The sequence below is a fragment of the Somniosus microcephalus genome, unplaced genomic scaffold, assembly GCF_052327205.1.
Source record: "Somniosus microcephalus isolate GS21.2 unplaced genomic scaffold, FLI_Smic_1.0 unresolved_chr2, whole genome shotgun sequence".
Classification (NCBI taxonomy): domain Eukaryota; kingdom Metazoa; phylum Chordata; class Chondrichthyes; order Squaliformes; family Somniosidae; genus Somniosus; species Somniosus microcephalus.
This window is the reverse complement of record NW_028225180.1, coordinates 42,574,714-42,646,802: the sequence shown is the minus strand read 5'-3', so window position 1 is coordinate 42,646,802 and position 72,089 is coordinate 42,574,714. Positions and strand designations below refer to the sequence as shown.

The window sequence follows — 72,089 nt, the reverse complement described above, 5'->3', positions numbered from 1 at the left end:
AAACTGCTAATGCTTGTACTGCTCCTACTCCAAGCATTTCAGATGATGACTTTAATAACTTGTTGGAAAAATCAAGTGTATGAATAATGATGCAATCATATAATGAATCGGGGAAATCGTAAATATTAACTTTACTCATCTGATGCATACTGGTGCCTCGACGGGTGGCCACCCTGACAGGATTCACACCAGACGATATGCAACAAATGTGCAGCCTACCTGGAATAGTTAAAGGCCTGCGGGGGAAGAATTGATCAAATTGGTGGAAGGGGGGGGAACACAGGAAAACCTTCATCATTTCATGCTATTTTAACGGGGAAAACCTATATGCATTTCTGACATACTATAAACCCACCAGCTTATCACACTATCGTAGAGTAGAGAGCACACCCTCCAACACCGCTTTAACGGTCCTTTCCGGGGGCTGGAAGGGGGGACTGAAGGTTCCAGCTTGTTCCCAATCAATTCTGGGATAATTAACTATGTTGACCCCCTATTTACCCATAGTGTAGGTTTAGCTGACTGAAGCACATTTGCAGAATGCAAGACGCCAATTCACTTATCAAACTTCGGAATGTGTGTGTTCACAGCCTCAGTCGAGCCATTGCCTAAACACGGCCTGTCCTCCCAGGAGATAAGGGTACAATTAACAACCAACATTGTACTAGTCACAGGATACATGAATCACTGCGGCCTTGGAGCCATCTTACTTGTTCGTGAGTTAAAGATAAAACATGTTTATTCAAATTATAATCTATGCCAATAACAGGGAAGAGACAACAGCAGGAATGTGGGGAGTAGGATGAGACAAACAACATCTGTAACTGGCATGGACAGAGGGTACCCGAGTTCAAGGGGTGGGCCGACATTTGAGCGACAAACCACATAAACCAATAAAGAGTAACTGTTGTGGCACTGTTTGTACGTGTACGCCCCATTATGTAGTAGGTGGATGTTGCTTATAGAAATGTATAACTTGAATGAACCGCTGCTTGTCCCTCGAGAGTGCACCCCTAGCTTTAGGAAGCTGTGTGCCTCTCCCTTGTGCCCAAGTTCTCTTGGTTCTCTTGTTTGTTTTAATAAATTCTGAACTTGCCCTCAATTCCGGCTCCATCTGGAGTTTCTCCAAATTCGAATCTAACACATGTAACAAGCGTATTACAGTAATCCTGGGTGTTTTTAATCTGCATATAGACTGGCCAAACCAAATTAGCAATAATAATGTGAAGGATAAATTCCTGGAGCGTGTACGAGATGGCTTGTTAGACCAGTATGTTGAGGAACCAACTTGGGAACACATTATCAAAGATTGGGCATTCTGCAATGAGAAGTGGTTAATTAATAATCTTGTTTTGCGAGGTCCTTTAGGGAAGAGTGACCATAACATGATAGAATTCTTCATTAAGATGGAAAGTGAAGTAGTCCAATCCGAAATTAGGGTCCTTAATCAAAGCAAAGGATACCATGAAGGTAAGCCGAGGGAGTTAGCTATGATAGATTGGGGAGCTTCATTAATAGGCAGGACGGTGGATAGACAATGGCTAATATTTAAGGAACGAATGTTGGAATTGCAACTCTTATACATTCCTTTCTCACGCAAAAACATCAAAGGAGTAGCAACCAAACCATTGCTAACAAACAAATTAAGGATAGTATTAGATTCAAAGAGGAGTCATATAAAGTTGCCAAAAAAGTAGCAAGCCTGAGGATTGGGAGCAGTATAGAGTTCATCACAAACAGGCCAAGTGATTGATTAAGTGGGGAAAATAGAGTATGTTAGTAAACTGGCAAGGCACATAAAAGCGGAATGTAAAAGGTTCTGCAAATATGTAAAATGTAAAAGACTGGTAATGACAAATGTAGGTCTCTTACAGTCAGAAGCAGGAGAATTTATAATTGGGAACAAGGAACTGGCGCAGCAATTAAACAAATACTTTGGCTCTGTCTTCATGGTAGAGGACACAAATAACTTCCCAGAAATGCTAAGGAACCAAGGATCTAGTGAGAAGGAGGAATTAAAGTCAATTAGTAGAAGTAAAATGAGTGCTGGAGAAATTATGGGACTGAAAGCCAATAAATTCCCCGAGCCTGATGACCTGCATCACAGAGTACTAAAATATGTAGCCATGGAAACAGTGGATGCATTGTTTGTCATCTTCCAAAACTCTATAGATTATGGAACAGTTCCTGTAGACTGGAGAGTGGCAAATGTAACCCCTCTATTTAAAAAAGGAGGGAGAGAGAAAAGAGGGAGCAACAGGCTGCTTAACTTAAACGTCAGCTGTAAGGAACATGCTAGAGTCTATTATACAGAAGGTGATAAAAGGACACTTAGAAATTTTCAACGGGAGTCGACAAAGTCAACATGGATTTATGAAAAGGAAAATCGTGTTTGACGAACCAACTGGAGTTTTTTAGTATGTAACAGGTAGAATAGTTAAGGGAGAACCATGGATGTGGTGTATTTGGATTTTCAGAAAAAGTCCCGCATAAGAGGTTAGTATGCAACATTAAAGCACATGGGATTGGGAGCAATATACTGGCACGGATTGCAAATTGGTTATCAGACAGGAAACAGAGTGTAGAAATAAATGTGTCTTTATCGGGGTGGCAGGTGGTGACTAGCATGGTACCTCAGGGATCAGTGAGTGGCAATTACATGACAGATGCTGTATAACTTGGATAAATGTGAAGTTATCCACTTCCGTATGAAAAACAGAAAGGCAGGGTATTATTTAATTGTTGATAGATTGATAAATGTTGGTGTACAAAGGGACCTGGCTGTCACTGAAAGCAATCATGCAGGTTCAGCAAACAGATGGGGAGGCAAATGGTATGTTGGCCTTCATTCAAGTGGATTTGAGACAGGAGCAAGGAATATTTATTACATTTATACATGGCGTTGGCACGACCACACCTGGACAACTGCGTGCTGTTTTGGTCTCCTTACCTAAGAAGGGGTATACTAGCCATAGATGGATTGCAGTGAACGTTCAACAGATTGATTCCTCTGATGGACTGTCGTATGAGGAGAGATTGGATCGTCTAGGCCTGTATTCATTAGAGTTTAGAAGAATGAGTGGGGATCTCATTGAAACATATAAAATTCTGACAGGGCTAGACAGACTGTATGCAAGGTGGATTTTTCCTCTGGCTGGGAAATTTAGAACGAGAGTTCATAGTCTCATTATACGGGGTAGTAATTTAGAACTGAGATGAGGAGACATTTCTTGTCAGAGTGTGTTATATATGTGGAATTGTCTATTACAGATGGCTGTGGAGGCCAATCACTGAATATATTTAAGAAGGAGATAGATAGGTTTCTAGACACAAAAGGCATCCAGGGGTATGGGGCGAAGGCGGGCATATGGTATTGAGATAGATGATAAGCCATGATCATATTGAATGGCGGAGCAGGCTCGAAGTGACGGAAGGCCTACTCCTGTTTCTGTTTTTTTATGTTTCTATGTTGGTTATCACTGGTAGTGGAGGAGCAGGGCAACGTCTAGTGTAAGTATTAGGAGCTATTATTACCAGAAGAACATGGTCATCTCTAATGCTGCAGAGCTTTTTCATATATTGCAGGATTTGTTTCACCACCTGTTCTGGAGGAGTTGGAGCACTAGGAGCCATTGAAGGGCAGGGCCAGGGCGATGGCTGCCAGTGTAGCCGCTTCCACCAGTCCTGCTGGAATAGGGTCTGCTCCAGTCTTGGGTGATTCCAGTTTCCATTCGTAAAGAATGTTTGTATTGTGCGTGTTTTTGAAACCGTACAATAACAATTTCACATATTTCTCTTAATCTGACTTTTCAGTCAAAAAAAACAACTTACCTCAGTCTATTTGTTAAATGACTGTAACTAATGCCAATTATGAGTTCATTTGATTAAGTCCCTGGTGGATTGATGTGTGGATAAATATAGGTTCCATTCTATTGTCTCAGCCGTGCGCCAGTCACAGACTTTCATCTCCTACAGAAGTCATCCAATCTCACAGGAAATGGGGCGGCCAGCTATCCTGCTGCTATAAGAGATTTACTACCTGATTCTTGCAGCTTTCTGTATCCCCGGTGAGCAATTGTAACCTCTTTGTTGTTAATCGGTGTTAACTGTCTCCCTGTTAATGTCGCATGTTGGATATGGTAAATGTTTTACAGATGTCAGCATGACACAGTGAACCACGTCTCTGCACTTTCCCAGTTGCCCATAATATCGTAACATTATTGATGTTACAATCTTCTTTGTAGCTCCAACACAATGATTTTAGCGGGTTTCCGGACCATTTCTCAGCCCGTGCAGAGTGAGCGCTACAGCAGCTCATTAAAATGTGTGGGTGGGTGTCCCAGGTAATGATTCCAGTATTAATCCTGTTCTCACACTGCTCCGTGTTGATAACCACACTGAATAGAGTAAAATACTCTCCACCGGTATCGCCATATATATTTCTATCAGTCACTGGAACATTGTTTTTCTCCTCTCCCTTTCTTACAGCGAACTTGGTGACAATCGTGATTCTCTCCCGAGGAAACTGCGGCCTTTCCAAGTGTATCTGTCTACATGGTGGCCATGGCAGCAGCAGATCTACTGGTCATGATCTTCAATGTAATGACGTATTATATTTTCAGTTATCACTTTCCACTTTCGTTCCTGTCCCACACTCCCGTGTGTAAGTTCAATCTATACATAAATGCTGTCACCTTCGATTTGTCTGTTTGGTTTACCGTCTCCTTCACATTTGACCAATTTATTGTGATCTGCTGCCAGAAGTTTAAAGTAAAGTATTGCAGCGAGAGAACTGCAGCCGCAGTTATAACAGCATTCTCGGTCCTGAACTTTTTAAAGGGCATCCCCGTATTGTTTGCATATAAATCTGAGCAAATAATTAGCAACGTGCAGTGGGGCTGTCGATCAAGTATAGCTTTCTTTTCTGCACCTGCAGGGGTACCGTATCTCTGGTTTCACATCATATGGCTTGTTTGGCTACCTTTTACATTAATGGCTTTGTTTAATTGTTTGACAGTCAGACGTATTTTAGTGGCCAGCAGAGTGTCAGAGCAGTGAGAATCAGAGCGATCCAGAGATGGAGAACCAAAGGAAATCCATCATTTTGCTCTTCGCTATATCGGGAAGTTTTATATTTCTGTGCCTGACAGCTGCCATCAATTTTTTAATTACCAGAATGACAAACATCAATTATTATCGAGGCAACCACACAAACCCAGCCTATATCGCCACTGAAACCGGAGCCATGCTGAAACATTTGAGTTCCTGTCCGAACACATGCATTTATGCAGCGACCCAGAGGAGATTCAGAGAAGAGCTGAAGAAGGTGCTGAAATCTCCCTGGACACTGATTCTGAGATTGGTTGAACATGAAAGAAAGCCGAACTGAAGCTTTGGTTGGCACATTGGAATTCCATTCCAGCTCGTGTTCCAACTTAGACTGGGATTCCCTCTGCTAACCGTCACATAAGGATTGTCATAGAGTCATAGAGTCATAGAGTTTTACAGCACAGAACGAGGCCCTTCGGCCCATCGTGTCTGCGCCGCCCATCCATCCCTGTCCAGTCTAATCCCATTTTCCAGCATTTGGTCCATAGCCTTGTATGCAATGGCATTTCAAGTGCTCATCCAAATGCTTCTTGAATGTTGTGAAGGTTCCTGCCTCTACCACCCTTTCAGGCATTGAGTTCCACATTCCAACCACCCTCTGGGTGAAAAGGTTCCTCCTCAAATCCCCTCTAAATCTCCTGCCCCTTACCCTGAATCTATGCCCCCTTGTTATTGACCCCCCTACTAAGGGGAAAAGTTCCTCTTTGTCTACCCTATCTATGCCCCTCATCATTTTGTACACCTCAATCAGGTCCCCCCTCAGCCTTCTTTGCTCCAAGGAAAACAACCCCAGCCTGTCCAGCCTCTCTTCATAGCTGAGGCGCTCCATCCCAGGTAACATCCTGGTGAATCTTCTCTGCACCCTCTCCAAAGCAATCACATCCTTCCTATAGTGAGGCGACCAGAACTGCACACAGTACTCCAGCTGTGGCCTCACCAGCGTTTTGTACAGCTCCATCATAACCTCCCTGCTCTTATATTCTATGCCTCGACTAATGAAGGCAAGTATCCCATATGCCTTTTTAACCACCTTATCTACCTGTTCCGCTGCCTTCAGGGATCTATGTACATGTACACCAAGGTCCCTCTGACCCTCTGTACTTCCTAGGGTCCTACCACTCATTGTGTATTCCCTTGCCTTATTTGTCCGTCCAAAATGCATCACCTCGCACTTTTTAGGGTTAAATTCCATTTGCCACTTTTCCGCCCATCTGACCAACCCGTTTATATCGTCCTGTAGCCTTAGGCTTTCCTCCTCACAATTTACCACCCCACCAATTTTCGTGTCATCTGCGAACTTACTGATCATACCTTTTACATTCTCATCCAAATCATTTATGTAGATCACAAACAACAAGGGACCCAGCACCGATCCCTGAGGTACCCCACTGGACACAGGCTTCCAGTTGTTGTAAAATCTCACAGGGACGCGAATACATTTGGTGTCCTTTTAGCATTTAACGCCAAAAAGGACTGTGGGTTTCCGCAGTTCTATGGCCGAGTGTCCCCTCCCAAACAACGTCATTCCCCCTTAAGCATGAAATATGTCAGTGAAAAAGTGAAATTTAACAATGGAACACAATAGTTGATAAACTGGTTTAATATCTGATTCTGCGAGGACTGTAATCAATTCCATTATATATTGACTGGATCAGTCACTAGTTTTAGGGACAGATATTGTCGTTTTCAACTCCCGGTCTTTTACCTTTTCTAGCAGGTTTGCTGAAAATGTTGCTTGGACTGATTGTAGCTGCAAGGGCCGCTTTACCCCTTCTCCTGGGAGTAAGCAGCGGTGCCGCTGTTCCCTTCTCAGTGTTGCGATGTGTTACCATATTTTGAATGTTAACTGGCGTTGCCTCGTTTTACCTGTTGTTTTGCTGACGTCTCGAATAATGGGAATTATTTGAAGGCTGCCCCTCAACATTAAATAAAGTTTTTACTTGCTGTTACTAAATGTATCGTGGGAAATCTGAATGCTATTAATCTGAACCAGCGATCCTGTAACCTGGCAAAACAGTGTAAGAAATATTAATGTATAATTGGGGCCTTTCAGTCATGGATCAGTAATCAGGCCTCTCAGATATTTATATGGAACAATCCACTGTGTGTGTTGGTGCACAGAGATTGCCGTGTAAAACCTTTTACCAACTGTTGTTGACGGAGTATCTCCAGTGCAAGTCGATGTATTCTGAACGCCGTCCGTACCACTAGTGACCTGATTTTGAGAGTGTTGATCAGTGCAAAGGCTTCAAGTGAGGATTTGCACCAATTAACTCGAATTTTGTTTGCCCGCTAATTTCTGTGCGTCGGTAGAAGCAGTTTAGCAATTCACCCTGCAGTATTATAATTTCTCTCGTTTCTGACTGTAAGACATCTACATTTCTTTTCACTAATCAATTTATTTTTACATACTTGTAGAGCTTTTACAGTCCACTTTTATGTCCCTTGCAAGTTTAGTCTCATAGGCCTAGAAATTCGGTTGTGGGTTCGCCAGGGCTTTAGCGCCGGAAATTTAGCGCCGGCGCTAATTCCCCCTGCGCGCGCCAAAAATTCAGTAGCGCCGCGCCCAAACGGCTGCCGGCGCTACTAGAGGGTGTCAGCGCCTCGAAATGGGCGCTGAGTGCCGCATTGTGGTGCAATTCCGGCGCTGCGGCACCCGATGCAGTGCGGCAGGCTGGGGAAGTGCAGGCCTCCTCCTTCAGTTAAGGAGGAGCTGCCTGCACCCGCCCGCTGGCCGTTCAAATGTTCAGAAAAATGAGCCCGACACCTCGGACAAGTGCCGGGCTTGCAGGCCAGACGCATCTGTTCCGCGGGGGGGGGTGGAGGAGTCCGGGGAGGGAGGTGCGGGCAGGCGGCCGGCGGGAAAGCGGCCGGCCGCCGCGCGACCTTAATGCGCCGGCGCTAACTCCTGCAAGACTCGGTTGCCAAAGTCTTAGTTGCGGCAGCCACGTGCGAGGCGGCTGCAACTCAATTTCGGCGCTGGGGCCCGTCACCACGGCAACCGGGACGCTGCGCACACCGATGACGTCATCGGTGCCGGCGCAGCGCAACCGGTGTAACGCCGACGGAAGGGCCCCACTGAATTTGCCAACTGGCCATAACTCCGGCGCTAGGCCCTCCAGCGCCCCAAATGGAGCGCTAAGCCTACTGAATTTCTAGGCCATAATCTTTTTTCCCCTCTTATTCAATCTCTTGGTGATTTTTTGCTGAATTCGAAAATGCTCCCAATCCTTTCCTGGCAACTTTATATGACACATCTTTGGATCAAAATGTCTTTTGTTAGCCATGGTTGGGCCGCTTTTCCTTTAGTGTGTTTGCGCCAGAAAGGAATGTATAACTTGCAATTCATGCATTCATTCCTTAAATGTTAGCCATTACGTACCCACCGTCATGCCTTTTAATGAAGCTCCCCAATCTATCATAGCCAACTCAATCCTCATACCTTCCTGGTTTCCTTTGTTTAGATATAGGACCCTAGTTTCGGATTGGACTGTTTTACTTTCCATCTAAATGACGAATTTACCATGTTTTGTTCACTTTTGCATAACGGAACCCCGCAACAACATTATTAATTAACCCTTTCTCATTACACAACACTCAATCTAGGATAGCCTGTTCCCTATTTGGCTCCTCAAAGTACTGGTCTAAAAAACCATCTCGTACACAATCCAGGAATTCATTCTCCACAGTATTATTGCTAGATGTTGTGGAGAGGCTGACCCTTCAACTGGTTAAATCCACTGTTCACACAACAGGATGTGAAAAAATGTCAGAGGACTGGTTCAGTATTTGTCCCAGTGTGCTGGTCAGTATTTATCAATCAATGAGCAGAAATACAAGAAGATTGGGAGTTAACAACAAATTATTGGGGTGAAATTTGACATGGGTAGGAATGCAAAACATGCGGAATCTTATTTTCCGGCTGCCATACCACACATCCAATACTCACTTCTATTGAAGTCAGTGGAACTGAATATTGGGTGAAGCGTGTAACAGGCGACCGCTGTGAGAGTACCCATTTTACGACAACCGCCCATGCCCAATTTCACTCTATCTTGTCATTTACCTCATTGTTGTGTGTGTGACCTTGCTGTGCACAAACTGACTTTTGCATTGCCTAAATTTTAAAAATTGACTGCAAGACAAAAGCACTTGGTTGAAAGGCACTATATGAATATGAAGGGCTGGAAAATCGTCTGGGCAGTAGTGGAAAATCATATCGCCTCCTGTTATAGGTACCGCCCAATATAGCACTCAATGGAACTGAATATCTGGCCGAGTGTGTAACAGATGACCGAAGTCACGCTGTTGGTTTAGTCGACCGGCACGTGGATAATCTCACCTCAAATTCATTATTTCCAGTCAAATTTCCAGAACTAGTTGTAAGGAGCAATTCAGTTTCCCCAATCACGCTGTTTTATACATAAGTTGAAACGTTGGCTTTAAGTCCATTTGGGTTCAGTGGAATCTGAATATTCTGAAAAGATGATCATTTTCAATTTCAGCCTGTGCAGAAATCTGGCTGAAGCAGACTGTCCACCAGTCACCGTGCTGAATTTCTCTTTTCAGTGACTATAATGAAAACGAAATAGGAGTGGGTGTAAAATATGCAACTGCCAATCAGCAAAATTCACTAAAGCGGAGGAAAGTTTAGTCAAATCACCGAATTATTGACCTGTTTCCTATTTTCCGAATACTAATTGATAAAATACCGACACTATTGAAGCAGCTGCCTACTGTTTCATGACACGGTACCATCAGTGTCAGCTGGGCAGTGGCAGTATTTGGATTGTGAGTCAGCTTTTTGTTCTTTTAGATGAAAACCAGTCTCTCATAAATTCATAGAGGCAGTAACAAATTTAAATGTTCAATAAAGATGTATTGCATAATCGTGTCGAAAGAAAGACTGGAATATTTGGCGTGTAACTCACGTGATGTTCTCCATTGTGTATTTATAAGTCAGAACACGATGATCGCGTTCGGTGTGCTTGTATAACAGTGCAGATAATTCTGTGCTTGTAGACTGTTAGTGGAGGAGTACAGAGCTCCCTGCTGAGTCTTTCGGATGCCCTTAACATCGGAATCTGCCTCTTGTACCACTCAATGCTAGATGAATTTAAAAGGATATTTATTTCAGCTGGAATTTAATATATTTTGCGTTATAATAAAGGGAATTAAATGAATGCTCAGTGCTCATATCCACAAGTCTAATCATCACAAAACAGTAGGCATAAATATTCGCGATTTATGTGTTATCGTTGAATTACGAAAGTACAGTAAAACTGCTGAACAAACAAATTGCAAGGAGTGAATGATGCAGGAGCTCCTGTACATAATTGGTGACATGTCACAGAATCGGCTTGGCGCTGTACCCATTGGCATTAGTGTCAGAAGTGTGATGAGTCAGATTTACCTTTGAAACGCGCCCAAGTCAGTAGGAACACGATACTACAGACTATGGCGCTCTTCACGATGGGCCGCAGGAAGTGAAGTAACAGTCTGATTGCCTGAGAACAGGAAATGTTGCTGCCGATCAGTGTCTCTGTCAGAATGTTTCGTCTTTCTCAGTGACCAGATGTCATTGTCCCCAGTCCTGGAATTCCTCCGGACCACCAATTTAGGGGAGTAAAACCAAACACCAAGCGGGTCAGCCCCATGATATTCGTTCATTGTACAAATTCACAAGAAAACAACACTAGAATTGGAACAAATATCACTGGGCAGGGCAAATCGGACACTCATTCTGTTCCTGTCAAAACCATGTACAGTAATGCCTAAAGTGCCACATAACACACTAGATTTAATTTAAAAGTAGTGTATGTAATTTAATTTAATTTTATATATTTCAATTTCGTTTAGTTTAATTTATTTCGTTTAATTTAATTTAATGTTACTTTATTTTGAAACTCTCTTTAAGCTTCCATCGTGATTTCTGTCGCTATGGAATTTAGATGCTGCAAATTACATTGATAACAACAGTGGATATTCCTGTGACATGTTGGAACTCCAGGGCGCTTCACCTGGCCATGATATTTACGTGTCCATGAAGTGGCTCCATTTCCTCAGTATTAAGTTTGGAATTTCTGAGCTTGAGGAGTGGCCGAAGTCTCTGCAGGGCTGAGAGCTTGTTCGACCACAGATTTCAGGAGGTGGACACCCCGCAGCCACAATGAGTTCAGGAGGATAGTAAGTTGGTGGCCATGGGCAGGGTGCGAACAGGTAGGTGTTGCAAGGATCCTCCGGGGGGGTGGCACTCTCAAGGATGGGTCCAATTACAGACCACAAAGGGGATTTTCTTGTGCAGGCAGGGGGCATGGTTTAGATATTAAATGAATATTTTGCATGTGTCTTCACTAAAGAAAAGGATGCTCTCAATGTCATGGCAAAGCAGGTGATAGTAGAGAAATTGGATGGAAAAACAAAAATAAAGAAGAGGTATTTAAAAGTTTGGAAGAGTTCAAAGTAGAAATGTCACCAGCACAAATGGGTAGTATCCTAGGTAGCTAAAGGAAGTAACGGTTGAAATTGCAGAGGCTCTGAGGTCAAAAAATCTTCCAACCATCCTTAAGTATCGGAGAGCAGCCACAGTAGTGGTGGACTGGAAATATTACACCTCGTTCAAGAAAGGGGAGAGGGACAAACCTGGCAGCTACAGGCCAGTCAGCCTAATGACGTGCGGAAACATGTAGACACAATAAACCGACAGAAACTTAATTGGCACTTGGAAAATGAGAATTCATCAATTAAGGCCAGCACTGATTTTTCATTGTGGCATCATGTTTTACTAAGTTGATCGAGTCCTTTGCTGAAGTAACTGAGAGGATTGATGAGGGTAGTGCAGTTGATGCTGAGTATATGGACTTTCAAAAGGGATTTGACAAAGTACTACATGATAGATGTTAGCTAAATTAAGGCCAACATTTAATTCATAATTCAAAGCAGAAGAAAAGAAAGTTTAAGATAAATGTTCAGTAAGTAATTCAGTGGAGCACCAAACTGAATGAAAATTAGGAATGATTTTGCTAAAGGAAATTCGACGAAATTGGTTCCAGGGGCAGACAGCTCGGTAACCAGAGGACACAGATTTAACGTAATTGGCACAAAAAGCAGCGTGGACATGAGGATAAATAAATGTAATTAAAATATGTAGCAGAGGAGTGGGGCAAATTGATTATCTCTTTCAAAGTGTCGGAACAGGCACAATGGGCCAAGTGGCCTTCTTCTGTACTGTATAATCCTAGGATTCTATGATTGTGCGACCTTCCGTGCAATTGTCCATAGTCAGACGCAGTGTAGGGTGTAAATTTAACAAATGCTGCACTAAGAAAGCGGAGATCCCGATTCTTGGGAGAAGATATGTAATTCTGAACTAACTTTGGGAGATGTGGGTTCAAAGTGAAGAACTCCGACTGCAGAGAAATACACAAATTCACGTGAACCCTCTGCGAGCGCTTTCTCACCAATTAGCACTAACAATTAAGTGAGGGTCATTTCCTTTAAGAGAAATTTGAATCAATCAGAAATGTATAGCAATTTTTATATTATTGTTAGTGGTTCAATTGAAGCGCACCGCACACTATATCCAATCAGTACAATACATTATTAGAGGCATTAAAATTGGAATTGAAACTAAACATTGGGTGTTTGTCACCAATTATCTGTGAGGAATGCTTCTTGTCATTTCACCCCAACCGTGCATCTCTTTCAAGAGTCGGGACTTTATATTTTGCTAAATTTTCAAAATTAAGAACCTCAGCCCAGTACCGGTCCCCCATAATGCACCAGTTCAGTTTGAATCTCAGTCACGAGTGGATTACAACTCTCAGAATCCAGCAGAGTCGCAGTGCCCTTCAGTTGGTTTAACTCTCAATTCAGCATTGCAGCATAACCCCGCTCCCCCTCCTTTTTTATTCCAATTCCTTAGTGAGGAGTTAAAAGAGTGAATGAAGTATTTATCATCTTCCTCAGCATGTATCTTTCAGCATAATAAAATTCGACTTTTCAACAATGGGGTCTCCATGACTTGGGAACATATTTGGATTCGCAACACAGGAGATTCCGTGTATTTGATGTTATGGGCCCGTTCAACACAACAGAACCGAATCACTCTGTTTGTACTTCAATGGAGTGCATATAACTGGGTTGCCAGCTTTGCATTTGTTAAAGTAGGGACAGACACCACAGACTATCCCATTAACAACTGAGAGAATGATTAGAATAAATCGACAACTTAACAAAATAACGTTATGTAATAGAGGTCCTAGTATTGCCTCTTAAACTGCAGTATATTACTGGCAGTAGTATTCCACTTAAAGGTGTATTTTTGGTAATCTTTCCATCTTTCAAGATAATTTTCTTGCTTTCTTCATTTTGTATCTTGACTGCTAAACTCCTCAGACTGTGGTTCATCAGTTTACATTTGCCTGTTTTACGCAGCACATGGATATTGCAGTTTGTTTACAGAAGGTTATGTTTGGCATGGGATAAACTTTCGATAACATAGTTGTCAATTTAAAAGCCAAATAAATAGTTTTGTGCCGAATGACCCCCTGGTAATTCATTAAATAGCATAGAGAATACGGTTATCCAGTCAGCTGAAATGGTCCGCCCAGCTTCCCGTCTAACACTAAATTTCACATTTTGTACTTGTAGATCTTTATGATTGAACACCTTGATGCAATATAGAATTTGAGAAATTTGTGCATTCTCCTCGTAACCATAAAACTGACTTTAGATGTCCTGGCGGTTTCCTCTTTTCTAAAGATAGAAAGCAGGAATTTCTATAATTTCTTCAAAACTGGAATTGTGAATCCCTGGCATCTCTGGTGCTGCGCTGTGTGACCTGTAAAGTGCAGATATATCCATTTTATGATTAGGTTGCCAGAGTTGTCCACACAGTCCAAATTAGGTAAACCCAACTATCCTTGTGCCAACAATAATTGATTTCATTTGCACACTATCCCTCTGATATTCGAGGGCCATTCTCGAACAAAGGGAGCATCAGGAAATGGCAGAGTGCAGCATGTGAGACTGGTAACTGGCAGAGTGAGGGAACCCGTGAGACTGGGAACTGGCAGAGTGCGGGTACCCTTGGTACTGGAACCTGGCAGTGTGAGGGGCCAGTGATACTGGGAACTGGCAGAGTGTGGGAACACATGGGACTGGAAACTGGCAGATTGCGGGATCCGACAGAACGAAGTGGAACCAGGAGAGCAGGGCTATGATGTGAAGGAGAGCGGGAAGTCGAAAAAATAGATGGAGAAGTCTCGAATTGAATTAATAAAATATCAATTGTAATTTGTTTTCAATTTTGAATACAGATCGGTGAAATGATATGAACAGCGATTCGATAAAATCGTTAATGGAAGAGTTTGGATACTTTCAAGCAGGGCAATTTGTTAACGTACTTAAAATATATTTTGCTGATACTTGAATTTTAAATTATACGAAAGTAAATTAAACAATAATTTAAACTGAGCAAGAAAGAGATCAAGGTACGGCTGGAGTGTTCCGGATGTGAGGTTTTGGGTGGGCCCTTGTCCACCGCAAATGAAAGACCTGGGATCTGTAAAGAATTTTCTTTGCGAATCCACCACATCCCCGGGTTAAGGGCCTCCACGGGCTGAGAGTAGCAGTATTAGCCCATCGTCCGCCCACTGAAAGCCCGTGAAAATCTTACGCCTAGTAAAAGCAGGAATGATGCTTTCTATACCTCCCGGAACTCCAGGTAAATTCGGAGGCATCTGCCATAATGCTTTTACCAGCATAAGAGTTTTAAAATATAGAAAAATATTTTTTTAACTCATTTATACATTAAAAACCCTGTCCGATAAGGAAAGATTATTTTGTGCCCCGTTAATATTTTTCAATAAATTAAATTTTTGTTTAAAATATTTGATTACATGGTATATGAATTAATTTTAAATATGTAATTTATTTTTATTTTTTCATGTGTTCATGTATGTATTAAGTGATCCACATTCATGCTTATGGGGACTCTGTTGTTTCGAACCCCCATAACTATGTATGGGGATTCCGTTCATTTATTGGTTGGTGCGGCCCACGAGATCTAGAGGGTGAGCAGCTGGGAGAGGAGCAATATAAAAGGAATTTAAATTGGTTTGAGGGACGATGTTACATCTTTAACTAACCTGCTGGAGTTTCTGAAACACATCAGTGGCCTGTAGGGCAGGGGAAATGCAGTTGGAATCACCCAGTCGGATTTTAACGAAGCAGCGGACAAGGTTCCACATCTACAAACGGTGGGGAATTATGGGATGGGGTGGGAGATCTGGCATTGCACAGAGAGCTAAGTACAAAATGTAAGTAGGTTATCGACAAATGGGAACCTGTAAGGGACGGGTGACTATTGGACCTCTGGAATCTTCCTTCTTACCAGTTAATTTATAATGTTTTGTTTAACAGAATCATAATGGGGATGAGGGTAACTTAAAAACCAAAAAAAATGAAAATAACACCAACGTACGCAACACTATAAAACCATAAAAATGTATTCACAGAATCACAGAAAATCACAGAAACCCCACAGTGCAGATAGAGGCCATTTCGGCCCATCGAGCCTGCACTGACACATATCCCGCCCAATCCCCGTAACCCCACATATTTTAATCCCCCTAACACTAAGGGTCAATTTATTGGGTAGGTGTAGGTCATTTGACCCATTCTATCGATACTGGGTTCTTTGACACAGCAATCATAAACTATCTGCACTGTCCTCCTTTCTCTCCAAGACATTTATTTTTTCTGCTTCAAATATTCATCTAATTTCACTTAAATATTATGTGACACAATACATACCATGCTCCAGCAACCCTTTAAATAAAAATGTTACCGCTAATCTCTCTCCTCATTCCCTTTGTGGCCATTTTAAGTCGATCCACCTTTATTGCTCGCTCTCCAACTAGTTGGAATGATCTATGCCAAATCTATTCATAATTTTTAAAACCTGCATTAAATCTCCTCTTAGATTTCGCTACTCCAGTGCAAACAGTCCCAATATCTTGCCCCTCATCACTAGTATAGTTCTGAACCATGGCACAATCCTGATGTATCTACACTGCCCGCTCTCAGTGGATTTAATCGCCTTTCCACAAAGAGGGTCCAAAGCTGTAACTAATGTTCCAATGGTGGCCTTCCAATGTTTTATAAAGCTTCATCATCACTTGTTTTCTCTTGTGATCTATGCCTACGTCTATAAAACTCCAATTTCTGTTGGATTCTCATGGACTAATCCACCTGAAAACATACTTTCTACGAATTGAGTATGTGGATCCCCATCGCTCGCTGTTCCCGCGCACACATCAGCTGCTTCCCATTCAGACTTTGCTCCCATTCTTTGGCGTTTCTTGCACTGTGGTGAGATCACCGGTGAACAATTTGTAACTGATTCAAATTTGCTGGTATTTTTCGTTATTATTTGGAACAATACGAAAACGCATAATAAAACAGTAAACAGAGAGTAGGAACAGGAAACAGAAAGTAGGAATAACTGGGACTTTTTCGGTGTGGCAGGTGATGACTGGCGTGGTACCGCAGGGATCAGTGCCTGAGACCCAGCTATTCACAATATATATCAATTATTTGGATGAGGAACCAAATGTAATATTTCCAAGTTTGCTGACGACACAAGACTAGGTGGGATTGTGATTGGTGAGGAGGATGCAAAGAGGCTTCCAGGCGATTGAGACACGTTGAGTGAGTGGGCAAATACATGGCAGATGCAGTGTAACGTGGATAATTGTGAAGTTATCTACTTCGTTTGGAAAAACAGAGAGACAGAGTATTATTTAACTGGTGATAGATTGGGAAATATTGATGTACAAAGGGACCTGGGTGTCCTTGTACACCAGTCACTGAAAGGAAACATGCAGGTGTATCAAGCAGTTAGGAAGGAAATGGCATGATGGCCTTCGTTGCAAGAGGATTTGAGTACTGGAGCAATGATGTCTTAATACAGTTATACAGGGCCTTGGCGAGACCACACCTGGAGTACTGCACGCTGTTTTGGTCTCCATAACGAAAAAAGGATGCACTTGCCATAGAGGGAGTGCAGCGAAGATTCACCAGACTGATTCCTGGAATTGCAGGGCTGTCGTATGAGGAGAGATTGGGTCGACTACTCCTGTATTCACTAGAGTTTAGAAGAATGAGAGAGGATCTCGTGGAAACGTATCTAATTCTGACAGGACTAGTCAGACTGGATGCAGGGAGGATGTTTCCCCTGGCGGGGCGGTCTACAATGAGGAGTCACAAGCTATCGATACGGGATAGGTCCTTTAGGACTGGGTTGAGGAGCAATTTCTTCACTCAGAGAGTGGTGAACCTGTGGAATGCTCAACCACAGACAGCTGTGAAGGCCAAATCACTGAATATATTTAAGAAGGAGATAGGCAGATTTCAAGACACAAAAGGCATCGAGGGGTATGGGGAGAGAGGGGGAATATGTTATTGAGATAGCGATTCAGCCATGATCATATTAAATGGCAGAGCAGGCTTGAAGGGCCGAATGGCCTACTCCTGCTCCTATTTTTCAATGTTGTATGTTCCTTTAATTACCAAAGATTTCTGAACGTCTGCAAATCTTCAGCCAACCACAGCATACTTAATATCTGTTTTGTTTTATCTGAATTTCTGGAAGTGTTTTTTTACAGATAACTTACAGCAAATGTAATAATTAATAACTTTATGAATAAGCATTCTTTTTACATTTCTTTACTATTTAGTTTGGGAGACAAATTAAGACCGAATACCAACAATATTTCTCAGGAAACTTTTATCAACAGTACAAAACAAGTCCTTCTTTGTAGGTAGTGAGAGACACCAGTCATTGCACAATCGAGATTTTAAGTCAGTATCTGGGACAAAAGAGGTGAAAGGTCACGTCGATGAGCCGAGTTCCGCCTGTTTCCTCCATGCGAACAACTGAGCACATGACTAGAGCCCGCTCTACTTGTTAATGAGGAATGGAGTCCGATAGATAGACCTGCACCTGCAATATTCACACCAAACTTCCAGGAAATTTACCAATATTGGCGATCGCAAGACCTTTGATAGTTTTGGAACCAAATGGAATTTTATTGATTAGAAAGTGGCGCACCTGATCCCATTACCTGCAGTATATGTTGGATTCCTCTGTTGTCCACATGTCCGAATTCACTGCTGAACCTCATCATTGTTATCTTTGATCCCTGAAGGTGAAATGTGCTAAATTTGCAGGAATAGGTTATGATAACCCAGCAAATAAAACATAGTAACATATGAACATGAGTAGGCCTTTTAGCCACTCAAGACTGTTCCGACATTCATTCAGATCGTGGTTCATCTACGATCTATCTCCATATAACCACCTTTACCCTATATCCATTAATACCTTTGGTTAAGAAAATCTATCAATCTCAGCTGGAAAATTAGCTTTTGATCCAGCATCAAGTCGTGCTTGCGGAAGAGAGTTGCAAACTTCTACTACCCAGAGGTGTGTCCTAAGTTAGCTCCTGAAAGGCCTGGCTCTAATTTTTTACATTTGACCTATAATCGAGAGGCCTGGACTGATAATCCGGAGATCAGAGTTCAAGTCCCACCATGGCAGCTGGGGAATTTAAATTCAGTTAATTCAATAAATCTGGATTAAAAAGCTAGTATCAGTAATTCTGACCATGGAACTGCCACATTGTCCTAAAATCCATCTGGTTCACTAATGTCCTTTAGGGAAGGAAATCTGCCATTTGGCCTATATGAGATTCCAGACACACAGCAATGTGGTTGACTCGTAACTGCCCTCCGAAATAGTCTAGCAAGAAAATCTGTTGTAAAACAACCCGCAACAAGAAACAATAATAAGAATAAAAACAGATGGACCACATGCAAACGACCACGGCACAGGCTTCAGACACAACAACGGCATTCCCAGCTCTGAGCTTTGTATAGTTGCAGCATAATTTCTGTAATGTATATACCTTTAAGGGGGGAACTACTTTTTACAGCTCATGTATACTGTAGTAGCGGCAGTGACCACACCTATATATAGCACTGAGTAATAATCTGTACAGTTCAGTTCCAGAGTGAGCAACGTTGAGTAAACACCTGATGTACCGTTCTCCTGCAGTCTTATGTCTTACTACTGATGGACACAACATTGGCGACGAGGCAAATTCGATCCTACCTGCAACTCTGCATCACCTCCGAGGGATTCATTCCTGGGGAACAGTAGATTGGAGGTCAAGGCCAGAGACACGGGCGTCGACCACGGGCAACCGCCCAGTCATACCGCAGAGACTCGAGAATTGCGGGGGAGGCTGTTGAGAGCCAGGCTTGGCTTTCCAGTCGTGGTGGTGCAGCGAAACGGGCTGGCAACAGGTAGTGCGCAGACCCTTCTCGGACAGCGGTGGGCTAGAGCCCGACCAAGCGGCACAGCAAAGGGCAGAGCAGCATCGACGGGAGAGAGAGAGAGAGGACAGAGTGCACAGGGTGCAGCCGGTGTTCAGGGGCCGAGCAGCATTGAGGAGAGAGAGAGAGACGCGCTGAAACCCGCGAGGTGACGCCATTGCCATGAGGACCACTGAGAGCGGCATTGGCAGCAACGCAGGAGAAGCGCGCGAAACCTACAGGGCACCGACATTGCCAAGAGGAGCGCCGAGAGCGGCGTTGGCAGCAGCGGGGGAGGAAGGAAAGCGCGGGAGACGCCATTTTAAGCCATTTGAAACCACACCCAAAATGCCGTAGAGTGGCAGTATCACCGCATTTGAAAATGAAGTCGAAGATTGGGCTATATATGTTGAACGAATAGAGATATACTGCAAGGCAAATGAGGTGTCAGATGATAAGAAAGCGCCGGTATTGGAAAATTTAATGGGTGCAAAGACATATGGCTTATTACGAAATCTAGTAACCCCAGCGAAGCCAGGGGAAAAGCATTTTGGAGACATAGTGACGATACCATAGGAACATTTAAACCCCACACCGCTGCTGATAACAGAAAGATTCAAGTTTCACAAACGGAACCAGCATAAGGATGAAAGCAATGCTGAATTTTTAACAGAATTGTGCAAACTATCGGATCTCTGCCAGTTTGGAATGGCACTGGCAGATACATTCAGGGACAAGTTTGTGTGTGGGCTTCAAAGTGAAGGATCCCAGAAACGGCTTTTATCTGAAAAGGACCTTACGCTGCCCAAGGCTTTCAGCATTGCGGTATCATATGAAGCAGCAGCACAGGGCGCTGCAGAGATACAACAGAGACCGCAAGAATAGGGCACAAACGAAATGTCATACAGAACAGAGAAGCGGTATCGCTGCGGCAGAACAGCACACGACCACAATGATTGCTGGTTCAAAGACAAAGTGTGCAGACAGTGTGGAAAAGTAGGACACATAGCACGAGCCTGCAGGTCGGGAAAGAAAACCAGCAATAAGAAATCTCCAAAAGAAAAGTACAAGAAGGTACATATGGTGAAGGAGATTAGTTCAGATGAACAAAAGAGTGATACCGACTCCGAAAGCAGGGAACTGAGTTGTCTGCAACTTCATAATGTGATCAAAACGGAGGATCACCGAACCATTTGCGTCACTCTCAAGATAGCAGGAGTCCAGGTAAAAATGGAATTGGACACAGGATCAGCCCTAACAGTCATAAACCGACGGGACTACGAGCGGCTATTCTCACACATACCCTTGAGAGACACAAAAGTTAATTTGAAGACGTACACGGGGCAAAAAGTTTACCCCAATGGAAAAATAATGGTGACCATTATATATAACGGTAAGGAAACACCAAAACTAGAACTGTATGTATTGCAAGATGGAGGACCACCATTACTGGGATGTGAATGGATCCGGAATATACAGCTGGATTGGCATTCCATACAAGCACTGACTGTGGCTGCCAAAAGGAATGACGATGTCACACCTGGGCGACTGGCAAAGGTCCTAACCGACGCACAAGAAGTGTTCCAGCAAGGACTCGGAACATTAAAAGGCATGACAGCAACAAGTAAAATCGAAGAAAACGCACGCCCAAATTTTTTTAAGGACAGACCGGTACCTTATGCGATCTGCCCAGCCGTCGAAGCAGAGCTGGAGAGTTTGGAACGTTCAGTATTACTGTCCAAGGTACACTGGAGCGAGTGGGATACACCCATCGTCCCTGTGATGAAAAAGTCGTTGAGCAGCACGCCTGGGGAACCAAGGAAGGTTCGTATCTGTGGGGACTTTAAGGTAACAGTGAATGCAGTCCTTCACACCGTGCAATATCCACTTCCGCGGATTGAAGATATTTTCACTTCGCTATCTGGAGGGAAACACTTCACTAAGATTGATCGGGCCCAGGCGTATCTGCAAATGGAGGTAGAAGAAGCATCAAAAAAATACCTCACAATCAACACCCATAAAGGTCTCTACCAATACAACCGGCTGGTAATCGGGGTAGCATTAGCTCCGGCTATTTGGCAAAGGGCAATGGAACAAGTCCTGCAAGGTATCCCAGGGACCCAGTGTTATTTGGACGACATCCCCGTCACGGGCGAAAATGACAGTGATCACGTCGCCAACCTGGAGCAGGTGCTCACTAGATTGAAGGAATATGGGCTCCGAGCTAACCGCCCCAAATGCGAGTTTTTAAATAACAGACCTCGTATTGTGGCCACGTTATCGATAAAGAGGGGTTACATAAGTCCCCAGAAATATTGAGGCAGTCGTCAAGGCTCCAGCACCGGAAAACATGTCACAACTGAGGGCATTCCTCGGGCTGGTAAACAACTACCATAAGTTCTTGCCCAATTTGTCTACAATATGGCGGGTGAGAACAGAACTAGAGGACATAATTTAAGGATAAGGGCTAAACCATTTAGGACAGAGATGAGGGGGAATTTCTTCACTCAGAGAGTGGTGAACCTGTGGAACTCATTGCCACAGAGGGCAGTGTACGCCAGCTCATTAAATATATTTAAGAGGGAATTAGATATATTTCTACGGGCAAAAGGGGTTAAGGGTTACGGAGAGAAGGCGGGGACGGGATACTGAATTAAAGGATCAGCCATGATCTCATCGAATGGCGGAGCAGGCACGAAGGGCCGAATGGCCTACTCCTGCTCCTATCTTCTATGTATCTATGTAATACTACACCCACTGAACAGCCTACTGCAAACTGGAATGCCATGTAAGTGGAGTAACGAATATAAACGAGCTTTCCAGAAGAGCAACACACTAATCACATCGAAAGAGTTATTGGCCCATTTCAACCCAGCACTATCAATTCGGTTAGCGTGTGATGCGTCACCCTACGGCATTGGAGCAGTGCTGTCGCACAAATTCTCGGATGGGTCAGAGAGGCCAATAGCCTTTGCATCACGATCACTAACCTCAGCCGAGCATAACTACACCCAGATTGACAGGGCAGCCCTCAACCTAGTGTGGGGAGTAAAAAAGTTCAATCACTATCTGCACGGACAGAAATTCACCTTGCTGACTGACCACCAGAATTTTGTCTCCATTTTTAATCCGAAGAAGGGCGTTCCGGTGTTGACTGCGCAACGACTACAAAGATGGTCACTCTTTCTAGGTGCGCACCACTTTGAGATTGAATATAAGGGCACGAAACGGCATGCAAATGCTGATGGGCTATCACGCATGCCACTGCCTACTGCGGAGGAAGCACCAGCATTGGATACTGTCGAAATATTTCACTCGGGAAAGGCGCTATCCAGAAAGGATCAGGAAGCCTCCCCAAAGACTGAATATATAAATGGACTATTTTCAGCTAACGTTGTATGTTAAAAGTGTTAATTGTGATTACTTTGATATTTAATTTTTAAATGAGTGTTATGGTACTGTTAATCTAAAAGGGGAGGAATTGTAATGTGTATACCTTTAAGGGGTAACTACTTTTTACAGCTCATTTATACTGTAGTACAGGCAGTGACCACACCTGTATATAGCACTGAGTAGTAATCTGTACAGTTCAATTCCAGAGTGAGCCACGTTGAGTAAACACCTGTTGTACCGTTCTGCTGCAGTCTTGTGTCTTACTACTGACGGACACAACAATTTCTACCCCCTTTTATGAATTCCTCTAGATATAATGCCCAGCATTCCGTTAGCCTTGGTGATTATTTTCTGTGCCTGTCCATGACTTGTTAATGATCTATGCACCTAGACTCCCAAGTACCTTTGGACCTCCACTGATTGTAGCTTTTCTCCATTTAGAACTTACTCTGTCCTATCCGTTTTACGTCCAAAGTGGAAGACCTCACATTTGCTTACATTGAAATCCATTTGCCACAGTTTTGCCCATTCGCTAAATCTATTAATATTCCTTGTAATTTTATGTTTGCATCTACACCACTTGCAATGCCGACTAACTTTGTAACATCGGCCAACTTGATATTTTGCTTTCTATCCCATCATATAAGGCGTTAATAAATATGCTGAATATTTGAGGCCCTAACACAGATCCTTGCACGATACCACTATTCACATCCTGACAGTCAAAATATCTGTCCATTTTCCCTACGGCCTGTCTCCTGCTGCTCAGCCAATTTCCTAACCATATCGATAATTTTCCTTCAATGTCCCTCACCCTGTCACATTTTGCTGTTCTTTGTACCTCTCCCAGTTGCCAGGACCCGCACTAGTTTTTGCATTTTATATATGTTTGCTTTTATTTAGGTTGTCCCTTATCTCATTAGTCCCCCAAGACTTCTTTGGTAAGTTGTCCCTTAGAGGTATAAACTGGCCTGCATCATCTTAGTTATTTTTTAACACCTCCCACTGATCTTCTGTCATCTTAACCATTAACAGACTTGCACAGTTTACTGTGGACAGTCTCTGCCTCATAGCATTGAAGTCGGACTTACCTAAATCCAGCATCTTAGCTGTTTCCTGATCATGTTACGATCGCTATTGGATAAATGTTCATGCACTGTAAGGCTTAACTAAATCAGGCTCATTACTCGTCATTCATTCTAATTTGGAATGCCCTCTTGTTGGTTGTAGAACATATTGTTTCAGAAAATTATCCTGAACACTCTCAAGAAATTCATTAATTTTCTGACATGAGCGTGAAAATTAAAGCAATGCCAAAATCAAATGTATGCTACAAAATGGAAGAAATGTTTATACAAGAATTCTCCCAATTTTCACATTACCAGAAAAAAGGACGTTAAACGATAGGGAATGAGTTGAAATTGCACTTCTGTTCCGAAGAAGCTTTAATTTGACTTGATTATTTTTATCTGCATTTTCTAACTATTCTCAGAATCAGCGTCCGGGGAGATTTTACCACATTCTTCAGCTCTTCCCTGAATTTCCACTGGGTCGCTGCATAAATACACTGGTTTTGAAAGCAACTCAAAAGCTTCAACATTGTTCCAGTTTCAGTGGCGATATATCCAGGATTTGTGCGGTCACCTCGTTAATTAGTACGCTTTGCCAGTCTGGTTGTTACAAAACTCACGGCAGCTGTCAGCCACAACAGTATAAAACTGCCCGAAATAGTGAGGAGTAAAATGCAAGATTTCCTTCAGTTCTCTGTCTCTGCATCGCTCTGATTCTCACTACTGTGTTCTCGGAGTATCCTGCAGTCTCTATTGGCCACTAAAATATGTCGGGCGGTTAAAGAATTAAACAAGACAATTAACGTGAAAGGAAGCCAAACAACCCATGCGCTCTGAAACCAGACGAAGGCTACACCTGCAGGTGAGGAAAAAAATGTCACACTTGACCCGCAGCTCCACTGCACATTGTTAATTATTTGCTGAGATTTATATGCAAACAAAAAGTGAATATCCTTGAAACAACTCAAAACAGAGAACGTTGTTATAACAACGGCCGCAGATCACACAGTCCAATAACTTGTTTTAAACTTCTGGTAGCAGAGAGCTAGAAATCGGTCAAATGTGAAGGAGATGGTGAACCAAACGGACAAATCGAAGGTGATAATACCCATGTATAGAATGACCCTACACACAGGAGTGTGGGACAGGAATGAAAGTGGAAAGTGATAACTGAAAACATGTTAAACTATTACATTGATGATCAGGACCAGTAGATCTGCTGTTGCCAGAGATACACTTGGAAAGGCCGCATTTTCCTCGGGAGAGAATGACCATTGTCACCAAGTTCGCTGGAAGAATGAGAGAGGAGAGAAATAATGTTCCAGTATCTGATTGAAATATATATGGAGATACATGGGGAGAGCATTTTACTCGATTCAGTATGATCATCGACACGGAGCAGTGTGAGAACAGGATTAGTACTGGAGCCATTACCTGGGAAACCCGCACACACATTTTAATGAGCTGCTGCAGTGCTCACTCTGCACGGGGTGACAAGACTGTCCGGAAATCCTCTAAAAAATATTGTATTGGAGCTTCAAAGAGCATTGTAACATCGTTGACCTGATCATATTTTGGGGAACACGGAAATGTGGACAGGCTGTTCACTAGTAGGTCCAGTCACTACTGACTATGTAATGCTGACATCGGAGAATGCGTTACTTATCCAACAGCTAATAATAAGAAGGACACAATGAACACCGATTAACACTGGGAATAACGATTGCTGCAAGAATCGGGTAGTAAAAATCTTTGATCAGCAGAATAGTTGGTCGCCCCATTTTCTGTGAGAATTGATGAATTCTATCAAAGCTAAAGACTGACTGGCGTATGGCTGAGGCAATGGAAGGGAACCTATATTTATCCACACATCAATCCTACAGGGAGTCAATCAGGTTAAGTCATAATTAGCATTTGTTACAGTCACGTAATAAATAGACTAAGGCAAGTTGTTTTTATTGTCTGATACGTCACATTAAGAGAAATGTTTGAATTTGTTATTGGAAATGTTCAAAAAAACATTATTTGCAAGTAAAAAATGTAATCTCGCAGTACTGGTGCTAACCCTCTTCCCACTGGAGTAGTGAAGGCAGCTCCTCTTGCACTTCACACCCTGACACTGCGCTTGACTCAATCCTAGTGCTCCAACTCATCCAGAACAGGTGGTGAACCAAAATTCCATTGTTGGTGATGACCTCAATCCTGCAGCACTAAAAGTAACGGTGTTCCTCCTGTAGTTGTAGTGCACCAACACTTAGATTAGAGGTGACCGTGCTACTCCTGTACTAGTGGAACCACTACACTTACACTAGTGGAGAATGGGAACCTTCAGTGCAGGTGGCAATCTACATTTACAGAATCACAGAATCACAGAATCTACAGTGCAGATAGAGGCCATTTCGGCCCATCGAGCCTGCACCGACACATATCCCACCCTATCCCCGTAACCCCACGTATTTAATCCCCTAACACTAAGGGTCAATTTACAAGAGAGGTGAACGTCCGCCACTTAAAATAATGGTGAATGTGATCGCCCGGGACTGATGGTTCCATAAACTTTCATCAGTGGTGATATTGCTTCCAATACACTAGCAGTACCCCTCCACATAAACGAGTTGTGACCCTGCGCCTCTGGTAATTTTGTGCCTACAGTTATGCCAGAGGTGACAATGCTCTTTCACTGCTTTAGCTGATCCTATTCCTGTTCGAGGCCCCACTCTTCTTGCACTGACGGTGACGCAACTACTGCACTAATGGCGAGGACTTTACATTTACAGCACTGGTGGAACACCTACTGCTGGAACACAAGTACTGACCAGTTTTGCAGCAATGGTGGTAAAGGTACTGCTTGGACAGAATTAATGATCAGTTTTGCAGTACTGGTGGTACATGCACTGGGAGACACAATTAAGAACATAAGCAATAGTAGCAGTGGTAGACCCATCGGCCCTTGGAGCCTGCTCCGCCATTCAGTAATGTCATGACTGATCTTCTACCTCAGCTCCAACTTCCCGCCCGATCAACATATACCATGATTCAATAGTATCCAAAAATCTATCGATCGCTGTCTTCAATACGCTCAACAACTGAACATTCACAGCCCTCTGGTGTGAAAAATTGCAAAGGTTCACCACACTTTGAGTGAAGAAATGTCTCCTGCTCTCATTTCTATATGGGTGATCACCTATTCTGAGACAGTGATGCCTAATTCTAGACTTCCCAGACAGGGGAAACATCCTCCCAGCATCTACCCTGTCAAGCCCTTTAAGAATTACATACGTTTCAATGAGATCACCTCTCATTCTTCTAACACTGGGGAATATATGTCTTGGTCTACTCAATATCTCCTCATAGGACATCCCAGGATTCAGTCTATTATACCTTCGTTGCACTCCCTCTAACTTAAGTATATCATTCTTTAGATAAGGATACCAAAACTGTGCACAGTACTCCAGGTGTGGTCTCACCAGGGCCCTAAATAATTGCAGTAATACTTCTCTAATCTAATACTCCAAACCGCTTGAAATAAAGGCTGATATACAATTTGCTTTCATAATTGCTTACTGTAACTGCTTGTAAATTTTCAGTGATTTGTTTACAAGGGCACTCGAAACTCTCTGAACACCAACATTTCACAATCTATCGCCATTTAAAAATATTCAGCTTTTCTATTTTTCCTAGCAAAGTGGATAACTTCATATTTCTCCAAGTTAAATTTCATCTGCCATGGTCTTGCCCACTCATTTAACATTTCTATATCCCTTTGCAGCCTCTGTGCCTCATCCTCACAACCTACTTCCCAGCTGATATACCTATCAATTCATCCAATGAAAAGCGACGAGTTAAGAAAGTAACTATAGGTTTTTATTGGCTAAATAACAGAGCCCACCCTCGTGGGTGATCGGATACAACAAGGAGGAATACCAGCCAGTCGACCACCTTTATACCTGGGCAGGTAGGTGGAGCCATGGGCGGAGTCAGCAGTGTTCAGCCCAGGTATAACAGCGTGACAAGAGGCGACCTCGTATAGTGATACAACAGTGTGAACAGTGATAACGATATAACAGTGATAACTATAGTGTAACGATAGTGAACGACAAAAGTGATTTACCACACCAGCCTAACGTTGTAACGTCAGCAAACTTGGATACATTAAATTCTGTCCCCTCATCTAAGTCCTTAAAATAGATTGTAAAAATCTGAGGCCCAAGCACTGATCCTTTTGGTACCACATTAGTTACAGACAGCCATCCCGATAATGAACCATTGATTTCTAATATCTGCTTACTGTCCTTTTACAAATCCTCAATCCATGCTAATGTGGTAAAACCACCAAGGAACTCCTGTACAAGTGAATAACTGTGTTTAAAGCAATCTTACAGCACCGAGGTCCGTTTGCTGAGAGTAAACAAACTTTCTGTAAAAGCCCTGAAATAACGCGATGGCGTCATCGCGTTGGTCACGTGGTGCCCCGAGTGGCGGGAAACGTGACGACGTCATGACGTCAGAGGTGGGCGGTTCTAAGTTGAGTCTTCGTGGAACTAGCTACTGTACAGACCTGTTTGTGATTTCTCCTGCATATTTTTTTTTGTTCCTCAGTTTAATTAAATTCGGTTAATTTACTGAACTGACTCGACCTCAGTGATTTAGACAGGAATCCACAGATTCCTACATTGGTGACACGGAAGCTTCGTGGACGATTTTTGCGGAGGCAAGCTCAAGAACAAGATGGATGTAAATGCAGCGAGTTTGAAGCTCCCTCAATTTTGGGAATTCAAGCGGAGGCTCAGTTCCAACTGTGATACATAGAGCTGGATTGGACCCGTTACCTTTATGTGGTCTCCGCACTGGACAGCTTGATCGCTTCCTGCATTATCAGCCTGCTGGAGACCCCGCCCGTGGAAAACAAGTATGAAATGCTCAAGGCGCGCCTCATTCAAGTATTTGGTCTCACAAAGGCGGAACGCGCACGTCGTTTGCTTGCACTCCCCGGGTTAGGCGATGCTAAGCTTTCTGAGTTGATGAGCCACATGCTCACCCTCCTCGGTTCTGAACTGCAGTGTATTATATTTCGCGAACTGTTTCTGAGTCATCTTCCTGCACAGATACAAGCGGCCCTGGCCAGTTGGACAACTACGGACGTGTGGCGCTCGCGGCCGAAGCCGACCCCATTTACGCGGTGATACAACAGCATTGTGCCACCTCGATGCGCCCCGCCTCCAAGAACCCTGCCTCGGCACCTCCACAGACTGGCTTTTGCAACTATCATGCCCGTTTCGGTCAGAAAGCCAGATGCTGCCGGCCAGCGTATAAATTCGTGCCATCGGCACCGCGAAAGCAGCAACATCGATTGCAAGACCAGAAGGGCAGCCTCAAGGTCGGTTTCACCTCCACAATGACAGTTGGTGATGCCGGGAAATTGTTGTACATCACCGACTCCATTTCGGGCCGGCGGTTCTTATGTGACACGGGCGCTCAGTGCTGCATGCTCCCCGCTTTGATCATCGATGTCCATTCTGGGCAGTGCGGTCCTCCACTACAGGCCGCCAATGGCAGCACCCTCCGTATGTACGGGAAATGATGTATCCGTTTGTGTCTCGGCAGCCAACTCTTCCACTGGGAGTTTATCACTGCCACGATACCACTGGCAATGCTCGGTGCCGATTTATTCTGCGTGCATGACCTACTGGTCGACGTTTGTCATTGCAGCCTGATCCATGCCGCCTCACGAGCCCCCATCCCCTGTTTTCGGGGTTACGGCGCGACCCACGCAGTTGCCACCACCGAGTCGCCGCCAGACGAGTTCGCCGGCCTGCTCAAGGCGTTTCCGAAGCTCACTCGACCCACTTTCTCTGCGGCGACTGCCAAACACGGTGTTGAACACCACATCACGACGACCGGCCCCCCGGTTTACGCCCAGGCTCAGCAATTAGAGTCCAGTAAACTCGAGGCCGCAAAGGCGGAGTTCGCCACTATGGAGCAGTTGGGCATCGTTCGCCGCTCCGATAGCCCATGGTCATCTCCACTACACATTGTGCCAAAGCTCGGCAGTGGGTGGTGGCCCTGTGGTGATTATCGGCGCCTTAACGAGGTCACGACTCTGGACCAGTAACCGATACCGTATATTCAAGACTTTTCCGCCCATTTGGCTGGCATGTCGTGGTTCTCCAAGATCTTCCTCGTCCGCGGGTATCACCAGGTGCCCGTCCACCCTCAGGATGTCCAGAAAACGGCGGTCATTACCCCGTTTAGCCTCTTTGAATTTTTACGGATGCCTTTTGGACTTTCAAATGCGGCGCAGGCATTCCAACGCCTCATGGATTCGGTGCGCTGGGATCTCAAATTCCTCTTTGTATTGCTCAATGATATCTTCGTCGCCAGCGCATCAGAGGAGGAGCACCCACGTCACCTGCGCTTCCTTTTCCGCCATCTCCAGGAGCATGGCCTCATCATCAAACCAAACAAATGCCAATTTGGACTGATGGTGTGGAGATGCCGGGGTTGGACTGGGGACTGGGGTGGACAAATGTAAGAAGTCACACAACACCAGGTTATAGTCCAACAGCTTTATTTGAAATCACAAGCTTTCGGAGCGCTGCTCCTTCATCAGGTGAAGTGGAGAAATGCATAAAGACACAGCTTATATAGTCAGAGAATCATGTCAGATGTTTACAGGTAATGTTTCCAACTGCCATTTATCACACATTGGCAGAGAGATAGTCACAGCAATCAAAGGTGTGAATGGTGTCCAAACAGGTCAGTCAGGAAAGCATTACATCAAAGAACAATGAGGTGGGTTCACAAGGGGTCAAATATTGCAGATGCTGGCGTCTGTATGAAAAACAAAAAAACAGACAAAAAAACATTTTTTTTGCAGGAAATCACAACAGGTCCGGCCGCATCTGTGTAGAGAGAACAAGCCAATGTCGACTCGAGTCTGGATGACCCTGCGTCAGGTAGGGTTACATGTAGCGTGACATGAATCCAAGATCTCGGTTGAGGCCGTCCTCATGGGTGCGGAACTTGGCTATCAGTTTCTGCTCGACGATTTTGCGTTGTCGTGTGTCTCGAAGGCCGCCTTGGAGAATGCTTACCCGAAGATCGGAGGTTGAATGTCCTTGACATCTGAAGTGTTCCCCGACTGGTAGGGAACACTCCTGCCTGGGGATTGTTGTGCGGTGCCCGTTCATCCGTTGTTGCAGTGTCTGCATGGTCTCGCCGATGTACCATGCTCCGCGGCATCCTTTCCTGCAATGTATGATGTAGACAACGTTGGCCGAATCACATGAGTATGTACCATGTATCTGGTGGGTGGTGTCCTCACGTTTGATGATGGTATCTGTGTTGATGATGTGGCTTGTCTTCCAGAGGTTGCTGTGGCAGGCTTGTGTGGTGTCGTGGTCGCTGTTCTTCTGAAAGCTGGGTAATTTGCTGCGAACGATGGTCTGTTTGAGGTTAGGCGGCTGTTTGAAAGCGAGTAGTGGAGGCGTGGTGATGGCCTTAGCGAGGTGTTCGTCGTCATCAATGACATGTTGAAGGCTGCAAAGAACATGGCGTAGTTTCTCTGCTCCGGGGAAGTACTGGATGACGAAGGGTACTCTGTTGGTTGTGTCCCGTGTTTGTCTTCTGAGGAGGTCTATGCGATTATCCGCTGTGGCCCGTCGGAACTGTTGATTGATGAGTAGAGCGTCATTCCCGTTCTTACAAGGGCGCCTTTCAGTATCTGTAGGTGTCCATCGCGTTCCTCCTCGTCTGAGCAGATCCTGTGTATTCGCAGGGCTTGTCCATAGGGGATGGCTTCTTTAACGTGGTTGGGGTGGAAGCTGGAGAAGTGAAGCATCGTGAGGTTGTCCATGGGCTTGCGGTAGAGTGAAGTGCTGAGATGTCCGTCTTTGATGGAGATTCGTGTGTCCAGGAACGAAACCGAAACTGAGGAGTAGTCCATGGTGAGTTTGATGGTGGGGTGGAACTTGTTGATGTTATCGTGTAGTCTTTTCAGTGATTCTTCGCCGTGGGTCCATAGGAAGAAAATGTCATCGATGTATCTGGTGTATAGCATTGGTTGGAGATTCTGTGCAGCGAAGAATTCTTGCTCGATCTTGTGCATGAAGATGTTTGCGTATTGGGGTGCGAATTTGGTCCGCATGGCTGTTCCGTGTGTTTGGGTAAAGAACTGGTTGTCGAAGGTGAAGACATTGTGGTCAAGGATGAAGCGGATGAGTTGTAGGATGGCGTCTGGAGATTGGCTGTTGTTGGTGTTGAGTAGTGAGGCTGTCGCAGCGATGCCGTCATCGTGGGGATACTGGTGTCGAGTGCCGAGATGTCCATCGTGGTGAGGAGTGTTCCTGGGTCAACTGGTCCGTGGGTGCTGAGTTTATGTAAGAAGTCTGTAGTGTCGCGACAGAAGCTGGGGGTTCCCTGTACGATGGGTTTCAGGATGCACTCGACATATCCAGAGAGGTTCTCACACAGGGTTCCGTTGCCAGATTCGATAGGATGTCCGGGTGTGTTGGCTTTGTGTATCTTTGGGAGGCAGTAGAAGTCTCCCACGTGGGGAGTACGTGGGATAAGAGCGCGTAGGATGCTTTGAAGGTCTGGATCGAAGGTCTTGATCAGTCTGTTGAGTTGGCGGGTTTGTTCTTTGGTCGGATCTGCGGGTAACTGTCTGTAATGTTCCTGGTTGTCCAGTTGTCGGTATAGTTCTTTGCAATAGTCCGTTCTGTTCTGTATGACGGTGGCGCCTCCTTTGTCTACTGGTTTGATGAAGATGTTGCGGTTGGTCTTGAGAGCATGGAAGGCATTGCGTTGTTCTCGGGTGACATTCTGGACTGTCTTGTGAGTGTGGCTGATGAATCTGGCGTTGATGCCTCTCCTGACAGCTTGAGCATACATGTCAAGCTTAGGGCAGCGACCCTCCGGAGGGGTCCAATTTGACTCTTTTTTCTTCAGTTGCTGCACTGTGGATCCCTCTGTCTACTGGTCCGGATCATTGATTGTCTCATTGGGTTCGCTGCTGACATCTTGGGATTTGTGGATGAATTCCTGGAGCCTCATTCTCCTGATGAAATCCTCTCTGTCTGCCGCGAGACCGATGGGATCCATTTTGGTGGTGCGGCAGAGATTGATCCCTCGGTTGAGAACTTGAATTTCGTCTGGTTGGAGGGTGTGGTCGGACAGGTTGACGATGGATTTCCCTGTGGTTTCAACCGTGGTACCGGGGGAGGCTTGTTTGCTGCTGCTGGTGATGCCGAGTTTCTCAAGCATCCTGTTCTTGGTGTGATGCAGGTAGTGTAGTTCTGTTGCCTTGTTTGTTTGGCGGTGTCTCGTAGCTGGTCTGCTGTGTCCTGCGCACAGGCTGAGAACATGGACTCCATCTCGGTTTCGAGGTTGCGGCATAGAGCTGGTGTACGAGATGGTTGAGGAGTGTCCGAAAGTTACGACAGCAGAGTCTCTCAGTGTAGTCTGTGTTGTAGGTCGATTGAGTGGTTTCGTGATCTTTAGTCCTTTCGGGATCTTGTCTGCTTTCTTGCATCTCTGTAGAAACTTGATGTCTGTGTCGATATGCGCGATCTTCTTGGAGATCCTCTCCATTTTGAGCCGGCAGTTTGTGGTGTCGATAGTAGCCATGCTGTGGAGAGCCGGAGTTGGACTGTGGTGGACAAATGTAAGAAGTCACACAGCACCAGGTTATAGTCCAACAGTTTTATTTGAAATCACCTCAACCGAGATCTTGGGCTCATATCACGCTACATGAAACCCCACCTGATGCAGGGTCATCCAGACTCGAGTCAACATTGGCTTGTTCTCTCTACACAGATGCGGCCGGGCCTGCTGTGATTTCCAGCAAAAAAAATGTTTTTTGTCTGTTTTTTGGTTTTTCATACAGACCCCAGCATCTGCAATATTTGACCCCTTGTGACCCCACCTCATTGTTCTTTGATGTAATGTTTTCCTGACTGACCTGTTTGGACACCATTCTCACCTTTGACTGCTGTGATTATCTCTCTGCCAATGTGTGATAAATGGCAGTTGGAAACATTACCTGTAAACATCTGACATGATTCTGTGACTATATAAGGTGTGTCTTTATGCATTTCTCCACTTCCCCTGATGAAGGAGCAGTGCTCTGAAAGCTTGTGATTTCAAATAAATCTGTTGAACTATAACCTGGTGTTGTGTGACTTCTTACATTTGTCCACGCCAGTCCAAATCCGGCATCTCCACACCATGGCTACTATCGACACCACAAACTGCCGGCTCAAAATGGAGAGGATCTCCATGAAGATCGCGCATATCGACACAAACATCAAGTTTCTACAGAGATGCAAGAAAGCAGAGAAGATCCCGAAAGGACTACAGATGACGAACCCACTCAAGTCGACCTACCACATAGACTACGCTGAGAGACTCTGCCATCGTACCTCTCGCACACTCCTCAACCATCTCGTACACCATCTCTACAGCAGACACCGCAACCTCGAAACCGAGATGGAGTCCATGTTCTCAGACTGTGCTCAGGACACAGCAGACCAGCTACGAGACACCACCAAACAAACAAGGCAACGGAGCTACGCTACCTACATGCACACCAAGAACAGGAATCTTGAGAAACACGGCATCACCAGCAGCAGCAACCAAGCCTCCCCCTGTACCACGGATGAAACCACAGGGAAATCCATCGTCAACCTGTCCGACCACACCCTTCAACCAGACGAAATTTAAGTTCTCAGCCGAGGGCTCAATTTCTGCCTCACCACCAAAATGGACCCCATCGGTCTTGCAGCAGACACAGAGGAATTCATCAGGTGAATGAGGCTCCGGGAATTCTTCCACAAATTCCATGATGTCAGCAGCGAACCCAATGAGACAATCAATGAACCGGAACAGCAGACAGAGGGATCCACAGTGCAGCAACCGAAGAAGAAAGAGTCAAATTGGACCCCTCCGGAGGGTCGCTGCCCTAAGCTTGACATGTATGCTCAAGCTGTCAGGAGATGCATCAATGCCAGATTCATCAGCCGCACTCACACGACAGTCCAGAATGTCACCTGAGAACAACGCAATGCCATCCACGCTCTCAAGAACAACCGCAACATCGTCATCAAACCAGCAGACAAAGGAGGCGCCATTGTCATACAGAATAGAACAGACTATTGCAGAGAAGTATACCGACAACTGGACAACCAGGAACAATACAGACATTTACCCACAGATCCGACCAAAGAACACACCCGCCAACACAACAGACTGATCAAGACCTTCGATCCAGAACTTCAAAGCATCCTACATGCTCTCATCCCAAGTACTCCCCGCGTAGGAGACTGCCACTGCCTCCCAAAGATACACAAAGCCAACACACCCGGACGTCCTATCGAATCTGGCAACGGAACCCTGTGTGAGAACCTCTCTGGATATGTCGAGGGCATCCTGAAACCCATCGTACAGGGAACCCCCAGCTTCTGTCGCGACACTACAGACTTCTTACAGAAACTCAGCACCCACGGACCAGTTGAACCAAGAACACTCCTCGCCACGATGGACGTCTAGGCACTCTACACCAGTATCCCACACGATGATGGCATCGCTGCGACAGCCTCAGTGCTCAACACCAACAATATCCAAACTCCAGACGCCTTCCTACAACTCATCCACTTCAACCTTGACCACAATGTCTTCACCTTCGACAACCAGTTCTTTACCCAAGCACACGGAACAGCCATGGGGACCAAATTCGCACCCCAATACGCAAACATCTTCATGCACAAGTTCGAGCAAGAATTCTTCGCTGCACAGGATCTCCAACCAACACTGTACACCAGATGCATCGACGACATTTTCGTCCTATGGATCCACGGCGAAGAATCACTGAAAAGACTACACGATAACATCAACAAGTTCCATCCCACCATCAAACTCATCATGGACTACTCCTCAGAATCGGTTTCATTCCTGGACACACGAATCTCCATCAAAGACGGACACCTCAGCACTTCACTCTACCGCAAGCCCACAGACAACCTCACGATGCTTCACTTCTCCAGCTTCCACCCCAACCACGTTAAAGCAGCCATCCCCTATGGACAAGCCCTGCGAATACACAGGATCTGCTCAGACGAGGAGGAACGCGATGGACACCTACAGGCACAGAAAGACGCCCTTGTAAGAACGGGATATGATGCTCGACTCGTCGAACGACAGTTCCGACGGGCCACAGTGAAAAATCGCATAGACCTCCTCAGAAGACAAACACGGGACACAACCAACAGAGTTTCATTCGTCATCCACTACTTCCCCAGAGCGGAGAAACTACGCCATGTTCTTCGCAGCCTTCAACATGTCATTGATGACGATGAACACCTCGCTAAGGCCATCCCCACGCCTCCACTACTCGCTTTCAAAGAGCCGCCTAACCTCAAACAGACCATCGTTCACAGCAAATTACCCAGCTTTCAGGAGAACTGCGACCACGACACCACACAACCCTGCCACAGCAAACTCAGCAAGACATGCCAGATTATCAACACAGATACCATCATCACACGTGAGGACACCACCCACCAGGTACATGGTACATACTCATGTGATCGGCCAACGTTGTCTACCTCATACGTTGCAGGAAAGGATGCCCTGGAGCATGGTACATCAACGAGACCATGCAGACACTACGACAACAAATGGACGGACACTGTGCAACAATCACCAGGCAGGATTGTTCCCTTCCAGTCGGGGAACACTTCAGCAGTCAAGGACATTCAGCCTCCGATCTTCGGGTAAGCATTCTCCAAGGCGGCCTTCGAGACACACGACAACGCAAAATCGTCGAGCAGAAACTGATAGCCAAGTTCCGCACCCATGAGGACGGCCTCAACTGAGATCTTGTGTTCATGTCACGCTACATGTAACCCCACCTGATGCAGGGTCATCCAGACTCGAGTCGACATTGGCTTGTTCCGTCTACACAGATGCGGCCGGACCTGCTGTGATTTCCAGCAAAAAAAATGTTTTTTGTCTGTTTTTTTGTTTTTCATACAGACCTCAGCATCTGCAATATTTGACCCCTTGTGACCCCACCTCATTGTTCTTTGATGAAATGTTTTCCTGACTCACCTGTTTGGACACCATTCACACCTTTGATTGCTGTGATTATCTCTCTGCCAAGGTGTGATAAATGGCAGTTGGAAACATTACCTGTAAACATCTGAAATGGTTCTCTGACTATATAAGCTGTGCCTTTATGCATTTCTCCACTTCACCTGACGAAGGAGCAGCCCGCCGAAAGCTTTTGATTTCAAATAAAGCTGTTGGACTATAAACTGGTGTTGTGTGACTTCTTAAACTTGGACTGATGCAGATCGAATTTTGGGCCACCGCATCACCGCGGAAGGGGCACTGCCACTCAGGGCGAAAGTGGCAGCCGTCGCTGCATTCCCGTGGCGCAATCCGTCAAGGCGCTCCAAGAATTCCTTGGCATGGTAAACTTCTACCACCGCTTTGTCCCCCGGGCCACCCAGCTCATGCGGCCGCTCTATGAGGCACTCTGAGGCAAACCGGGGAAAGAACTGGTAATCTGGTCGTCGGTAATGAACCATGCTTTTGGGGACATGAAGGAAGCCCTCGCCAATGCGATGATGTTAGCGCACCTGCTGCCTGGCACCAGAATCGCGCTCATGATCGATGCATCAGACTATGCCATCGGCGCCATGCAAGAGCAATGGGTCGATGGAGCATGGCAACCGCTGGCGTTTTTTAGCCACCAGTTACGTAGTAATGAACGTATCGATAACACATTTGACCGAGAGCTGTTGGAGTTGTTCCTGGCCATTCGCCACATTCGTTTTTTACTGGAGGGCGCCAATTTGTCACTTTCATCGATCACAAAGCCCTGACATTTGCCATGGCCAAGACGAGTGATCCGTGGTCAGCCCGAAAGCAGTGGCAACTCACTTTCATCTCCGAGTTTACCTCCGACATCCGGCATGTGGCCGGCAAGGACAACGTGGTTGCTGACTGCCTCTCGTGTGCGGCCGTCCAGGCCGTCCAACTGGGCCTCGAATATTCACTAATAGCGGTCGACCAAGCGGATGATCCAGAGACACACATTTTCCGTTCTGATCCTTCTGGCCTGCGGCCAGTGGACGTACTTTTCCACTCCGACGGCACATCCTTGCTCTGCAATGTCTCCCTGGGAGACCCACGCCCATTAGTTCAATCATCCTGGCGCAGGAAAGTCTTCGCTATCATGCACAACCTCGCCCACCCGGGGGTACGGGCTTCACAGAATTTGTTAGCATCCAAGTTTGACTGGAGGGGAATGCTAAAAGTTGTGCATGACTGGGCCAACACCTGTGTCGTGTGCCAGAGAGCGAAGGTGCAGCCCCACGTTAAAGCCCCTGTCGCCGTTTTCGAGTTACCGGAGCGGCGTTTCGATCATATTCATTATGACCTCATGGGCCCACTACCACCATCACAAGGGTTCACGCATCTGCTAACGATTGTCGACCATACCACCAGATGGCCGGAAGCCATTACATTGATGTCCACCACCTCCCCGGACGTTGCCCGGGCTTTCCTTTCATATTGGATTGCCCGTTTCGGCGTGCCATCGGACATTTCCTCGGACCGCGGGCCGCAGTTCTCCTCTGCTTTGTGGACTGCCGTGGCTTCAGAATTAGGCACCAAGATCCATTACACCACAGCTTATCAGCCGCAGGCCAACGGGTTATGCGAACGCTTCCATCGTTCTCTGAAGGCATCGCTGCGGGCTACCCTGCAAGGGACCGTGTGGATGGACAAGTTATCATGGATAATTCTCGGGTTGCGCACGGCATCTAAGGAACACCTGCAGGCGTCGGCCGCCGAACTGGTCTACGGCCAACCGCTCAGGGTCCCGGGCGAGTTTCTCCCATCGCCGACATGCCCCTGGACTGCTACTGCACAACTGGAGGCTCACCGAGCCGCGGCGCATGCTTTCCGGCCAATTCCAACTTCACAGCATGGACTGCCTGCATCGCATATCCTGCCAATGCTCATTAGGGCTAAATACTTTTTAGTCCGGCACGATGCCCACCGCCACCCCCTCATGCCTCCCTATATGGGCCCCTTACGGGTGCTGAAGGCAGGCGCCAAGAGTTTTCTGGTGGACGTCGGTGGGATGCCCGACTACATTTCCATGGACCTCGACCAGCCGGCCAAAGCAGCGCAACCGTCGCGTCGTGGGCAACCGCCCGCGGCTGCTTCGCTTGGCCCATCTGCCCCACAGCCCAGCTCCTCTACTGCACCATCCATTCCTCTCCGGGAATATCGGAGTCATTCCAACAGGATTGTCCGACCTCCTCTGTGATTGACTTTGATGATTAAAGACACTTATGGGGAGGCGCATGTGGTAAAACCACCAAGGAACTACTTAACAAGTGAATAACTGTCTTTAAAGCAATGTTACAGCACCTAGGTCCGTTTGCTGAGAGTAAGCAAGCTTTGTGTGAAAACCCTGAAATAACGTGATGACGGCATCACGTTGGTCACGTGGTGCCTCGTGTGGCGGGAAACGTGACGACGTCATGACGTCAGAGGTGGGCGGTTCTAAGTTGAGTCCTTGTGGAACTAGATACTGTACACACCGGTTTGTGATTTCTCCTGCATATTTTGTTTTTTTCATCAGTTTAATTAAATTCGGTTTATTTACTGAACGGACTCGGCCTCAGTGATTTAGATAGGACTCCGAAGATTCCTACACTAACGTATTACCGCCAAACCACAAGAGCAAATCTACAGTAATAACCTTTTATGTGGCATCTTATCGACTTCTTTCTTAAAAGCCAAATAAAATACAACCATTGGTTCCCCTTTATCTAACCTGTTAGTTGCAACCTCAAAAACACTATTAGATTCGTCAAACAAGTTTTTCCCTTCAAATTTATCCATGTTGAGTCTGCCTAATCATATTATGATTTTATAAGTTGCCACGCCCCTAATAATAGATTCTAGAAATTTCACAACTATTGATGTCAAACTAACTGGCCTATAGCTCACTGTTTTCTCTCTCCACGCTTTCTTGAATGGCCGGGTTACCTGTGATACATTCCAATCCGTGGGGCCCATTTTTGAATCTAGGGTATTTTGGACGATCACAACCAATGCATCCACTATATCTACAGACACCACTTTGAAAACGCTAGGATGCAGGCCATCAGGTCCAGGGACTTATTCGGCTTTTAAGCCCATCAATATCTCAATTACTATTTAATTACAAACACTAATTTCTTTGAAATCCTCATTCTCATGGGACCACTGGTTTGCCATTATTTCCGGAATGTTGTATTTGTCTTCTTCCATGATGACAGGTGGAAAATATTTGTTTCATGTCTCTGCCATTTCCTTATTTCCCATGATAATGTCTCCTGTATCTGCCTGTCAGCGATGCGCAGTCACATTCCCTAATCTCTTCCATTTACATCCCCATATAAATTTACAATCGGATTCATGTTTTTGCCAGTTTCACTCTGTATGTGAATGCACGTAGCATAAGCTATAATTTAGAAGCACAAATTCAGCTTAAAGCTATGATGTGTTAGCCATTACTGAGATATGTGTACAAACTGGGCTTGATTGAGAGCAAAACATTCCAGCTTACAGGATCTTTAGAAAGAATAGGAAACGTAAACAAAATTACAGCAGCAGAAAGAATCAATTTCAGTTAAACATGATCAAGGAGTGGAAGCACTATTCTTAGAGTTAAGGAATAGCAAAGCATGAAATACTCTGGTGTGACTTGTCTGCAGAGCTCCTGATAATAGTGATGTCATAGGATGTATAAGCAGGGAGATCAGGGGAGCATCTAGCCAAAGCAATGAGGTTATAAAGGGAGATTTTAATTTTCACGCAGACTGAGAGAAATGGAACAGCTCAAGAACTAAAATAATAATTTAATCAAATGCATTCAGGACAGTTTCCAAGAATAAAATATCTTTGTATCAAAGCAGGAACAGGTCAATTTGACGGCAAGGGATCTTCTTGAAAATAGCATCCATAACGTGACTGCAAACAAAATTAAGTTTGAGAGTTAGAAGACCGTGTATTTAATCAGTGGCTACATTTAATTAAGGCAAACTTCTAATCAATTGGAATTTAATTGGCCACAGGAAACTTAACTTCACATTAATAGGTAAAACTGAAGACAAACAGATACAACTATTAAAATACGTATTTGCTACGATACAACAGGCAGCACATGCCCAAAGGCATATATCCACTTATGTGGTTAAGTTACCACGGCCACAAAATGAGGCAACAGAGAGTATCAAGCTGAAAAAATCAGTTTCACAAATGGAGTGAGGAGTGAAAATTCAGCATTTTGTGAGCGCTATTAAAAGCAACAAAGGGATGTAAAAATATAATAAGAGGTGAAAAAAATGGAAAACGGAATATCAAATCTAACAGAAAATTATTTCTATGAATATATTAAGAGAAAAAGAGTGGTAAAATAGATAGTGGGCTCTAAAAAACAGATTCAAGCAGGATTATAATTCATAATGAGAAATAGCAGACTTGTTAAATGGGTATTCTGCATCAGATTTACAGTGGATGAAGACAGCAAAATACCAGGCATACAAAGCAACCTAAAATAACTGATGGGGAGGAACATAGTGGATGTAATAGAAGTAAAACGGTAACGAAGAACATAATGTAATTTATGATACACAAATCAGCAGGAGTTGATGGATTCCATCCCATAGTACTAAAATAAATAGCTGAGGAAATTGCAGCAATGCGACATACATTTCCAAAGCCCCAAAGTTAGGGACTGTTCCTTTGGTTTGGGAAATTGCAAATGTTACTCCATTATCGAAGATGGGAGGGAAGGAAAATGCAAGAAAATACAGACTGGTCAGTGTAGCGTTAGTTGTTGGAAATTTAGTTCAATCAGTTATCAGAGAAGAGTGACTGAACACTTAGACAAGTATCAGCTCCTCAAATAGAGGCAGCATGAATCGGCGACGGACAGGTCATGTCTGACTAATCCAGCTGATTTTATTGATGTGGCCACTTGCGTGTTGGACAGTGAAGTGTCCATGGAAGATTTCTATATGGACATTCAGAAAGTTCTGTAAAAGAGATTATTAACAATAAACAAAATGAATGGAATGGGAGTTAATCTTGTAACATGGATTTGTAATTGGTTGACAGATGGGAGACAGAGATTAAGGATAAACAAAATGTTCGCTGTTTTGCCAAGTGGTGTTCTGTAGGTATCTGAATTACTGCCTCAGTTTTTAACCATATATATTAGTGGCTTCTATGAAGGAATAGAGAGTTACATATCCAAGTTTGCATGACACTAAGTTAGGAAGTAAAGTACGTTGAGTACATGGAATTAGGAAATTACAAAGGGGCATAAACTGCATAGAGTGGGAAAATCTATAGCAGATAGAGTTGATTGTGATTGATTGTGACACCATCCACTTCGGATCTGGGAAAAAACAAATCGAAATTGAATTCAAAATGAGGACTCGATGCTTCCGTTTTACATAACCTTGGTCAGACCCCATCTCGAGCAGTACTTTCCGTTTTGGGCAGCGAATATCAGGTACAGTGCATATTCACCAGAATTGTACCAATGCTTGCAGAGTTGAATTATGAGGACAGGTTGCACATACCTGGTTTGTATTTCCATGAGTTTAAACGGATGAGAGTAGATCCTATCTAAATATTTAAGTCATACATGGATTCCATAGGGTAGATACAGACAAACTATTTCCTCTAATAAGGAAATGCAGAACAAGAGGGCATCATCCTTGAATTAGATCTGGGCCATTTAGGAATGAGATTCAGAAGCATTATTTCACACAAAGGTTATTGGAAAGCTGGAACTCGCCTAGTCAAAAGGCTGTTGGATGCTGAACAATATAAATTGTGAAGACTTTAATAGGGAGATGTTTCTTTAGGTAATTATGTCAGAGGATGTGGAGCAAAGTTGTGTAAGTGGATTTAAGGTGCAGATTAGTCATGCTATTGAATGGTGGAACAGAATCGAGCTGCTGAATTTTTTAATTTTTTTTATTCATTGATGGGATCTGGCCGTCGCTGGCTGGCTAGGCCTGCATTTTGTGCCAATCCCTAATTGTCCTTGAGAAGATGGTGGTGAGCCGCCTTCTTGAACCGCTGCAGTCCATATGCTGTTAGGAAGGGAGTTCAAGGATTTTGGCCCAGCAACAGTGAAGGAACGGCGATACAGGTCCAAGTCAGGATGGTATGTGTCTTGGAGGGGAACTTGCAGGTGGAGATGTTCCCATGCGTCAGCTGCCCTTGTCCTTCTAAGTGGTAGAGATCGCGCATTTGGAAGGTGCTGTTGGAGGAGCTTTGGCGAGTTGCTGCAGTACATCTTGTAGATGGTAAACATTGCAGCCACAGTGTGCCGGTGGTGGAGGGAATGAATGTTGAATGTGGTGGATGGAGTGCCACTCAAGCGGACTGTTTTATCCTGAATGGTGTCGAGCTTCTTGAGTGTTGTTGGAGTGCACTCATCCAGGCAAGTGGAGAGTATTCCATCACACTCCTGCCTTGTGCCTTGTAGATGGAGGAAAGGCTATGGGGAGTCAGGAGGTGAGACACTCGCTGCAGCATTCCCAGCCTCTGGCCTGCTCTTGTAGCCACAGTGTTTATATGGCTTGTCCAGTTCAGTTTCTGATCAATGGTAACCCCCAGGATGTTGATAGTGGGGGATTCAGCGATGGTAATGCAATTGAATGTCAAGGGGAGATGGTGAGAGTGTCGCTTGCTGGAGCTGGTCATTGCCTGGCACTTGTGTGGTGCGAATGTTACTTGCCACTTGTCAGCCCAAGTCTGAATGTTGTCCAGGTCCTGCTGCATATGGACACGGACTGCATCAGTATCTGACGGGTCCCGAATGGTGCTGAACTGTGTGCAATCATCAGCGAACATCCCCACTTCTGACCTTATGATGGAGGGAAGGTCATTGATGAAACAGCTGAAGATGGTTGGGCCTAGGACACTGCCCTGAGGAACTCCTGCAGTGATGTCATGTGATTGGGATGAATGACCTCCAACAACCACAGACAACTTCCTTTGTGCTAGGTATGATTACAACGAATGAAGAGTATTCCCCTTGATTCCCATTGACTTCAGTTTTGCTAGGGCTCCTTGATGCCACACTCGATCAAATGCTGCCTTGATGTCAAGGGCAGTCACTCTCACCTCCGCTCTTGAGTTCAGCTCTTTTCTCCATGTTTGGACCAAGGCTGTAATGAGGTCAGGAGCTGAGTGGCCCTGGCGGAACGCAAACTGGGCGTCAGTCAGCAGGTTATTGCTGAGTACGTGCCGCTTGATGGCACTGTCGATGACACCTTCCAAAGCTTTGCTGATGATTGAGCGTAGACTGATGGGATGGTAAATCGCTGGGTCGGATTAGTCCTGCTTTTTGTAGACAGGACATGCTTGGGCAATTTTCCACATTGCCGGGTAGATGCCAGTGTTGTAGCTGTACTGGAACAGCTTGGATAGGGGCGCAGCTAGTTCTGGAGCACAAGGCTTCAATACTATTGCCGGAATGTTGTCAGGACCCATGGCCTTTGCAGTATCCAGAGTCTTCAGCCGTTTCTTGACATCACGTGGAGTGAATTGAATTGGCTGAAGACTGGCATCTGTGATGCTGGGGACCGCAGGAGGAGGCCAAGGTGGATCATCCACTCGGCACTTCTGGCTGAAGATATTTGCAAATGATTCAGCCTTGTCTTTTGCACACACGTGCTGGGCTCCACCGTCCTTGAGGATGGGGATATTTTTGGAGCCTCCTGCTCCTGTTAACTGTTTAATTGTCCACCACCACTCACGACTGGATGTGGCAGGACTGCAGAGCTTTGATTTGATCCGATGGTTGTGAGATCGCTTAGCTCACTCTATCGCATGTTGCTTCTGTTGTTTGGCATGCAAGTACTCCTGTGTTGTAGCCACACCAGGTTGACACCTCATTTTTCGGTATGCCTGGTGCTGTTCCCAGCATGCACTCTTGCACTCTTCGTTAAACCAGGGTTGATCTCCCCGCTTGATGGTAATGGTAGAGTGAGGGATATGCCGGGCCATGAGGTTACAGATTGTGTTGCTTCCCCACAGCATCTCATGGATGTCCAGTTTTGAGTTGCCAGATCTGTTTGAAATCTGTCCCATTTAGCACGGTGGTAGTGCCACACAACACGGTGGAGTATATCCTCAACATGAAGACGGGACTTCATCTCCACAAGGACTGTGAGGTGCTCACTTCCACCAATGCTGTCATGGACAAATGCATCTGCAACAGGTAGATTGGTGAGAACGAGATCAAGTAGATTTTTCCCTCTTGTTGGTTCCCTCACCACATGTTGCAGACCCAATCTGGCAGCTATGTCCTTTAGGACTCGGCCAGCTCAGTCAGTTGTCGCGCTACCGAGCCACTCTTGGTGATGGACATTGAAGTCCCGCACCCAGAGGACATTCTGTGCCTTTGCTACTCTCAGTGCTTCTTCCAATTGGTGTTCAACATGAAGGAGTACTGATTCATCAGCTGAGGGAGGGCGGTAGGTAATAATTAGCAGGAGGTTTCCTTGCCCATGTTTGACTTGATGCCATGAGACCTCATGGGGTTCTGCGTCAATGTTGAGGACTCCCAGGTCTACTCCCTCCCAACTGTATAGCACGGTGCCACCACCTCTGGCGGGTGAGTCCTTCCAGTGGGACAGGAGATAACAGGGATGGTGAAGGTGGTGTCTGGGACATTGGTTGTAAGGTATGATTCGGTAATTATGACTATGTCAGGCTGTTGCTAGACTAGTCTGTGGGACAGCTCTCCCAATTTTGGTACAAGCCACCAGATGTTGGTAAGGAGGACTTTGCAGGGTCGACAGGGCTGGGTTTGCCGTTGTCGTTTTTGGACAGGTTCACAAACCTTGTGCTTCACCTTATGTGTAGTGGCTCTACAGTCTGATGATGAGCAAGTTTCAATTCTTCAAATGTCTATTCAGTTACTTATTATTATATTTAATGCAACCGCTACCTCCTGGGTGGTGCAGTCCACGTGGTCAATATGATCTGTGTTGAACAAAGTCAATGTATTGGGGAGAAAGCTACTGATCTACAAGCTTAGGCGACATTGATCAGGGATTGATAACTATACTAGTGCGAGTAAACTGGATGGAAGGAAAACTGGATGCAGTGAGTGATTGAGCGAGTGTGACAGAGGGGGTGAGGGAGGGAGGAGGGAGAGATGGATGGATGGATGGATGGATGGATGGGCGGCTGGATTGATGGGCGAATGGATGGATGGATGGATGGATGAAAAACCAGGATGAATGGATGGATAGATGGATGGATGGATGGATGGATGGATGGATGGATGGATGGATGGATGGATGGATGGATGGAAGGATGACAAACCAGGATGAATGGACGGATAGATGGATGGATGGATGGATGGGCAGATGGATGGATGGATGGATAGACGGATAGATGTAAACCCAGGATGAATGGATGGACACCCGACATGAAACTGGTCCATGTACCTGTTTGTATTCCGGTGGAGGTATTGAGATCATAAAATTTGAGCTGTTAATGGCCAGGAGACTGTTGACTATCTCCCGGTTGCTTTTTATTGGATAGCCTTTTCCACAAATATTGATGAGGTATCTCCACATTACAGAGCTCCGCAGCAGCTTTTCCATGCAGTTCAGATCAGCCTGAACTCTGGACCATGAGGCGTATATCACTGTCTCCGATTTTCCGACTACAAAGAGATCAGTGAAACACTAACCATAACCCTAACCCTAACCCAAGCAATGGCCTGGACTGCCAAGTGAAACGGCTTTGGTGTCTTCCTCTCCACGTGGACACAGTAAACATTCTGAGGAGCGTAAATGCTTCTCAGGAGCCTCTCAAACATGTCGATATTTTCATTGACCACCATAGAATAGGCCAGAGGGAACTCACGTTCCTCAGGAATTAAGGGGAATGTGATGTATTTGCGGATTTTAACAAATGAATCGCAGTCTCGGGTCATTGTTAAGTAATCGCTTTCAGTGAAGGCCTTATATTTGTTTGCGATTGCGATCGAGTTTAAAAGAACCTTTTGAACGGCTTCCAGGTCAGCACTAATTATCTTCCAACAATTTGACAGATCTAGGGATTCATATCGCACATTATAAACTGGTTTTAGTTTAACTGTTGTCTCGTATTATACGAATGGAATTTCTCTCTTGCACAAATATCGACAAACGAATGTTACAGAGAGACTGCACAGGATTGAGCTCAGTATCAGCTGCCTGTATGGACACCGAGCCAAGCTCCTCATGGCCAGGTTTTTTTTAAACCTCATCATCTGATCCAAGTTTCCAGATATAATTCCAAGCTCCTCATGGCCAGGGCTTTTTTAAACCTCATCATCTGATCCAAGTTCTGGATATAGTTCCATCCTCCTCATGGCCAGGGGGGTTTTAAACGTCATCATCTGATCCAAGTTCTGGATATAATTCCAAGCTCCTCATGGCCTGGGTGGTTTTTAATCTTCATCATCTGACCGAAGTTCTGGATATAATGCCAACCTCCTAATGGCCAGGGTGGTTTTAAACCTCACCATCTGATCCAAGTTCTGGATTTAATTCCAAACTCCTCATGGTCAGGGGGGTTTTAAACCTCATCATCTGATCCAAGTTCTGGATATAATTCCTATGCATATTTAAAACTAGAGGAATTGTGAGCTCGAAAAAGTGACTCTCTGCTTCAGGGATTTGAATAAATTGCGCGCTGAACTTTCAGGCTTCAATTAATTGAAATCTGAAGCTCGGGGCTGAAAACAGCAAGTGTGCATTCATTGGGGTTCAGCCGGCCGCCCTGTTCAAAAGGTCTCACCTGCTCCTGGTGTCTTGTCCCCACATCTGGAGAGTCTCTGATCTCGGTCAGACTTCACACCTTCCCGCACTCTCACTCTCTCCGCTCTTTGTGATTTGGTCTCGCTCAGTGCCTCAGTTCCTTGTCCCAGAAATATAATGTAAAATGTAGGTTTCTCCTTCGTATACCTTGTGTCACTGAGTGCACAGACTCCACATTTATTATTTCCTTTCTCGTAACTTCCGCATTTCCATCAGAGTTTCTTTCCAGAAGGCAGGAGCAGGCTCCAGGCGGATCTTTTAAAAGATTCAAAATCCGAACAGGTAAGGATGATCAAAGCGAAAACAGGTTGAGTACAAGAGAGCAGAGCACTAAACATGGGAGCGAAAACAGAGAAAGACTTGCATTTATATAGCGACTTTTGCGATTTAGTATGTCCCAAAACCAATCATTACTTTTATGATGCGGACAGTATTGTAATGCATCAAGCGCAGCAGCACTGAATATTAACCATACGGTAGCCTAGAGCTCCTTCAGTACTGGGCCAGCACAGTGCAGGTCTTCCTCAGTACTGGGCCACCGACAGTGCAGATCTCCCTCAGTACTGGGCCTTCGAAAGTGCAGCTTAACCTCAGTACTGCCCGGACAGCACGGCTCTCCCTCAGTGCTGCCCCGACAATAGAGCTCTCCCTCAGTAATGCCACAAAAGGACAGTATCCCTCAGTATTGCCAGCCAGTGCAGCTCTCCCTCCATACTGCCCCCGACAGTGCCACTATCCCTCAGTACTGCCCTGACAGTACAGATCGCTCGCAGTACTTTACCTCTGCACTGCCCCCAACATTACAGCTCTCCCACAGTAATGCACCCGACAGCACAGCTCTCCCTCAGTACTGTCCCCCAACAGTGCAGCTGATAATGTCTCCTATCTCAGCATGTATGGGACCCAAATTTACTTTTGCTAATCTTTCCATTTTTACAATCCCATAGAGGTTTTTACAGTCTGTTTTGATGTCTCTCGCTAGTTTACCCTTTACTGAGCTGAACTTTTTGTTCTGTCTGAACTTCTAGTCCCATCTTTGGTTCGTTAAATACATTGGATACCAAACGGTTTAGTGAGTGCATTACACAAAAAATGACAACGAGTTAGAAGGGTCTGTTTGGACTGTGAATTCTAAAATAGGGCGGAGACACCAATTATCTAGGATAAGGTAAATCCCATAAGTTCGCGTTCATGCTTTCTGTCCAGCAATCACTTTAAAATGTGTCTGCCGGGATACCGGGGAATAAAAGGTGTGCTTTTAACCCTGAAATCCCTGGTGTAAAATGAACTGACCTCAGTCACAATCTTTGCTCACACTCACAGAACAGTTGCATCCCCGGCACTGTGGAACAGATCAGACGCCTGGAAATAGTCTTTAGCGGGGAAATATAAAGGGAGAAATGAAATAAAACACAGAAATTAATCATAGAATCTATATTAACCTTACCCTGATCCCGCAAGAATTTTTTGTCTCTCTATTTCCGTGTAGATTTGACAAGTTATATCCTTGTTATTTCAATACAACCAATCAGGTAGAAGTACCTTTTTATTTGAGCAAGTCACAAATTGTGAATTTCATCTGATCCTTGTTCTGTGGGCCTCACTTCCGCCCTCTGTGTGAAAGCTGCTGCCCGCCCTCAAGATGGATTTCAACTCAAAGAGTCCTCAGTTGCATCAGAATAGGGAGCGGCCTCTCTGGACACTTCAAATTCTAGTGGTTTGACAATGTGCTCCCAATTCAAGTGTGAGCATAGCTAGTTATAGATTTAACGTTATCTCTACTTGCTGCAGGGAAGTTCAGTAAAACAGACACATGGTGAGAAATAAATTGTTACATTTCCTTCTGGATAGTGTTTGCTAAAATTCGCATCGATTTCCTGATGTTTGAGCATTGAGCGCAGGGCCCAAGAGCCAGTTTCTTGTCAGTCAGCTGAGAGGGGGCTGTTTCTGTACGTGAGGACATCAAACATTTAACCGCCGAATTAAACTATACAGTAAAGATCACCCATGTGCTGTAGCTGTTATAAAGGTTACATTTTCCTCATTATCAAGGTGGTTATCAGACAGTAATAAATATCCTCTTCCCGGGATGACACTGTCCGAGAGAAAGTGTTGGAGAGCAGATTGTGCTGATAACTCTGAGGGGCAGATTAGAGAGCAAAAAGGGAAATATCGCAATCTGCCCTCGGAATTATCACCACAAACTATCTTCGAACACTTTCGCTCGGGCACTTCCATCCCGGGGAGGGGGTATATATTATTGTCAGAGAACCACCCTGGAAATGAGGAAAGAACAAGCTTTATAGCAACAGCAAAGGACTGGTCCCTTCTGTGTCTAACAATGTAATGGGTGTATCTGCTCCAGATTCACAATGATAAATATAACTGTGGACAGTCAGTACTCATTCCCCCAGTAACTGACACGATTGATGCTCAGGGATAATTTCATTCGGCGGTTAAATGGTTAATGTCCTCACATACAGAAACAGCCTCCTCTCAGCTCACTGACAAGAAACTGGCTCTGGGACCCTGGGCTCAAAGCCAAAACATCAGCAAATCGATGCGAACTTTAATAATGTCTCAGATGGAAATGTGACAATTTATTTCCAACCATGTATCTGATCAGGTGAACTTCCCTGGAATAAGGCCATACCAAGTTAAATTTATCTCTATCTGTGTTCATAGGTGAAGCGTAATCCAATTGTCAAACTGGTTGGATTTGAAGTTACCAGAGATGTCGTTCCCTGATCTTAAGCAAATGAGGAATGTATGAGTTGAAATCCATACTGAGGGCGGGCAGCAGCTTCCACACAGTGGGTGGAGTTTTGAGTCTCACAGAACAAAGATCAGCTCAAATTCACAATTTGTGAATTGCTCAAATCAGTCAAGGAATTTCTACCTGATTGGTTGTAGTGAAATAATAAAGTTGTAACTGGCATAATCTACATGGAAATAGTGACAGAAATTCTCGCGGTTTCAAGGTAAGGTTAAAGTATCTTCTAAGCTTCATTCCTGTGTTTTACGATTTTATTGTCTCCCTTCCTCTCTACCGCCAGTATCCTGTGGACTTATATATTCCCCAGCGCCGGGGATGCAGCTATTCTGTGAGTGTGTGCTCAGACAGTGACGTCTCCACCAGTCTCCCCACAGACTCTCAAACTAACTTCAGGTAGCAGGATTCCATCACTGATCTTTATACAAAAGTTAACTGCTCAGATTACCAACAGGTAGGAGCATCCCAGCATTAGCCTTTATATAGAAAGAAACTACTCAAATTATGAAAAGGTAGGCGGGTCTCCATTAGAAATCTTTTAACGAAAATAATTACTCACATTTTCAATAGAATCCCATCACTACTCTGCTGCTAACAACTAACTACAGAAATTACCAACAGGCACGAAGATACCTGCCACTGGCTATCACATCTGTCATTATTAAACTAACACAAATATTTATAACCTCCAGCAAACTTGTCACACTGATTCATAATTGTAAACACTTCTATCATGTAGCCCCACAATCTGCGTTATTTTAACCAAAAAAAACCACCAACGTTCAAAGTTTTCTGCATATTTGTGGTTACTCAGACCCGGCAGCTGCCCAGTGAATCTGTGTTTATCCCTCTTTATAGTTTCCAGCCTTCCTATAATGCAGAGCTCAATAGTACACACAATACTCTAACTGAGGTCTTATTAAAGCTTTATATAGGCTGATTGTTAGGTTTTGGGTTTTATATTCTATACCTTGCGCTTGAACCTAGAATTTCAGCAATTTCATCATGGCATTCTCAGGTGTTGCTTTTAATGTCCTTGCAATCTGTAGCCCCAAATCTCTCTGCTCTTCCACAGCACCGACCCTACTTCCATTCAGGGTATAATTACAGCTCTTCTAAATAAGTAATTATACCTCCTATTGTAGTCTCCACAGCGTGTTTGAATGCCAATCCCTCCAGGCCTCTGTGAATCATCAGTAATTTCGTTAATCTAACTCAATTAACCGCAACACCAAAAGCTAAACACAAAAACATAGCAACCTCAATAAATTGGCCTCAATTGAGTTAAATGTCTGAAATTAGTAGGCTTTTATGAAATGGTTGTAACCTTCTGCATTAATAAACTAACTCCAAACTGCTATTATCCCCAGCAATAATCAACTAATAACTTTAAACATGCCTTTTTCTCCCTGACATGCTGTTAACAGATCGAAGCCCCACAATTGACAAGTTGCTGTATTTGAACATAAGAAAATAAGAACATAAGAAATAGGAGCAGGAGTAGGCCATACGGCCCCTCGGGCCTGCTCCGCCATTCAATAGGATCATGACTGATCTGAATCTAGACTCACGTCCACTTCCCTGCCCTCTCCCCGTAACCCCTAATTCCCTTATCTGCTAGGAAAATGTCTATCTCCATTTTAAATTTATTTAATGTTGCAGCTTCCACAGCTCTCTGGGGTAGCAAATTCCATAGATTTACTACCCTCTGAGTGAAGAAGTTCCTCCTCCTCTCAGTTTTGAAAGGGCAGCCCCTTATTCTAAGATTATGCCCCCTAGTTCTAGTCTCACCCATCAGTGGAAACATCCTCACTGCATCCACCCGATCAAGCCCCATCACAAAGCGGCAATTGCCAGTTGTCCAAGTTCATAATGTCCACTCGGGATAGAAGAGAAGAGAACAGGCAATTGAGGAATTTGTAGAGGGATGCTGTTTATTCAGATTCGTAAATGATAAGGAGGAGTTTACCACTTTTAACAATGTAAAATTTCAGTCGGAGTATCGGTGTGGGGCTGGGTCAGAGGGGTGTGGGGCTGGGTCAGCGGGGTGACGGTATGGGGCTGGGTCAGTGGGGTGTCGGTGTGTGGCTGGGTCGGTGGAGAGTGGGGCTGGATCAGTGGGGTGTTGATGTGTGGCTGGTTCAGTGTGGTGTGCGGCTGAGCTGGTGGGGTGTCGGTATGGAACTGGATCAGTGGGGTGTGGAGCTGGGTCAGTGGGGTGTAGGTGTGGGGCCGAGCCCGTAGGGTGTGGGGTCGCTAGCTTAAAGGGAACATTGTTGAACTGTAATGGTCATTGAACAGGCAAGTTACAAATTGCAAAGAAAAGAACCCTTTATGGGCTTGACGCTCCCAGTCTCTGGAACCTCCTCCAGCCCTACAATCCCCCACCGCCAAGATCTGTCTGTTCCTCTGTCTCTGCTCTGTTTTGCAATTCACCCTCTCCTCACCCTTTCAGTGGCGGCCGTGCTTCCAGCTGTCAAGGCTCTCTGCTCTGCAATTCCCCACCTAAGCCTCACCAGCTCATTATCCTCCTTTTCAAGACGCTCCTGAAACTCAGTTCTTTGGACAACGTTGTGAGCACCCCTCCCCCTCCTTTATTCAGCGCCCATCCTTTGACTGATTTCTCTCCTTTTAAGCACCCAGTGATGTTTTTCTTTGTTTAAAGCCCTGAGGAAATGCAAATTGTTTCTGTATTGTGTTTATTACACAATATCAGCATGATTGAAACAGCAGATACCTGACGTTCGCAAGTTCTCAACCTTGGCTACAAATTAAAGCTGGAGAATAACTTCAACAATAGTTTGGAAAAAGTACTGATCCATGACAGATTCACTTTTACGTTTCCCCAGTGGGGAAAGGAAATAACGCTGACTGATAGTTTGATTGGACGCTCATGTGTGGGCACACACACAGCGAGACACGCACACAACTGTAGAATTGTGATTGTAAAACAGCAGGCAAAGCTACCAATTGTCTATTTATTGCGTTCCTTCATGCTGCAAGAACCCTCAATATTCCACTCATCAATGCTGTGCATCACCTCACTCTTTAAAGTTAAATGCTACATAATATTATACATTATTTATAATATTAGTGGAAGAGCAGTAAATATCCTCACTTCCTACAGTTCTCATTAGTCAGGTGCTGACACCATGAGAGAATTGGTGAATATTTTCAAATAGAAGCACCAAGTAGGACACATCTCCATGAACGCACGCACAATGTCACTGCCTTTATGACCAGAGGAATCACATCCAGCTATATATATAATGAGTGGATAACAATCACAATTATAAATTAAAATAATTTAAGATAAAAACGCGACAAATCAAAAATATTAAACATAAATCTGTCAAAAAAACAATAAAACAGCACACGACAATGTGAAACCGAGTGGAGGATCATTTACTTCTTGAACTTATATAAAAACAATTAAAAAGCTATGAAGACAGTGTTGGCAAAAGTGGACTCGGAAAATAGATTAAAGGGTAAGTCAGTAGAAAAGCAGTGGCAGATATATAAGGAGAGATTTTATAACTCTCAGCAAAGGTTTATTCCAGTGAGAAAGAAAGACTCTGCGAGAAGAATGAAACATTCGTGGCTAACTAAGGAAGCTAAGGATGCAATCAAATTGAAGGAAATTTTGCTGATGATAAAATGCTAGTTGGGATTGTAAACTGCGAAGAGAACACAAAACGTGGCAGACATTTAAGGGGATATTTCAAAATACACAGAATATATACATTCCAACAAGAAAGAAACATTCCAAGGGGAGGACCCCCCATCCATGGTTAACTAAGAAAGTTACAGTTAGTTTAAACTTAAAGAAAAAGCATATAATTGCGCATATAATAAGGAGAGAAATTTAGAGTATGAGAAAAAGCTAGCTAGAAATATAAAATCAGATAGTAAGAGTTTCTATAAATATTTTAAAAAGAAAAGTTTTAACAAAGTGAGCGTTGGTCCTATAAAAAGTGAGTCTGGGGAATTAATAATGGAAAATAAGGAGATGGCAGTTGAATTGAAGAGGTATTTTGCATCTGTCTTCATTATAGAGGATACAAGTAACATCCCAGAAATAGACATAAATCAGGAAATGGAAGGGAGGGGGGGAACTCAAGAAAATAATAATCAGCAGGGAAGTGGTACAAAGCAAATTGTTGGAGCTGCGGGCTGAAAAGTCCCCGTGTCCTGATGGACTTCATCCTAGGGTCTTAAAAGAAGTGGCTAGTGAGATAGTTGATGCTTTGGTTGTAATTCTCCAAAATTGCCTAGATTCGAAGAACGTTGCATTAGATTGGAAAATAGCAAATGCAACTCCTTTATTCATAAAGGGAGGGAGACACAAAGCAGGAAACAACAAGGCAGATAGCTTAACATCAGTCATAGGGAAGATGTTAGAAGCTATTTTTAAAGACTTTATAGCAGGGCACTTTGAAATGTTCAAAGTAATCAGGCAGAGTTAACATTGTTTTGTGCAAGGGTAATCATGTTTAACCAATTTATTGGAGTTCTTTCAGGAGGTAACATGTGCTGCGGATAAAGGGGAAACGGCGGATGAACTGTACTTAGATATCCAGAATGCATTTGATAAGGTGCCACATCAAAGATTATTGTGGAAAATAAAAGCTCATGGTGTAGCAGGTAACATATTGGCATGGATAGAAGATTGGCTAGCTAACAGGAAACAGAGAGTAGGCATAAATGGGTCATTTTCTGATCGGCAAGATGTAATGAGTGTTGTGCCCCAGGGATCAGTGCTGGGGCCTCAGCCTTTTACAATTTATATAAATGACCTTGATGAAGGGACCAAAGGTATGGTTGCTACATTTGCTGATGACACAAAGATAGGTAGGAAAGAAAATTGTGAAGAGGACATAAAGAGGCTACAAAGGGATATACCTAAGTTAAGTGAGTGGGCAAAGATCTGTCAAGTGGAGTATAATGTGGGAAAAAGTGAAGTAGTCCATTTTGGCAGGAAGAATAAAAAAGAAGTGACATAAGAAAACAACTAGGCACTTGGTCTGAGTATTAAACAAGGCTTTAATCAACTGTTTTTCAACATGGAGATCTAGTTGTGTTCTTCACTAGTTCCTGTTAAAGACTGTCCTGAGCAAGCTGGGCCCATGTCCGAGTATTTATACTCTCCCCGGACAGCGCCACCAGCAGGCCACCCAGTATTATTTCATAAGTTATTTCCACATGAATGACAAGATTCATGTCAAGAAGAATATTATCTAACTGGTGAGAGATTGAAGAGCTTTGAGATGCACAGGGATCTGGGTGTCCTAGTGCATGAATCGTAAAAGCTTACTATGCAGGTACAGAAAGTAATTAGGAAAGCTATTAGAATGTTATTGTTTATTGTGAGGGGAATTGAATACAAAAGTAGGGTGCTTATTCTTCAGTTAAACAGGGCATTGGTGAGACCCCATCTGGAGTACTGTGTACAGTATTGGTCTTCTTATTTAAGGAAGGATGTAAATGCGTTGGAAGCAGTTCAGAGAAGGTTTACTAGTCTAATAACTGGAATGGGTGGGTTTTCTTATGAGGAAAGGTTGTACAGGTTAGGCTTGTATCCGCTGGAGTTTAGAAGAGTAAGAGGTGACTTGATTGAAACATATAAGATCCTGAGGGATCTGGACAGTGTGGTTGTGGAGGGGATGTTCCCTCTTGTGTGAGAATCTAGAACTAGTGGTCGCTGTTTAAAAATAAGCGGTCGCCCTTTTAAGACGGAGATGAGGAGAATTTTTTTCTCACAGAGAGTCTTGAGTCTTTGTAGCTCTTCCTCAGAGGGTGGTGGAAGCAGAGTCTTTGAATATTTCAAGGCAGAATTAGATAGATTCTTGTTAAGCAAGGGGGTGAAAAGATATCATGGTAGCAATGATCTTATTGAATGGCGGAGCAGGCTCGAAGTGCCGAGTGGTCGGCTCCTGCTCCTAATTCGTATGTTCATATGTTCGTAAAAAGTCTGCAATATAGACTAAGTAAATGGGCAGTAACGTGGCAGATGGAGTATAATGTAGGGAAATGTGAGGTTATGTTCGTTGGTAGGAAGAATAGAAAAACAGAATATTTTTTAAATGGTGAGAAACTTTCAAATGTTGGTGTTCAGAGAGATTTGAGTGTCCTCGTGCAAGAAACACAGAAAGCTAGCATGCAGGTGCAGCAAGCAATAAGGAAGTCAATGGCTTTTTGGCCTTTATTGCAAGGGGGTTGGAGAATAAGAATAAGGAAGTCTTGCTGCAATTGTACAGGGCCTTGGTGAGACCACACCTGGAGAATTGTGCACAGTTATATTCTCCTTATGTAAGGAACGATATACTTGCCTTGGAGGCAGTGCAACGAAGGTTCACTAGATTGATTCCTGGGATGAGAGAGCTGTCATACGATGAGAGGTTGTGTAGAATAGGCCGATATTCTCTGGAGTTTAGAACAATGTGTTGTGATCTAATTTAAACATAAAATATTCTGAAGGGGTTTGGCAGGGTAGATGCTGTGAAGTGGTTTCCCCTGACTGGATTGTCTAGAACTACGGGGCTTAGTCTCAGGATAAGGGGTCAGCCATTTAAGACCGAGATGAGGAAGAATTTTGTCACTCAGAGGGTTGCGAATCTTTGGAATTCTCTACCCTAAATGGCTGTGAATACTGAATCTTGGAGTATATTCAAGGCTGAGATAAATACAATTTTGGACTCCGGGGGAATCAAAGGAGATGGCGATCGGGCAGGAAACTGGAGTTGAGGTACATGATCAGGCATGATCTTATTGAATGGTGGAGCAGTTGCGAGGGGACATATGGCCTAATCCTGCTTTTACTTCTTATGTTCTTTTGTTCTTATGAAAAGGCATACGATGATGCAAAGATTAGAGGTAGGCCAGAGGTTTGATATTTTTTTTAGAAACCAGCAAAGGATGATTAAAAAATGATTAAGAGGGAGAAGGTAGAATATGAGAGTAAACTAGAATAAAATATAAAAACAGAAAATAAGAGCTTGTACAGTTATATAAAATGAAGAGAGTAGCTAAAGTAATTGTTAGTCCCGTAGTGATTGAGAATTGGGAATTAATAATGTGAAACAGAAATGGCAGAGACTTTCAACAAATATTTTGTATCGGTGTTCATGGTAGAAGACACAAAAACATCCCAATAACACTTGTGAATCAAGGGGCTATGGGGCTGGAGGAACTTAAAACAAGCACTTGCACCAGAGAAAATCTACAAGGCAACTAATGGGACTAAAGGATGACAAGTCCCCTGGACCTGTTGGCCTACATCCTAGGGTTTTAAATGTAGTGGCTGCAAAGTTAGTGGATGCGTTGTTTGTAATCTAACAAAATTCACTGGATTTTGGAGATGTCCCAGTGGATTGGAAATCCGCAAATGTAACTTCCCTACTCAAGAAAGGAGAGAGACACAAAGCAGTAAACTATATGCCAGTTAGCCTAACATCCGTCATCGGGAAAATGCTGGAATCAATTATTGAGGAAGTAATAGCAGGACATTTAGAAAATCATAAGAAAATCAACCAGTGTAAATATGGTTTTTTGAATGGGATATCGCGTTTGACAAATTAGCTGGAGTTCTTTGAGGATTTAACGAGCAGGATGGATAAAGGGGAACCGGAAGGCATTCGATAAGGTGCCGCATAAAAGGTTACTGCACAAGATAATAGTAAGAAGTCACACAACACCAGGTTATAGTCCAACAGTTTTATTTGTAATCACAAGCTTTCGCAGCGCTGCTCCTTCGTCAGCTGAAGTGGAGAGATGCATAAAGACACAGCTTATATAGTCAGAGAATAATGCCAGATCATTACAGGTAATCTTTCTAACTGCCATTTATCGCACCTCGGCAGAGTGATAATCACAGCAATCAAAGGTGTGAATGGTGTCCAAACAGGTTGGCCAGAAAAACATTACATCAAAGAACAATGAGGTGGGGTCACAAGGGGTCAAATGTTGCAGATGCTGGGGTCTGTATGAAAAACAAAAAACAGTCAAAAAAACATTTTTTTTGCTGGAAGTCACAGCAGGCCCGGCCGCATCTGTGCAGAGAGAACAAGCCAATGTCGACTCGAGTCTGGATGACCCTGCATCAGGTGGGGTTACATGTAGCGTGACATGAACCCAAGATCCCGGTTAAGGCCGTCCTCATGAGTGCAGAACTTGGCTATCAGTTTCTGCTCTACGATTTTGTGTTGTCTTGTGTCTCGAAGGCCGCCTTGGAGAATGCTTACCCGAAGATCGGAGGCTGAATGTCCTTGACTGCTGAAGTGTTCCCCGACCGGGATGGAACACTCCTGCCTGGCGATTGTTGCGTGGTGTCCGTTCATCCGATTTCGCAGTATCTGCATGGTCTTCCCGATGTACCATGCTGCGGGGCATTCTTGCCTGCAAAGTATGAGGTAGACAACGTTGGCCGGGTCACATGAGTATGTACCATGCACCTGTTGGGTGGGGTCCTCACGTGTGATGATGGTTTCTGTGTTGATGATCTGGCATGTCTTGCAGAGGTTGCCGTGGCAGGGTTGTGTGGTGTCGTGGTCGCAGTTCTCCTGAAAGCTGCGTAATTTGCTGCAAACGATGGTCTGTTTGAGGTTAGGTGGCTGTTTGAAGGCAAATAGTGGAGGCGTGGGGATGGCCTTAGCGAGGTGTTCGCCATCATCGATGACATGTGGAAGGCTGCGAAGAACATGGCGTAGTTTCTCTGCTCCGGGGAAGTACTGGACGTTAAAGAGTACTCTGTTGGTTGTGTCCCGTATTATTCTTCGGAGGAGGTCTATGCGATTTTTTGCTGTGGCCCATCGGAATTGTCGATCGATGCGTCGAGCGTCATATCCCGTTCTTACGAGGGCGTCTTTCAGCATCTGTAGGTATCCATCGCGTTCCTCCTCATCTGAGCAGATCCTGTGTATTTGCAGGGCTTGTCCGTAGGAGATGGCTTCTTTTACGTGGTTAGGGTGGAAGCTGGAGAAGTGGAGCATCCTGAGGTTGACCGTGGGCTTGCAGTACAGTGAAGTGCTGAGGTGTCCGTCTTTGATGGAGATTCGTGTGTCCAAGAATGAAACCGATTCTGAGGAGTAGTCCATGGTGAGTTTGATGGTGGGATGGAACTTGTTGATGTTATCATGTAGTCTTTTCAGTGATTCTTCGCCGTGGGTCCATAGGAAGACAGTGTCACCGATATATCTGGTGTATGGCGTTGGTTGGAGATCCTGTGCAGCGGAGAAGTCTTGCTCGACATTGTGCATGAAGATGTTGGCGTATTGGGGTGCGAATTTGGTCCCCATGGCTGTTCCGTGTGTTTGTGTAAAGAACTGGTTGTCGCAGGTGAAGACATTCTGGTCAAGGATGAAGCAGATGAGTTGCAAGATGGCGTCTGGAGATTGGCTGTTGTTGGTGTTGAGTACTGAGGCTGCAGCAGTGATGCCGTCATCGTGGGGGATACTGGTGTAGAGTGCCGAGACGTCCATCGTGGCGAGGAGTTTTCCTGGTTCAATTGGGCCTTGGGTGCTGAGGTTCTGTAAGAAGTCTGTAGTGTCGCGACAGAAGCTGGGGGTACCCTGTACGATGGGTTTCAGGATGCCCTCGACGTATCCAGTGAGGTTCTCACACAGGGTTCCGTTGCCTGATACACTAGGACGTCCGGGTGTGTTGGCTTTGTGCATCTTTACGAGGCAGTAGAAGTCTCACACGTGGAGAGCTAGATAAGAGCTCACGGGGTTGGGGGTAATATAATATATTGGATAGAGGATTGGCAGAATAAAAAAAATCAGAGATTCTGAATAAATGGGTCATTTTTAGGCAGGCAAAATGTAACTAGTGGGGTGCCACATGGATCAGTGCTGGGGCCTCAACTATTTACAGTCTATAATAAGGACTTGGATGAAGAGCCGAGTGTACTGTTGCCAAATTGGCTGACGCTTCCAAGATAGATGGGAAAGCAAGTTGTGAGGAGTACACAAAGAGTCTGCAAAGGAATAGAGATAGTTTAAGTGAGTGGGCAATATTTGGCAGATGGAGTATAATGTGGGAAAATGTGAGGTTATCCAATTTGTTAGGAAGAATAAAAAGCAAAATATGTTTTAATGCAGAGAATACAGAATTCTGTGGTACAGCATAATCTGGGTGTCCTCGTACATGAACCACAAAAAATTAGCATGCAGTACAGCAATAATTCGGAAGGCAAATGGAATATTGGCCTGTCCTGCAAGAGGGCTGCAGCATAAATGTAGGGAGACTTGCTACAACTGCACATGGCGTTGGTGAGACCACTCCTGGTGTACTGCATACAGTTTTGGTCTCGTTATTTAATTTAGGATATACTTGCATTTGAGGCAGTTCAGAAAAGGTTTTTGATAAACAGGGCAATCAAGAATTATTGGGAGCCAACAGGAAAGTGGTGTTGATGCCAAGATCATATCAGCCATATTATTGATTGGTGCTGCAGGCTTAATGGGCCGAATGGACTAATCCTGCTCCTTTTTCTTCAGTTCTGACGTTCTTATGAATGAAAAACCTGCTTAATTAATCGTTCAGCATATTCTATAACTCAGGAATAATGCTGGTATTGGCCTGCACTCTCTAAGTAATTCTTACCAATGGCCGGATTTGTGAAGTACAGTACACATCTGGCAGGATGCTCATACATGGAATCCCCATACACTCCTGGCAGGGTCCCGAAAAACTGTGAAATTTCATACACACCTGGCAGGATCCTGATACACTGTGAAATCCCATACACACCTTGCAGGATCCTGATACACTGTGAAACTCCATACACACCTGTCCTGATCCTGATATACTGTGAAAAACAATAGACAACGGGCAGGATCCTGATATGCGGCGAAACCCCATACACACCTGGCAGAATCCTGACACACTGTGAAACAGGATACACACCGAGCACGATCCTGATACACTGTGGAACCCCGTACATACCTGGCAGGATCCTGATAGACTGTGAAACCCCATATGCACATTGCAATATCCTGATACACTGAGAATCCCCGTACATAAATGGCATGATTCTAATACACTATGAAACCCCATACACACCTGGCAGGATCCTGATACACTGTGAAACCCCATACACACCTGGCAGGATCCTGATACACTGTGAAACCCCTTACAGACCTTGGGATCCTGATACACTGTGAAACTCCATACACACCTAGCAGGATCCTGATACACTGTGAAACCCCCTACACACCTGGCAGGATCCTGATACACTGTGAAACCCCATACACACCAGGCAGGATCCCGATACACTGTGGAACGCCATACACAGCTGGCAGGATTCGGATACATTGTGAAACCCTATACAATCTTGGCAGGATCCTGACACACATTGAATCCCCTTACACACCTGGCAGGATCCTAATGCAGATATATCTCCCTGTCTTGTCGCCACCTGTCTCCTCACCTCTCTCTGCATCTCCGACCCCTGTCTCCATGCCCCTGTTTCCTCACACCCCTTCTCCTCGCTCTCCGGCTCCATGGACCATCTCATCCCCCATCTCCTCGCCGTACCATCTCTTTGCCCCGTCTTCCTGTCCCCCAGCTCCCTCACCCCCAGTCTCCTTCCTCTCCCATTTCCTTCTTCCCTCTCTGTCTCCTTTCTACTCCATGTCTTCTTCTCCCACCATTTACAACTTGCCCATCTCTCCATCCATCCACTCCGAAGTCACCTGCCCCATCTCTTCCCCACCCGCAGTCTTCACTCCCCCGTCTCCTTGTCTGCTGTTTTCCTCCTCGTCTCACCTACGCACCTATGACCTCCACTCTCTCCTCGCCTACCCACCCCCCGCATCCTCTCCCTGAATGCAAGACCAATGAGTAATCAGTTGGAAACTTGTAAATGCAGCTGTAAGTGATTGAGGGAGAGTAATTACAGGGCAAGACAGGGAAGGAATTATGGTTGGTGGTGGAAGAGAAATATGAGTAGAGAGCATACAAGAAGTGATCAGAGATGGCCTTATCTGTGAGTGACATGATTGGAGTAAAGAGGCTATATGAGATGGCGAGCTTCAGGTGGTGGCCATGAATATGGTTAGATTAGCTTAAATAAAGGAGACTATGAAGGTATGAGAGTAGAATTGACTAAAGTGGACTGGGAAAACAGATTAAAGTGTAAGACAGTACAAGAGCAGTGGTCTACACTCAAGGAGATATTTCACATCTTTCAAGATAAATATATTCCACTGAGGAAAAAGGGGAGTAAAAGAAAAGACAGCCATCCGTGGCTTAGTAAAGTAATAAAGGATAGTACGATAGCAAAATACTGCAGATGTTGGAAATCCGAAATAACAACAGAAAATGCTGGAAAAACTCAGCAGGTCAGGCAACATCCGTGGAGAGAAATTTGAGTTGACATTTCGGGTCGAACCCTTCTTCAAAACTGGAAAGAAAAGAAACTGGATCGAAGGCAGGTCTGCGATCGGACAAAAGAATAAAAGAAACAAAAGAAGTAAAAGAAATTAGAAGCTAGACGAGATGGTAATGGGCTGAGATTAGGTGTAAAGTGTACTGGCAGGGCAAAAGATAGCTGCCAGGTGTGAGAGAGAAACAAAAGGAAAGGGGGGGGAAGGAGTGGAACAATTACAAGTGAAAATGAAATGGGGGCCGACTGAAAACAAGGGCATATAAGTTACTCAAATTTGGTGGGAACATAGAAGATTGGGAAGCATTTAAAAGCCAGCAAACAATAACTAAAAGATTAATTAAGAAAGGGAAGATGGATTATGAAAGTAAACTAGCAAAAAATATAAAAACAGATAGCAAGAGTTTCTACAGCTGTATAAAAAGAAAAAGGGTGGCTAAAGTGAACATTGGTCCCTTAGAGGATGGGACTGGGAAACTAGTGGTGGGGAACATGGAGATGGCAAAGATGCTGAACAAATATTTTGTATCAGTCTTTACAGTAGAGGACGCTTAAAAATATCCCAACACTGGACAAACAGGGGGCAGTGGGGGGCACGGAGGAGCTAAACACGATTAAAATCACTAAGGGGATGGTACTCAGTAAAATAATGGGACTTAAGGCAGATAAATCCCCCGGACCTGATGGCCTACATCCTAGGGTCTTGAGAGAAGTGGCGGTAGGGATTGTGGATGCAGTGGTGATTAATTTCCAGAAGTCCCTGGACTCAGGAAAGGTCCCGGCAGATTGGAAAACTGCTAATGTAACACCCTTATTTAAGAAGGGAAGTAGACAAAAAGCTGGAAACTATAGACCAGTTAGTCTAACATCTGTGGTTGGCAAAATGTTGGAGTCCATTATTAAGAATACAGTAACAGGGCATTTGGATAAACATAATTTAATAGGACAGAGTCAGCATGTTTTACGAAGGGGAAGTCATGTTTGACAAATTTGCTCGAATTCTTTAAGGATGTAACATACAGGGTGGATAAAGGGGAACCAGTGGATGTAGTGTATTTGGACTTCCAAAAGTTATTTGACAAGGTTCCACACAAAAGATTACTGATCAAGATAAAAAATTACGGGATTGGGGTAATATACTGGCATGGGTGGAAGATTGGCTATCTAACAGCAAACAAAGAGTTGGGATAAATGGCTCGTTCTCGGGCTGGCAATCAGGAACTAGTGGTGTTCTGCAGGGGTCAGTGCTGGGAACACAACTCCTTACAATCTATATTAACGATTTGGAGGAAGGGAACGAGTGCAACATATCCAAGTTTGCCGATGATACAAAGATGGGAGGGAAACCAGTGAGTGAGGAGGTCATAAAAAACCTGCAAAAGGACATACACAGGCTAAGTGAGTGGGCAGAGATATGGCAGATGAAATATAATGTTGGAAAGTGTGAAGTTATGCAATTTGGCTGAAAAAATCAAAGAGCAAGTTATTATCTAAATGGAGAGAAACTGCAAAGTGCTACAGTACAAAGGGACCTGGGGGTCCTGGTGCATGAAACACAAAAAGTTAGTATGCAGGTGCAGCAGTTGATCAGGAAGGCCAATGGAATCTTTGCTTTTATTGCAAGGGGGTGGAGAATAAAAACAGGGAAGTCTTGCTGCAGTTATACAGGGTATTGGTGAGGCCACACCTGGAATACTGCGTGCAGTTTTGGTTTCCATATTTAAGAAAATATATACTTTCTCTCGAGGCGGTTGAGAGAAGGTTCACTCGGTTGATTCCAGAGATGAGGGGGTTGACGTATCAGGAAAGGTTGAGTAGGTTGGGACTCTACTCATTGGAGTTCAGAAGAATGAGAGGCGATCTTCTCAAAACATATAAGATTGTGAGGGGACTTGATCGGGTGGATGCGGGGAGGATGTTTCCACTGATGGGTGAGACTAGAACTAGGGGGCATAATCTTAGAATAAGGTGCTCCCCTTTCAAAACTGAGATGAGGAGAACCTTCTTCACTCAGAGGGCAGTAAATCTATGGAATTTGCTACCCCAGAGAGCTGTGGAAGCTGCAACATTAATTAAATTTAAAATGGAGATAGACATTTTCCTAGCAGATTAGGAAATTAGGGGTTACGGTGGGAGGGCAGGGAAGTGGACGTGAGTCTACATTCAGATCAGCCATGATCGTATTGAATGGCAGAGCAGGCCCGAGGGGCCGTATGGCCTACTCCTGCTCCTATTTCTTATGTAGAAGTTTAGATGGAGGGACAGATTAAGGAAGGATAGGAGGGCTGTGAACCTAGAAGAGAGAGAGCTATATGAGTTGAGATGGAGGTTGAAATCACCAAGGATGAGATTTCCCTCCGTGCAGAGGCCGCGAGATGTAAGCAGTGAAGATATATTTAAGAAATTTGGCATGGTACTTCTGTGGGCGGTAGAAGATGAGGATTTCAAATGAGAGACAAGAGGAGTGAAACAAGAAGGAAAAGGTGCCAGTGGAGTAGGGAGACAGACCAAGGTGTGATTTAGTGATGAGCGCCAAACCGCCACTATTCCGGTATGGTTGGACGAGTCCTGAACTGTATAAACAGGTGGCGAAAGTTCATTTAGGGTAAAAGTGTCATCACAACATTGCCAGGTTTCTGTCAAAGTCAATGGCCCAGAAATTCGGGTCAGGGTCTTCCCGCGGGTACAAGCCACCGACCGGCACTTAACTAGCATGCTGGCCGTTGAGCTGTGGGCCCTGATGGTCTTCGGATCCTGGACCTCCTCCAACTGCCGGCATGCAGTGGTTGCGCATCCCAGGGGTGCAGTTAGTTCGCTGCATCCCTGGGATCAAGTGGTCCATGGAGAGCCAATGGTCGCAGGGAATGCTTCATTCATAAGTTTGACAGGAAGAGCTGTCAAACCTATAAACACTATAGGCCCCAAAACATCACTAGAACCTCAAATACTTTTTTAAAAAACGTCACATTTCTAAATAAACTATAAATTACATGAAATAACTATTTAAAACAATAATTTAATTTGCGGAAAAAAAATTACATTTTCTAAATGGCTAAAAATAATCTTATCTTTCTTTAAAATATTGAAAAATAATAAACCTATGGAAAAAGTGTTTTAATTTGAATTAATTCACCATTTACCTTGTTAAAAGCAGGCCTTGTGCCTGCTTTTTAAAAGTGCAACTTCTGGAGACTTACCGTTCTGGAGAAACCTGCAAAAAAAAGTAAGTTCAATGAGCAAGTGCTGCCTCTCCAGCGCACGCGTTCGACTTCTGAACCACTTATTTCAGGGGAACAGAAGTGCAGGTTTCCCGTGCATGCGCAGTGCATGCATGGAACCGGCACTTTCATTGGGCCTACGTGTGAGTACCCTGTGCATTCTCACGCGCTGGGACCCAAATTTCTAGGCCATGAGGCAGTAGATTGGAATAAGGGGAAAGGTAACGAGCCCTGGGTGTCCTTGTTCAGCAGTCGCTGAAGGTAAGCATGCAGGTGCAGCAGGCAGTTAAGAAGGCAAATGTTATGTTGGCCTTCGTAGCGAGAGCATTTGAGTACAGGAACAAGGATGTCTTGCTGCAGTTGTACAGGGCCTTGGTGAGACAACATGATGAGTATTGTGTGCAGTTTTGGTCGCCTTATCTGAGGAAGGATGTTCTTGCTATGGAGGGAGTGCAGCGAAGATTCACCAGGCTGATGCCTGGGATGGCAGGAATGACGTACGATGGGAGAGTGGGTCCATTGGGTTTATACTCGCTGCAGTTTAGACGAATGAGCAGGGATCTCATTGACACTTATAAAATTCTAAAAGGACTAGACAGACTAGATGCAGGAAGGATGTTCCCGATGGTCGGGGAGTCCAGAACCAGGGGTCGCAGTCTAAGGATAAGGGGTAAGCCATTTAAGATAGAGATTAGGAGCAATTTCTTCATGCAGAGAGTGGCGAACCTGTGGAATTCCCTACCAAAGAAGGCAGTAGAGGGCAATTCATTAAATATATGCAAGAAGGAGTTGGATATATTTCTTAAGGCTAAAGGGATCAAGGGACATGGAGAGATGGCATGAACGGGGTACTGAATTTGGATGATCAGCCATGATCTCATTCAATGGCGGAGCAGGCTCGAGGGGCAGAATGGCCTACTCCTGCTCCTAGCTTCTATGTTTCTATGTGTCTATGTTTCTACGCAATCATTCATAATAAGCTGAAGGATTGCAAGGGCCTTGTTCAGAACTGAACGAAGTTTCTGGGAGAGAAGCGGAGAGCGACAGTGACAGATGATCCAGTGGCAGAGTCCACAGGTTAAGCATTGGCAGGGGTGAGTGGGATGGGAAAGAGGTTGGCCAGATTAGTGCCCTTTGAGCGCTCTGGGTGGGAAGGGTGGCGAGAGATTAGGACGAGAGAGTTTGGGTTGCTGCTCATAAGGAGAAAGTGACGAGTGCAACGATGGACACTTCAGTGGAAGCCAGGAATGATACAGAGGGAATCTGTACGATTTTCTACGACCGATTGAATCTTGGGGCAGTGGCAGGAGAGTCGGAATGTCGAGGAGTGCTAAAGTGTTATGGTAGTGATCTGGGAGGACAGAGTACCCGAGAAGAGAGAAAAGAATGGAGACATGACGACAGGAGAAGGGGTCTAGAAGGGGTAAAGAGAACAGAGCAAATGGGAAAATAGGAGGGATGGGCTTGTGCCCTGAGCGACAGCTAAAATGCGCAGGCGTCTGGACACTGGAAACTCAAGTTACATAGGCCTGGTTACATATTGATGAATAGAGATGAGACAATAGGAAGGAGCTCAGAGTTAGTTTCAGAGGTCCCGGGGTGGGATATCTTGCCGTAGGTAGGGTAGACCCAGCTTGGAGCGTTGACACACTGATGTCCAGGTTCAGAGCCAAGTGGGGAGGCGAGTGAGTCCAGATGCTATGTAAAGGGTAGAGTACCAGAAACGCACTGCTGGAGGTATTTCGGTGTGATTGAAGAGTTGAGAAATGAACAGAATCGAAATCAGGGCAGAAAAACGTTGGCACATTTGGAGATCACCACAAGATCAAAAGGTGGAAGAGAAACGGACTTTGGCTCAAGAGAATGAATTTCTGAGCACAAACCAGACTCAAGTTGAAGCTGAAAATTAGTTAGGACAGTCATAAACTCAGCAGGTAACAGTGGCGGTGGGGAATGGGCTGTAGGCTTGATAAAGTTACCGAAAAACTTAGCAACCGTATAACAGGTCAGAGACAAATTAGCTGCGATGTAGTGTGTTGTCCAGTGAAGAGGCGTAGTGTTGAAGACCAGGTATTTGGAAGCTGAATTTAGCAAATATGCAATGCGCACTCAGAGAAAAAAAGAGCGGGCATGATGGGGGGATGGGCATTTGCCGCAAGTAACTTTAAACTAGCAGTTAACTAGTACTTAGGGCTAAAGTGCATCTACTATTAGAAACCAGGGGAAGTTAAACAGTGGACGAGAGGAGTCTGGGTGGCAAAGGGCAACGCATGGTCAAGGATTAATTTGTACAGCAAAGGTGCTCACCAGGGAGCTGCCATCCCAGGACCCATCTTGTAACACATCAGGTTAACATTTGAGCAGTTCATGAAATCAGAAATTACAGGACCTTTGTATATATGTACTATAGATAGAGGATCACTTATATGGAACTTTCAACCGACCCTAATATAAAACCTTCAGTAAGTTTCTGGGCCTCACTGTTTAAATCTGGCTGAGCACTGTCTGTGTGTTTTTATTAAAGTATGTTTTACAAAGTTTTCCCTCGATTTTCCCGCACCGATTTTCTGTATTTTACTGGCCTGGAATTCTGTGAAATTCATGACAGAAGAGCTCAGCCTTAAATAAAATCAAGCAATCACTTTGGTTTAAAGGGGATTTCCTAACCATCCAGTGCTGAATGTCATTGTCCAGAAACTCTGGTTAAAATTCACATTTAACAAATGCTGGAATTTGTCATCCACCCGATGATTAAATGGAGGAATATAGAAGCAGGCGGAGGCGATTCAACCTCTCAAGCCCGTTCTGCCAGTTAATTAGATCGTGACTCATCGGTGCTTCGAATCCTGTTACCCGTCTTGAATTCATTTCACTTGATACCATTAACTGATAAAAATATCTCTTGAAAAATTCAATTGACACAGAATCTAAGGCTTTTTGGAGGAGAGATAATCACATTTCCACTGCCCTTTGTGTGATGAAATGCTTCCTGTTTCACACCTGAACAGTCAAATCTAATTTTAATAATATCACCTTTTGTTCTGGATTCCCCCACCAGAGATAATCTCTCTCTGTATCTTCTCTATCGAATCCTTTAATCATTTTAAGCACCTCAATTAATGCCCACTGCCTGCAGCAAACCCACAATTTACCCACACTGTCCATCTAACAGTGAATGAATATGTTGGTGTGAATTTAGTTCCATGACTAATCTTTACATATAAAGAAACGATTCAAATTACAAAAAGGTAGGTGGCTCCCCATTACTAAACTTTTAATGAAAATAATTACTCACATTATCAATAGAGCCCCATCACTAAGCTGTTGCTAACAACTACCTACACAAATTACCAGCAGGCACGAAGGTACCTCCGAGTGGGTATCACATTTGCCATTATTAAACTAACACAAATATGTATAACCTCCAGCAACCTTTTACCACCAATTCATAATTGTAAACACGTCTACCATATTGCCCCACAATCTGCGTTGTTTTAACATCGTTCAAAGCTTTCTGGATATTTGTGGTTCCTCAGACCAGGCAGCTCCCCAGTGAATCTGCATTTAACCCTCTCTAAATTCTCCATCATTCCTATAGTGCAGAGCTCAATACTACAGATAAAACTCTAACTGAGGTCTTAATAAAGCTATATAAATGCTCATCCTTAACTTTTGGGATTTATATACGATATCTCCTGATTAAACCTAGCATTTCATCAGCTCCTTTCCGACTTTCTCAACCTCAGGTGCTGCTTTTAATGTCCTTTCAATCTGTATCCCCAAATCTCTCTGCCCTTCCACAGCACCGAGTCTACTTCCACTGCGAGTATAATTACAGCTCTTCTAAATAATTAATGACATCTCCTATTCTGGTCTCCAATGCGGGTTTATATCCAGGCCCTCCAGGCTCATATCAATTATTGGCAAATAACTTAATCTAACTGAATTGGGTATAATCCGCAGCATCATTAAACTAACCACCAAACATAGAAACCCCAATAAACTGGCCTCAAATGAGCTAAATCTCTGAATTGGTAGGCTATGCTGAAATGGCTATAACCTCCTGCATTAATAAACTGAATCTAATATGCTATAATCCCTAGCAATAATACAGTTAGAACTTAAATGGGTAATGTTCATGGCGTTTTCCTCACTGTCTTGTTGTTCACAGCTCAAAGCCCCACAACTGCCGAGATTCTGCATTTCCAACGATTGCCAGCTTTCCAAATTAATGATGTCCACTCGTGAAAGAAGAGAGCAGGCAGTTGAGGAATTTCTGGAGGGAGGCAGTTTATTCAGACTCTGAAATTTTAAGGAGGAGGTTACTACTTTTAACAACCGAACATTTCACTAGGGTGTTGGTGTGGGGCTGGGTGAGTGGAGTTTAATGTTGGGTCATGGTGGACGAACTGGAAGGATGGGTCAGAACATAAGAACATAACATAAGAAAATAAGAAGTAGGAGCAGGAGTAGGCCATACGGCCCGTCGGGCCTGCTCCGCCATTCAATAGGATCATGGTTGATCCGAACCTAGACTCACGTCCACTTCCCTGGGGTTTGGGTGTAGAACTGGGTCAGTGGGACGAAGGGACAAGAACAGGTGTACTGCAGTGTTCCCTTTATATTTTCTGTGACTGGTCAAAAGACCGCGCATGCACAATTTCTGATTTAAAATCCGGTGAGCCGGCTGCACAGTAGCAAAGGAACATTGGTAAATGGTGCAGGGTCAGTGAGAAGAAAAGATTCAGATTACAGTGACTGTCTGCAAAGAAAAGACGCAGTTATTGGAAAGCTTGATAAACACATGAGGGAGAAAGTAATAGAGGTTTACGATGATAGGGTTAGATAAAGAGAGATGGGAGGACGCCCATGTGGAGCATTAACACCGAAGTGGACCAGTCGGGTCGATTGGCCTGTTTCTGTGCTGTACATTCTGTGTAAAGGGATGTGATGCTAACACATTTTCTGAAGCATTTTGGTGCAAAGAGAATTTCAGAAACTTTGCTCTAATTCTGTAGCCTGTAGCAAAGAAGCTCCTCTGGTGGAACTGGGAAATTCCCAGCGTGGAAATGTATGTAACAGTGAAAGGAGTATTACATGTTCTACAACATTAAAGCACAAATGAGACGTCTGTATTTCAGAGGAGAGGGTTTGATCAGAGATGTGCCCAGTTTGACACGTGGATAAAGAGTTAGATAGGGTATGTTCATCGCCAGCCTCCATTTCCTCTCGATGGTTTGTCACATCCCGAATCTCTGCCCATCTTTCTCACGACTCCATGTTTGAATAGCGCCTGCAACAACACGAAAATGACGATCAAGTCACAAATAACACCATCTTTGACAATAACCGTGGTAAATATCCCTCCTCATTCTTCTCTGCAGTCCTTGACACGATCGAGCACAATATCCTCCTGCAATTCCTCTCCTATTTTCTAGCTCAGTGAGACTGCCCTCACTTATTTCTGCTTTTATCCATCCACTCTTAGACAGAGAATCTTCATCAATGGCTTCTCTTCTTGCTCTCGCACTGTTACTTCTGGAGTCCCCTCTGGATCTATCTCTCCCCCCACCCATTTCTAATTCTCATCTTCATGCTGCCCCTTGGAGACATTATCTGAGGGAGTCGCTTTCACACATACCCTGAAAGCACTCTGCTCTACTTCTCTACCACCTCTCTCGAACTCTCCAGTGCCACTGCTTTCCCACGCTGCTTTCGAACAGCCAGTCCTTGATGAACTACAAATTCACCAGTTGAAAACTGGAAAGACCGATGATATGGTCCTCGGCCCCAACATGAATTCGGTTCCCTCGCCAGTGATTCCTTCCACGTCCCAGCCAACGTCTCGGA

The 72,089-nt window shown here is 44.6% G+C and overlaps 1 protein-coding gene and 3 pseudogenes across 1 annotated transcript; 1 reads left to right on the top strand and 3 right to left on the bottom strand.

Annotated features, from left to right (window-relative positions):
* Positions 1-25,710: 25,710 nt before the first annotated feature.
* LOC147092577 (uncharacterized) lies at positions 25,711-33,227 on the bottom strand (annotated as a pseudogene).
* A 2,262-nt stretch (positions 33,228-35,489) lies between these two features.
* Positions 35,490-36,538, top strand: LOC147092576 (uncharacterized; annotated as a pseudogene).
* Positions 36,539-40,924: 4,386 nt separating this feature from the next.
* Positions 40,925-47,286, bottom strand: LOC147092575 (beta-1,3-galactosyl-O-glycosyl-glycoprotein beta-1,6-N-acetylglucosaminyltransferase 3-like; annotated as a pseudogene).
* An 11,458-nt stretch (positions 47,287-58,744) lies between these two features.
* Positions 58,745-60,112, bottom strand: LOC147092574 (uncharacterized). Its single transcript, XM_085975740.1, has one exon. It carries the CDS (start codon positions 60,110-60,112, stop codon positions 58,745-58,747), a length of 1,368 nt encoding a protein of 455 aa, XP_085831866.1.
* Positions 60,113-72,089: the final 11,977 nt, after the last annotated feature.

What these genes read in the sequence shown, in the direction of transcription:
- LOC147092574 (XM_085975740.1), bottom strand. Translation starts at nt 60,112, where the DNA reads ATGGACGTCTCGGCACTCTACACCAGTATCCCCCACGATGACGGCATC.